The 72089-nt window shown below is 33.8% G+C and overlaps 3 protein-coding genes, 1 non-coding gene and 1 pseudogene across 4 annotated transcripts; 4 read left to right on the top strand and 1 right to left on the bottom strand.

Annotated features, from left to right (window-relative positions):
- Positions 1-40410: 40410 nt before the first annotated feature.
- On the top strand, positions 40411-40481 carry TRNAG-GCC (transfer RNA glycine (anticodon GCC)). The gene has a single exon. It is a non-coding gene; the product is annotated as a tRNA-Gly (tRNA).
- A 6387-nt stretch (positions 40482-46868) lies between these two features.
- LOC139840395 (uncharacterized) lies at positions 46869-47399 on the top strand. The gene has a single exon (XM_071830665.1). The coding sequence runs from the start codon at positions 46869-46871 to the stop codon at positions 47397-47399; it is 531 nt and encodes a 176-aa protein (XP_071686766.1).
- A 2879-nt stretch (positions 47400-50278) lies between these two features.
- On the bottom strand, positions 50279-51726 carry LOC139843306 (amino acid transporter AVT6E-like). Its single transcript, XM_071833380.1, has one exon. The coding sequence runs from the start codon at positions 51701-51703 to the stop codon at positions 50279-50281; it is 1425 nt and encodes a 474-aa protein (XP_071689481.1). The 5' UTR covers positions 51704-51726.
- A 2516-nt stretch (positions 51727-54242) lies between these two features.
- On the top strand, positions 54243-55818 carry LOC139844970 (uncharacterized). Its single transcript, XM_071835187.1, has 3 exons — positions 54243-54427; positions 54822-54883; positions 55275-55818. Exons 1-3 carry the CDS (start codon positions 54308-54310, stop codon positions 55612-55614), a joined length of 522 nt encoding a protein of 173 aa, XP_071691288.1. The 5' UTR covers positions 54243-54307; the 3' UTR covers positions 55615-55818.
- A 1500-nt stretch (positions 55819-57318) lies between these two features.
- LOC139845228 (DEAD-box ATP-dependent RNA helicase 35-like) lies at positions 57319-64895 on the top strand (annotated as a pseudogene).
- The last annotated feature ends 7194 nt before the right edge of the window (positions 64896-72089 follow it).

Below are 72089 nucleotides of genomic sequence, written 5' to 3'. Positions count from 1 at the left end.
TCCGAAATATATATAGATGTGTCGACATGATAGGTCGAAACATTGTATACGTGTCTATGGTATCTCAAGATTACATAATATACAATACAAGTTGATTAAGTTATGGTTGGAATAGATTTGTTACCAATTTTCACGTAGCTAAAATGAGAAAAATTATCCAATCTTGTTTTACCCATAACTTCTTCATTTTAAATCCGTTTTGAGTGAATCAAATTGCTATGGTTTCATATTGAACTCTATTTTATGAATATAAACAGAAAAATTATAGGTTTATAGTCGGAAAAATAAGTTACAAGTCGTTTTTGTAAAGGTAGTCATTTCAGTCGAAAGAACGACGTCTAGATGACCATTTTAGAAAACATACTTCCACTTTGAGTTTAACCATAATTTTTGGATATAGTTTCATGTTCATAATAAAAATCATTTTCTCAGAATAACAACTTTTAAATCAAAGTTTATCATAGTTTTTTTAATTAACTAACCCAAAACAGCCCGCGGTGTTACTACGATGGCGTAAATTCGGTTTTACGGTGTTTTTCGTGTTTCCAGGTTTTAAGTCATTAAGTTAGCATATCATATAGATATAGAACATGTGTTTAGTTGATTTTAAAAGTCAAGTTAGAAGGATTAACTTTTGTTTGCGAACAAGTTTAGAATTAACTAAACTATGTTCTAGTGATTACAAGTTTAAACCTTCGAATAAGATAGCTTTATATGTATGAATCGAATGATGTTATGAACATCATTACTACCTTAATTTCCTTGGATAAACCTACTGGAAAAGAGAAAAATGGATCTAGCTTCAATGGATCCTTGGATGGCTCGAAGTTCTTGAAGCAGAATCATGACACGAAAACAAGTTCAAGTAAGATCATCACTTGAAATAAGATTGTTATAGTTATAGAAATTGAACCAAAGATTGAATATGATTATTACCTTGTATTAGAATGATAACCTACTGTAAGAAACAAAGATTTCTTGAGGTTGGATGATCACCTTACAAGATTGGAAGTGAGCTAGCAAACTTGAAAGTATTCTTGATTTTATGAAACTAGAACTTTTGAAATTTATGAAGAACACTTAGAACTTGAAGATAGAACTTGAGAGAGATCAATTAGATGAATAAAATTGAAGAATAAAAGTGTTTGTAGGTGTTTTTGGTCGTTGGTGTATGGATTACATATAAAGGATATGTAATTTTGTTTTCATGTAAATAAGTCATGAATGATTACTCATATTTTTGTAATTTTATGAGATATTTCATGCTAGTTGCCAAATGATGGTTCCCACATGTGTTAGGTGACTCACATGGGCTGCTAAGAGCTGATCATTGGAGTGTATATACCAATAGTACATACATCTAAAAGCTGTGTATTGTACGAGTACGAATACGGGTGCATACGAGTAGAATTGTTGATGAAACTGAACGAGGATGTAATTGTAAGCATTTTTGTTAAGTAGAAGTATTTTGATAAGTGTATTGAAGTCTTTCAAAAGTGTATAAATACATATTAAAACACTACATGTATATACATTTTAACTGAGTCGTTAAGTCATCGTTAGTCGTTACATGTAAGTGTTGTTTTGAAACCTTTAGGTTAACGATCTTGTTAAATGTTGTTAACCCAATGTTTATAATATCAAATGAGATTTTAAATTATTATATTATCATGATATTATCATGTATGAATATCTCTTAATATGATATATATACATTAAATGTCTTTACAACGATAATCGTTACATATATGTCTCGTTTAAAAATCATTAAGTTAGTAGTCTTGTTTTTACATATGTAGTTCATTGTTAATATACTTAATGATATGTTTAATTATCATAGTATCATGTTAACTATATATATATCCATATATATGTCATCATATAGTTTTTACAAGTTTTAACGTTCGTGAATCACTGGTCAACTTGGGTGGTCAATTGTCTATATGAAACATATTTCAATTAATCAAGTCTTAACAAGTTTGATTGCTTAACATGTTGGAAAAATTTAATCATGTAAATATCAATCTCAATTAATATATATAAACATGGAAAAGTTCGGGTCACTACATATACATTCTAATGGAGTCGTTAAGTCTTCGTTAGTCGTTACATGTAAGTGTTGTTTTGAAACCTTTAAGTTAACGATCTCAATTAATGTTGTTAACCCAATGTTTATTATATCAAATGAGATGTTAAATTATTATGTTATCATGATATTATGATGTATGAATATCTCTTAATATGATATATACATTAAAATATCGTTACAATGATAATCGTTACATATAAGTCTCGTTCCGTAATTCTTGAGTTAGTAGTCTTGTTTTTACATATGTAGTTCATTGTTAACACACTTAATGATATATTTAAATATCATTTTATCATGTTAAATATAGTGTATCAATATCTTAATATGATACATATGTATTTAGTAGACGTTATCATAACGATAATCGTTATATATATCATTTCGAGTTTCTTAACTTAGTAATCTCATTTCTTATGTATATCACACATTGTTAATATTATTAGTGAGATACTTACCCATCATAATCTCAGGTCAACCATATATATATGTCTATATATACCACAACATGTAGTTTTTACAAATTTGTAACGTTCGTGAATCGCCGGTCAACTTGGGTGATCAATTGTCTATATGAAACTTATTTCATTTAATCAAGTCTTAACAAGTTTGATTTCTTAACACGTTGGAAACATTTAGTCATGTAAATATCAATCTCAATTAAGATATATAAACATGGAAAAGTTCGGGTCACGACAGTACCTACCCGTTAAATAAATTTCGTCCTGAAATTTTAAGCTGTTGAAGGTGTTGACGAATCTTCTGGAAATAGATGCGGGTATTTCTTCTTCATCTGATCTTCATGCTCCCAGGTGAACTCGGGTCCTCTATGAGCATTCCATTAAACCTTAACAATCGGTATCTTGTTTTGCTTAAGTCTCTTAACCTCACAATCCATTATTTCGACGGGTTCTTCAATGAATTGAAGTTTTTCATTGATTTGGATTTCGTCCAACGGAATAGTGAGATCTTCTTTAGCAAAACATTTCTTCAAATTGGAGACGTGGAAAGTGTTATATACAGCCGCGAGTTGTTGAGGTAGCTCAAGTTGGTAAGCTACTGGTCCGACACGGTCTATAATCTTGAATGATCCAATGTACCTTGGATTTAGTTTCCCCGTTTACCAAATCGAACAACGCCTTTCCAAAATGAAACCTTAAGCATGACCATTTCTCCAATTTCAAACTCTATATCTTTTCTTTTACTGTCCGCATAGCTCTTTTGTCGACTCTGGGCGGTTTTCAATCGTTGTTGAATTTGGATGATTTTTTCGATAGTTTCTTGTATTATCTACGGACCCGTAATCTGTCTATCCCCCACTTCATTCCAACAAATCGGAGACCTGCACTTTCTACCATAAAGTGCCTCAAACGGCGCCATCTCACTACTAGAATGATAACTGTTGTTGTAGGAAAATTCTGCTAACGGTAGGTGTCGATCCCAACTGTTTTCGAAATCAATAACACATGCTCGTAGCATGTCTTCAAGCGTTTGTATCGTCTTTTCACTCTGCCCATCAGTTTGTGGATGATAGGCAGTACTCATGTCTAGACGAGTCCCCAATGCTTGTTGCAACATCTGCCAGAACCTTGAAACAAATCTACCATCCCTATCATAGATAATAGAGACGGGTATTCCATGTTTGGAGACAACCTCCTTCAAATACAATCGCGCCAACTTCTCCATTTTGTCATCTTCTCTCATTGGCAGGAAGTGTGCTGACTTGGTGAGACGATCAACTATTACCCAAATAGTATCATAACCACTTGCAGTCCTTGGCAATTTAGTAATGAAATCCATGGTAATGTTTTCCCATTTCAATTCCGGGATTTCAGGTTGTTGTAGTAGACCTGATGGTTTCAGATGTTCAGCTTTGACCTTAGAACACGTCAAACATTCGCCTACATATTTAGCAATATCGGCTTTCATACCCGGCCACCAAAAGTGTTTCTTGAGATCTTTATACATCTTCCCCGCTCCGGGATGTATTGAATATCTGGTTTTATGTGCTTCCTTAAGTACAATTTCTCTCACATCTCCAAACCTTGGTACCCAAATTCTATCAGCCCTACATCGGGTTCCGTCTTCCCAAATATTAAGATGTTTCTCTGATCCTTTGGGTATCTCATTCTTCAACTTTCCTTCTTTTACAACCCCCTGTTGCGCCTCCTTTATTTGAGTAGTAAGGTTAGTACGAATAATAATATTCATAGCTTTTACCCGTATAGGTTCTCTTTACTTTCTACTCAAAGCGTCAGCTACCACATTCGCCTTCCCCGGGTGGTATCGAATCTCAAAATCATAATCATTCAACAGTTCAATCCACCTGTGTTGTCTCATATTCAGTTGCTTCTGATTATATATATGTTGGAGACTTTTGTGGTCGGTATATATAATACTTTTGACCCCATATAAATAATGCCTCCAAGTCTTTAATGCAAAAACAACAGCACCCAATTCCAAATCATGAGTCGTATAATTTTGCTCGTGAATCTTCAATTGTCTAGACGCATAAGCAATCACCTTCGTTCGTTGCATTAATACACAACTGAGACCTTGCTTTGATGCGTCACAATAACGATCTTGTTAAATGTTGTTAACCCAATGTTTATAATATCAAAAGAGATTTTAAATTATTATATTATCATGATATTATGATGTACGAGTATCTCTTAATATGATATATATACATTAAATGTCGTTACAACGATAAACGTTACATATATGTCTCGTTTCAAAATCATTAAGTTAGTAGTCTTGTTTTTACATATGTAGTTCATTGTTAATATAATTAATGATATGTTTACTTATCATAATATCATGTTAACTATATATATAACCATATATATGTCATCATATAGTTTTTTTTTACAAGTTTTAACGTTCGTGAATCACCGGTCAACTTGGGTGGTCAATTGTCTATATGAAACCTATTTCAATTAATCAAGTCTTAACAAGTTTGATTGCTTAACATGTTGGAAACATTTAATCATGTAAACATCAATCTCAATTAATATATATAAACATGGAAAAGTTCGGGTCACTACAGACGATACATATAAAGTTCATCGGGGTTGGAATTAGATTTCTCTATTTTTATGCCCTTTCCCTTATTATTTTCTTTTGCCTTTTTAAATTCAGTTGGGGTAATTTCTATAACATCATCGGAATTCTCGTCGGAATCCGATTCATCGGAGAATTGGTAATCCTCCCAATATTTTGCTTCCTTGGCGGAAACACCATTGACCATAATTAACCTTGGTCGGTTGGTTGAGGATTTTCTTTTACTTAACCGTTTTATTATTTCCCCCACCGGTTCTATTTCTTCTTCCGGTTCCGATTCTTCTTCCGGTTCCGATTCTTCTTCCGGTTCCGACTCTTCTTCTGGTTCCTCTTCGGGAACTTGTGAATCAGTCCACGAATCATTCCAATTTACATTTGACTCTTCATTATTATTAGGTGAGTCAATGGGACTTGTTCTAGAGGTAGACATCTATCACATAATATCAAACACGTTAAGAGATTAATATATCACATAATATTCATATGTTAAAAATATATAATTTCCAACAAAAATGTTAAGCAATCATTTTTAAAAAAAAACACGGTCGAAGTCCAGACTCACTAATGCATCCTAACAAACTCGATAAGACACACTAATGCAAATTTTCTGGTTCTCTAAGACCAACGCTCTGATACCAACTGAAATGTCCCGTTCTTATTGATTAAAAACGTTCCATATTAATTGATTTCGTTGCGAGGTTTTGACCTCTATATGAGACGTTTTTCAAAGACTGCATTCATTTTTAAAACAAACCATAACCTTTATTTCATCAATAAAGGTTTAAAAGCTTTACGTAGATTATCAAATAATGATAATCTAAAATATCCTGTTTACATACGACCATTACATAATGGTTTACAATACAAATATGTTACAACAAAAGAAGTTTCTTGAATGCAGTTTTTACACAATATCATACAAGCATGGACTCCAAATCTCGTCCTTATTTAAGTATGCGACAGCGGAAGCTCTTAATAATCACCTGAGAATAAACATGCTTAAAACGTCAACAAAAATGTTGGTGAGTTATAGGTTTAACCTATATATATCAAATCATAATAATAGACCACAAGATTTCATATTTCAATACACATCCCATACATAGAGATAAAAATCATTCATATGGTGAACACCTGGCAACCGACATTAACAAGATGCATATATAAGAATATCCCCATCATTCCGGGACACCCTTCGGATATGATATAAATTTCGAAGTACTAAAGCATCCGGTACTTTGGATGGGGTTTGTTAAGCCCAATAGATCTATCTTTAGGATTCGCGTCAATTAGGGTGTCTGTTCCCTAATTCTTAGATTACCAGACTTAATAAAAAGGGGCATATTCGATTTCGATAATTCAACCATAGAATGTAGTTTCACGTACTTGTGTCTATTTTGTAAATCATTTATAAAACCTGCATGTATTCTCATCCCAAAAATATTAGATTTTAAAAGTGGGACTATAACTCACTTTCACAGATTTTTACTTCGTCGGGAAGTAAGACTTGGCCACTGGTTGATTCACGAACCTATAACAATATATACATATATATCAAAGTATGTTCAAAATATATTTACAACACTTTTAATATATTTTGATGTTTTAAGTTTATTAAGTCAGCTGTCCTCGTTAGTAACCTATAACTAGTTGTCCACAGTTAGATGTACAGAAATAAATCGATAAATATTATCTTGAATCAATCCACGACCCAGTGTATACGTATCTCAGTATTGATCACAACTCAAACTATATATATTTTGGAATCAACCTCAACCCTGTATAGCTAACTCCAACATTCACATATAGAGTGTCTATGGTTGTTCCGAAATATATATAGATGTGTCGACATGATAGGTCGAAACATTGTATACGTGTCTATGGTATCTCAAGATTACATAATATACAATACAAGTTGATTAAGTTATGGTTGGAATAGATTTGTTACCAATTTTCACGTAGCTAAAATGAGAAAAATTATCCAATCTTGTTTTACCCATAACTTCTTCATTTTAAATCCGTTTTGAGTGAATCAAATTGCTATGGTTTCATATTGAACTCTATTTTATGAATCTAAACAGAAAAATTATAGGTTTATAGTCGGAAAAATAAGTTACAAGTCGTTTTTGTAAAGGTAGTCATTTCAGTCGAAAGAACGACGTCTAGATGACCATTTTAGAAAACATACTTCCACTTTGAGTTTAACCATAATTTTTGGATATAGTTTCATGTTCATAATAAAAATCATTTTCTCAGAATAACAACTTTTAAATCAAAGTTTATCATAGTTTTTTTAATTAACTAACCCAAAACAGCCCGCGGTGTTACTACGATGGCGTAAATTCGGTTTTACGGTGTTTTTCGTGTTTCCAGGTTTTAAGTCATTAAGTTAGCATATCATATAGATATAGAACATGTGTTTAGTTGATTTTAAAAGTCAAGTTAGAAGGATTAACTTTTGTTTGCGAACAAGTTTAGAATTAACTAAACTATGTTCTAGTGATTACAAGTTTAAACCTTCGAATAAGATAGCTTTATATGTATGAATCGAATGATGTTATGAACATCATTACTACCTTAATTTCCTTGGATAAACCTACTGGAAAATAGAAAAATGGATCTAGCTTCAATGGATCCTTGGATGGCTCGAAGTTCTTGAAGCAGAATCATGACACGAAAACAAGTTCAAGTAAGATCATCACTTGAAATAAGATTGTTATAGTTATAGAAATTGAACCAAAGATTGAATATGATTATTACCTTGTATTAGAATGATAACCTACTGTAAGAAACAAAGATTTCTTGAGGTTGGATGATCACCTTACAAGATTGGAAGTGAGCTAGCAAACTTGAAAGTATTCTTGATTTTATGAAACTAGAACTTTTGGAATTTATGAAGAACACTTAGAACTTGAAGATAGAACTTGAGAGAGATCAATTAGATGAATAAAATTGAAGAATGAAAGTGTTTGTAGGTGTTTTTGGTCGTTGGTGTATGGATTAGATATAAAGGATATGTAATTTTGTTTTCATGTAAATAAGTCATGAATGATTACTCATATTTTTGTAATTTTATGAGATATTTCATGCTAGTTGCCAAATGATGGTTCCCACATGTGTTAGGTGACTCACATGGGCTGCTAAGAGCTGATCATTGGAGTGTATATACCAATAGTACATACATCTAAAAGCTGTGTATTGTACGAGTACGAATACGGGTGCATACGAGTAGAATTGTTGATGAAACTGAACGAGGATGTAATTGTAAGCATTTTTGTTAAGTAGAAGTATTTTGATAAGTGTATTGAAGTCTTTCAAAAGTGTATAAATACATATTAAAACACTACATGTATATACATTTTAACTGAGTCGTTAAGTCATCGTTAGTCGTTACATGTAAGTGTTGTTTTGAAACCTTTAGGTTAACGATCTTGTTAAATGTTGTTAACCCAATGTTTATAATATCAAATGAGATTTTAAATTATTATATTATCATGATATTATCATGTATGAATATCTCTTAATATGATATATATACATTAAATGTCTTTACAACGATAATCGTTACATATATGTCTCGTTTAAAAATCATTAAGTTAGTAGTCTTGTTTTTACATATGTAGTTCATTGTTAATATACTTAATGATATGTTTAATTATCATAGTATCATGTTAACTATATATATATCCATATATATGTCATCATATAGTTTTTACAAGTTTTAACGTTCGTGAATCACTGGTCAACTTGGGTGGTCAATTGTCTATATGAAACATATTTCAATTAATCAAGTCTTAACAAGTTTGATTGCTTAACATGTTGGAAAAATTTAATCATGTAAATATCAATCTCAATTAATATATATAAACATGGAAAAGTTTGGGTCACTACATATACATTCTAATGGAGTCGTTAAGTCTTCGTTAGTCGTTACATGTAAGTGTTGTTTTGAAACCTTTAAGTTAACGATCTCAATTAATGTTGTTAACCCAATGTTTATTATATCAAATGAGATGTTAAATTATTATGTTATCATGATATTATGATGTATGAATATCTCTTAATATGATATATACATTAAAATATCGTTACAATGATAATCATTACATATAAGTCTCGTTCCGTAATTCTTGAGTTAGTAGTCTTGTTTTTACATATGTAGTTCATTGTTAACACACTTAATGATATATTTAAATATCATTTTATCATGTTAAATATAGTGTATCAATATCTTAATATGATACATATGTATTTAGTAGACGTTATCATAACGATAATCGTTATATATATCATTTCGAGTTTCTTAACTTAGTAATCTCATTTCTTATGTATATCACACATTGTTAATATTATTAGTGAGATACTTACCCATCATAATCTCAGGTCAACCATATATATATGTCTATATATACCACAACATGTAGTTTTTACAAATTTGTAACGTTCGTGAATCGCCGGTCAACTTGGGTGATCAATTGTCTATATGAAACTTATTTCATTTAATCAAGTCTTAACAAGTTTGATTTCTTAACACGTTGGAAACATTTAGTCATGTAAATATCAATCTCAATTAAGATATATAAACATGGAAAAGTTCGGGTCACGACAGTACCTACCCGTTAAATAAATTTCGTCCTGAAATTTTAAGCTGTTGAAGGTGTTGACGAATCTTCTGGAAATAGATGCGGGTATTTCTTCTTCATCTGATCTTCATGCTCCCAGGTGAACTCGGGTCCTCTATGAGCATTCCATTAAACCTTAACAATCGGTATCTTGTTTTGCTTAAGTCTCTTAACCTCACAATCCATTATTTCGACGGGTTCTTCAATGAATTGAAGTTTTTCATTGATTTGGATTTCGTCCAACGGAATAGTGAGATCTTCTTTAGCAAAACATTTCTTCAAATTGGAGACGTGGAAAGTGTTATATACAGCCGCGAGTTGTTGAGGTAGCTCAAGTTGGTAAGCTACTGGTCCGACACGGTCTATAATCTTGAATGATCCAATGTACCTTGGATTTAGTTTCCCCGTTTACCAAATCGAACAACGCCTTTCCAAAATGAAACCTTAAGCATGACCATTTCTCCAATTTCAAACTCTATATCTTTTCTTTTACTGTCCGCATAGCTCTTTTGTCGACTCTGGGCGGTTTTCAATCGTTGTTGAATTTGGATGATTTTTTCGATAGTTTCTTGTATTATCTACGGACCCGTAATCTGTCTATCCCCCACTTCATTCCAACAAATCGGAGACCTGCACTTTCTACCATAAAGTGCCTCAAACGGCGCCATCTCACTACTAGAATGATAACTGTTGTTGTAGGAAAATTCTGCTAACGGTAGGTGTCGATCCCAACTGTTTTCGAAATCAATAACACATGCTCGTAGCATGTCTTCAAGCGTTTGTATCGTCTTTTCACTCTGCCCATCAGTTTGTGGATGATAGGCAGTACTCATGTCTAGACGAGTCCCCAATGCTTGTTGCAACATCTGCCAGAACCTTGAAACAAATCTACCATCCCTATCATAGATAATAGAGACGGGTATTCCATGTTTGGAGACAACCTCCTTCAAATACAATCGCGCCAACTTCTCCATTTTGTCATCTTCTCTCATTGGCAGGAAGTGTGCTGACTTGGTGAGACGATCAACTATTACCCAAATAGTATCATAACCACTTGCAGTCCTTGGCAATTTAGTAATGAAATCCATGGTAATGTTTTCCCATTTCAATTCCGGGATTTCAGGTTGTTGTAGTAGACCTGATGGTTTCAGATGTTCAGCTTTGACCTTAGAACACGTCAAACATTCGCCTACATATTTAGCAATATCGGCTTTCATACCCGGCCACCAAAAGTGTTTCTTGAGATCTTTATACATCTTCCCCGCTCCGGGATGTATTGAATATCTGGTTTTATGTGCTTCCTTAAGTACAATTTCTCTCACATCTCCAAACCTTGGTACCCAAATTCTATCAGCCCTACATCGGGTTCCGTCTTCCCAAATATTAAGATGTTTCTCTGATCCTTTGGGTATCTCATTCTTCAACTTTCCTTCTTTTACAACCCCCTGTTGCGCCTCCTTTATTTGAGTAGTAAGGTTAGTACGAATAATAATATTCATAGCTTTTACCCGTATAGGTTCTCTTTACTTTCTACTCAAAGCGTCAGCTACCACATTCGCCTTCCCCGGGTGGTATCGAATCTCAAAATCATAATCATTCAACAGTTCAATCCACCTGTGTTGTCTCATATTCAGTTGCTTCTGATTATATATATGTTGGAGACTTTTGTGGTCGGTATATATAATACTTTTGACCCCATATAAATAATGCCTCCAAGTCTTTAATGCAAAAACAACAGCACCCAATTCCAAATCATGAGTCGTATAATTTTGCTCGTGAATCTTCAATTGTCTAGACGCATAAGCAATCACCTTCGTTCGTTGCATTAATACACAACTGAGACCTTGCTTTGATGCGTCACAATAAATCACAAAATCATCATTCCCTTCAGGCAATGACAATATAGGTGCCGTAGTTAGATTTTTCTTCAATAACTGAAACGCCTTCTCTTGTTCATCCTTCCATTCAAATTTCTTCCCTTTATGCGTTAATGCAGTCAAGGGTTTTGCTATTTTGGAGAAATCTTGGATGAATCTTCTATAGTAACCAGGCAATCCTAAAAATTGACGTATATGCTTCGGAGTTTTTGGGGTTTCTCACTTTTCAATGGTTTCGATCTTTGCCGGGTCCACCTGGATACCTTCTTTGTTCACTATGTGACCGAGGAATTGAACTTCTTCCAACCAAAATGCACACTTTGAAAACTTAGCGTACTGTTTTTCTTTCCTCAATACTTCTAGCACTTTTCTCAAATGTTCTTCGTGCTCTTGATCATTCTTTGAGTAAATAAGTATGTCATCGATAAAAACAATGACAAACTTGTCAAGATATGGCCCACACACTCGGTTCATAAGGTCCATGAACACAGCTGGTGCGTTAGTCAATCCAAACGGCATAACCATAAACTCGTAATGACCATAACGCATCCTAAAAGCAGTTTTTGGAATATCATCCTCCTTTACTCGCATTTGATGATATCCAGAACGTAAATCGATTTTCGAATAAACCGACGAGCCTTTAGTTGATCAAATAACTCGTCAATTCTCGGCAGTGGATAACAGTTTTTGATGGTAAGTTTATTCAACTCTCTGTAGTTAATACACAACCTAAATGTACCATCCTTCTTCTTGACAAATAAAATAGGAGCTCCCCATGGTGATGTGCTTGGTCGAATGAAATCACGTTCTAATAGTTCTTGCAGTTGACTTTGCAGTTCTTTCATCTCGCTGGGTGCGAGTCTGTAAGGAGCACGAGCTATTGGTGCAGCTCCTGGTACAAGATCTATTTGAAATTCAACAGATCGATGTGGAGGTAGTCCCGGTAATTCTTTCGGAAATACATCGGGAAATTCTTTTGCGACGGGAACATCATTGATGCTCTTTTCTTCAGTTTGTACTTTCTTGACGTGTTCTAGAATAGCATAGCAACCTTTTGTTATTAATTTTTGTGCCTTCAAATTACTAATAAGATGTAGCTTTGTGTTGCCCTTTTCTCCGTACACCATTAAGGGTTTTCCTTTTTCTCGTATAATACGAATTGCATTTTTGTAACAAACGATCTCTGCAGTCACTTCTTTCAACCAGTCCATACCGATTATCACATCAAAACTCCCTAACTCTACTGGTATCAAGTCAATCTTAAATGTTTCGCTAACCAGTTTAATTTCTCGATTCCGACATATATTATCTACTGAAATTAATTTACCGTTTGCTAATTTGAGTAAAAATTTACTATCCAACGGCGTCAATGGACAACTTAATTTAGCACAAAAATCTCTACTCATATAGCTTCTATCCGCACCCGAATCAAATAAAACGTAAGCAGATTTATTGTCAATAAGAAACGTACCCGTAACAAGCTCCGGGTCTTCCTGTGCCTCTACCGCATTAATATTGAAAACTCTTCCGCGGCCTTGTCCATTCTTGTTCTCCTGGTTCGGGCAATTTCTAATAACGTGGCCCGGTTTTCCACATTTATAACAAACTACATTGGCATAACTTGCTCCGACACTACTTGCTCCGCCATTACTCGTTCCGACACCATTTGTTCCTTTCGTTCTGTTAACCCCTGGTCCGTAGACCTCACACTTCGCCGCGCTATGACCATTTCTTTTAAACTTTTTGCAAAATTTAGTGCAGAACCCCGAGTGATACTTTTCACACCTTTGGCATAGCTGCTTCTGATTGTTGTTGTTGTTGTGGTTGTTATTGTTGTTGGGATGATTATTATAGTTATTGTTGTTGTTGTTGTTGTGCCGTTTGTTGTAGTTGCGATTGATGTTACGATTGTTGGGATAGTTGTTGTTGTTTTGGTGACTCTTATCACCGTTTTCCTCCCACTTTCTTTTGACTAACTTCACGTTGGCCTCTTCGGCCGCCTGTTCTTTAATTCTTCCCTCAATCTGGTTCACTAGTTTGTGAGCCATTCTACATGCCTTTTGTATGGATGCAGGCTCGTGTGAACTTATATCTTCTTGGATTCTCTCCGGTAACCCTTTCACAAACGCGTCGATCTTCTCTTCCTCATCTTCGAACGCTCTCGGACACAATAGGCACAATTCTGTGAATCGTCTTTCGTACGAAGTAATATCGAATCCCTGTGTTCGTAACCCTCTAAGTTCTGACTTGAGCTTATTGACCTCGGTTCTGGGACGGTACTTCTCGTTCATCAAGTGCTTGAATGCTGACCAGGGTAGCGCGTAAGCAGCATCTTGTCCCACTTGCTCTAGATAGGTTTTCCACCATGTTAACGCAATACCTGTGAAGGTATGCGTAGCGTACTTAACTTTGTCCTCTTCAGTACACTTACTTATGGCAAACACCGATTCGACTTTCTCGGTCCACCATTTCAATCCAATTGGTCCTTCAATTCCATCAAATTTCAAAGGTTTGCAGGCAGTGAATTCTTTGTAGGAGCATCCTACACGATTTCCTGTGCCGTTAGCTGTATTGCTAGATTCAGAGTTATTGTTGGTATGTAGCGCGGCCTGTACTGCGGCTATGTTTGAAGCAAGAAAGGCACGAAATTTCTCTTCACTCATATTCAAGGTGTGTCGAGTAGTCGGTGTCATTTCCTTCAAAATAGTCAAATGAAACAATTTAATCATACAGAAAATTAAGAGTAGTCAATAGTATCTCGTAGCATAATATGAACTCATTTATAAAAGCTTTTTCTACATATTAGCGTTTTATAAGTTTAAATTCGGGTACTACCTACCCGTTAAGTTCATACTTAGTAGCTAATATACAATTCAACTACTACAATTCCATATGAAAACTGATTATAATAATATATCACATACAAATATTCTTCAAACTTACAACTTCGCTATATTACATATAACATGAAATATAGTACACTATGATACAGAACAGTTTTGAAAATAAATCTAGTTAATATGCAAGTTATTCAGCAAAGGAAATAAAGACACGTAATTCATAAGTCCAGAAACAAGTCATGCATTCTGGTTTTACTAAAACGACTTCCCATCCTTGGTCTTGTGGAAAATAACCGTTATGACCATTAGCTAGGCAGCATGTTGTAATGTCGTCAAAAGGACAAGGGTTTCGTAATGTCCAACAGTCCCGTAATAATCTAAAAACCTTGTTTCTCACCCCAACTACTGAATCCGTCACTTGTGGGAAAGTTTTATTTAAAAGCTGCAATCCGATGTTCTTTTTCTCACTTTGGTAAGAAGCGAACATCACTAACCCGTAAGCATAACATGCTTCTTTATGTTGCATGTTAGAAGCTCTTTCTAATTCACGAAATCCTATGTTTGTATATGTTGAGTCAAAATAGGTTCTTAACCCGTAGCGTAAAATTGCATTTGGATTCCCCGCATTTAACGCTTTAAAGAAAACACGGCATAACTTAAAGTCTCCCCAATGTGATATACCCCACCTATCAAAGGAAAGCCTTTTATAAACTAAGGCATTTCTGGAAAGTCTTTCAAATGTTTGACAAGTTAATTTCGCCATAACTAAATGTGCTGATGAATTCTGACCGACTCTAGACAAGATTTCCTCAATCATATCCTCTGTTAGGTCTTCTAAAATATTCGGTTGTCTACCCTTAACGTCCATTTTATTTTTATACTGTAAAATAGACAAGGATTAGATTCGTAATAACAAACAATACAAGCAATTTTTACATAGAACATAAAAGTACAAGCACACTACAATACATTTATTACACAACATGCTCACACCCCTCTAATTTGAATCACTGGTTTCTTCTTCTTCGGACTTGGTTCTTTATCCTAATTTTCTAGGGATATATGATGTTCCTATAATATGAGCTGTCGTTTTCCACATTGGTTTAGAAAAACCTGGTGGTTTAAAGGTTCCCGGGTTATTGTCACGATATTGAAAATACGGGTGTTGACGGTACATATAAAGTTCATCGGGGTCGGAATCAGATTTCTCTATTTTGATGCCTTTTCCCTTATTATTTTCTTTATCCTCATTAAATTGGGTCGGGGTAATTTCTATAACATCATCAGAATCCTCATCAGGATCCGATTCATCGAAAAATTGGTAATTTTCCCAATATTTTGCTTCCTTAGCGGAAACACCATTGACCATTATTAACTTTGGTCCATTGGTTGAGGATTTTCTTTTATTTGACCGGTTTTCTGTGGTTCCTACTATTCCCCCCTTCGGAACCTCTTCTTCTTCCGGTTCCTCTTCTTCTAGTTCCTCTTCTTCCGGTTCCTCTTCTTCCGGTTCCGTTTCCTCTTCTTCCGGTTCTTCGGGAACTTGTGAATCTTGCCAATATATATTCGACTCTTCGTTATTATTAGGTGAGTCAATGAGATTTGTGCTAGAGGTAGACATCTATCACACAATATCAAACATGTTAAGAGATTAATATATCACATAATATTTACATGTTAATAATATATAGTTTCCAACAAAAATGTTAAGCAATCATTTTTAAAGAAAACACGGTCGAAGTCCAGACTCACTAATGCATCCTAACAAACTCAATAAGACACACTAATGCAAATTTTCTGGTTCTCTAAGACCAACGCTCGGATACCAACTGAAATGTCCCGTTCATATTGATTATAAACGTTCCATATTAATTGATTTCGTTGAGAGGTTTTGACCTCTATATGAGACATTTTTCAAAGACTGCATTCATTTTTAAAACAACCATAACCTTTATTTTATCAATAAAGGTTTTAAAAGCATTACGTAGATTATCAAATAATGATAATCTAAAATATATTGTTTACACATGACCATTACATAATGGTTTACAATAGAAATATATTACATCGACATATGTTTCTTGAATGCAGTTTTTACACAATATCATACAAACATGGACTCCAAATCTTATCCTTATTTTAGTATGCAACAGCGGAAGCTCTTAGTATTCACCTGAGAATAAACATGCTTTAAACGTCAACAAAAATGTTGGTGAGTTATAGGTTTAACCTATATATATCAAATCGTAACAATAGACCACAAGATTTCATATTTCAATACACATCCCATACATAGAGATAAAAATCATTCATATGGTGAACACCTGGTAACCGACATTAACAAGATGCATATATAAGAATATTCCCATCATTCCGGGACACCCTTCGGATATGATATAAATTTCGAAGTACTAAAGCATTCGGTACTTTGGATGGGGTTTGTTAGGCCCAATAGATCTATCTTTAGGATTCGCGTCAATTAGGGTGTATGTTCCCTAATTCTTAGATTACCAGACTTAATAAAAAGGGGCATATTCGATTTTGATAATTCAACCATAGAATGTAGTTTCACGTACTTGTGTCTATTTTGTAAATCATTTATAAAACCTGCATGTATTCTCATCCCAAAAATATTAGATTTTAAAAGTGGGACTATAACTCACTTTCACAGATATTTCCTTCCTCGGAAATAAGACTTGGCCACGGATCGATTCACGAACCTATACAAATATGTACGTATATATCAAAGTATGATCAAAATATAATTACAATCATTTTTATTATGTTTTAAAGATTTGAGTGTATTAAGTCAGTTGTCCTTGTTAATAACCTACAAATAGTTGTCCACAATTAGATGTACAGAAATAAATCGATATATATTATCTTGAATCAATCCACGATCCAGTGTATACACGTCTCAGGCTAGATCACAACTCAAAGTATATATATTTTTGGAATCAACCTCAACCCTGTATAGCTAACTCCAACATTACTGCATATAGAGTGTTTATGGTTGTTCCAAACAATATATATACATGGGTCGATATGATATGTCAAAACATTTGCATACGTGTCTATGGTATCCCAAGATTATATAATATATTAGAATACATGTATAATACAATATAAGTTAGCTAGGATATGATTTGTATAGATTTGTTAAACATTTCCCGTAGCTAAAAAGATCAAAAATATCCAATCTTGTTTTACCCATAACTTCTTCATTTTAAATCCGTTTTGAGTGAATCAAATTGCTATGGTTTCATATTGAACTCTAATTTAAGAATCAAAACAGAAAAAGTATAGGTTTATAGTCAGAAATTTAAGTTACATGTCAATTACTAAAGAGGTAGTTATTTCTGTCGAAAGAACGACATCTTGATGACCATTTTTGAAAAACATACTTTCACTTTGAGTTTAACCAAGAATTTTGGATATAGTTTCATGTTCATATGAAAAATCATTTTCCTAGAAGAACAACTTTTAAATCAAAGTTTATCATAGTTTTTAATTATCCAAACCAAAACAGCCCCCGGTTTCACTACGACGGCGTATATCCGATTTTATGGTGTTCATCGTGTTTCCAGGTTTTAAATCATTAAGTTAGCATATCATATAGATATAGAACATGTGTTTAGTTGATTTTAAAAGTCAAGTTAGAAGGATTAACTTTTGTTTGCGAACAAGTTTAGAATTAACTAAACTATGTTCTAGTGATTACTAGTTTAAACCTTCGAATAAGATAGCTTTATATGTATGAATCGAATGATGTTATGAACATCATTACTACCTCAAGTTTTCTGGATAAAACTACTGGAAATGAGAAAAATGGATCTAGCTTCAAAGGATCCTTGAATGGCTTAAAAGTTCTTGAAGCAGAATCATGACACGAAAACAGTTCAAGTAAGATTTTCACTCGAAATAAGTTTGTTATAGTTGTAGAAATTGAATCAAAGTTTGAATATGAATATTACCTTGAATTAGAAAGATAACCTACTGTAAATAACAAAGGTTCCTTGATCTTAGATGATTACTTGGAATGGATTAGAAAGCTTGGAAGTAGACTTGCAAACTTGGAAGTATTCTTGATTTTTATGAAACTATACTTATGGAATTTATAAAGAACACTTAGAACTTGAAGATGGAACTTGAGAGAGATCAATTAGATGAAGAAAATTGAAGAATGAAAGTGTTTGTAGGTGTTTTTGGTCGTTGGTATATGGATTAGATATAAAGGATATGTAATTTTGTTTTCATGTAAATAAGTCATGAATGATTACTAATATTTTTGTAATTTTATGAGATATTTCATGCTAGTTGCCAAATGATGGTTCTCACATGTGTTAGGTGACTCACATGGGCTGCTAAGAGCTGATCATTGGAGTGTATATATCAATAGTACATACATCTAAAAGCTGTGTATTGTACGAGTACCAATACTGGTGCATACGAGTAGAATTGTTGATGAAACTGAACGAGGATGTAATTGTAAGTATTTTTGTTAATTAGAAGTACTTTGATATGTGTCTTGAAGTCTTTCAAAAGTGTAAGAATATATATCAAAACACAACATGTATATACATTCTAATGGAGTCGTTAAGTCTTCGTTAGTCGTTACATGTAAGTGTTGTTTTGAAACCTTTAACTTAACGATCTCAATTAATGTTGTTAACCCAATGTTTATTATATCAAATGAGATGTTAAATTATTATGTTATCATGATATTATGATGTATGAATATCTCTTAATATGATATATACATTAAAATATCATTACAACGATAATCGTTACATATAAGTCTCGTTTCGTAATTTTTGAGTTAGTAGTCTTGTTTTTACATATGTAGTTCATTGTTAACACACTTAATGATATATTTAAATATCATTTTATCATGTTAAATATAGTGTATCAATATCTTAATATGATACATATGTATTTAGTAGACGTTATCATAACGATAATCGTTATATATATCATTTCGAGTTTCTTAACTTAGTAATCTCATTTCTTATTTATATCACACATTGTTAATATTCTTAGTGGGATACTTACCCATCATAATCTCATGTCAACCATATATATATGTCTATATATACCACAACATGTAGTTTTTACAAATTTGTAACGTTCGTGAATCGCCGGTCAACTTGGGTGATCAATTGTCTATATGAAACGTATTTCATTTAATCAAGTCTTAACAAGTTTGATTGCTTAACACGTTGGAAACATTTAGTCATGTAAATATCAATCTCAATTAAGATATATAAACATGGAAAAGTTCGGGTCACGACACAGATGGACTTGGGTTTGAGGGGAGGTCTGTTAGGGTGCAAACCAAAGTCCCACATCAGTCATGGGTTAAAACAAATGTATGTATATAAGTCTAAGAGGAAGTCTCTCTATCACCAATTGATTTTAGAAAAGGATATTTTGGACTTTACACTAAATGAACGAAATATGGATTTAAACTTCATGTATTATTAAATGAAACTTTATGATTAGGCTTTTTAACCTGCCATGTCACGAAGACCAAGTTTATGAAGACAAACGCAATAAGCATACCAATCAGTTCTTCTAAGATACTTCAATAGTTTCTTTCTCTTTTGTACCATTGCTCGAACCCCCTTACGGTTAAAGTTGACAAAGAAAGACTTTGAAAAGTTAACGGTAAACACTTAAGATGGGACGGATGGAGTGTCATATATGCTTTACACATTATTAACAGCAAAATCTGAAAATTGTCTCATGATCATGTAAAGGGAGTGTATTGTGTGAATATGATATGAAATATGATGACTGGACTATATTAGGTTGTGCTTCATCTTTATAGAGTCAAACTGATAAAAAATGGTTGAATATTGACAAAAGTGTAAATTCAATGTACAACGCCTCCTAGATCATATTATTCAAACTATTAAATCACCATTAGACCATTCGTAACGGGGAGAGTGGCCCCGTTACTTGCGGAGCTGGCACCCAGAAACGCCATTTAATGGCTGTAACCCTCCGTCACTTGCCACCGTTACTGTGGCGTTTGTTGCAAAGAGACACATCAAGCAACGGCTGTTTCTTCTTTTTTTTATTTTTTTATTAATTTAAAAATAATATTTTTACCCCCTTTTAATATTTAACTCAATTATATTTTAACACATCATCACAATACTCCTAACTAACACCAAAAAGAAACACCATCAATACTCCACTCAACAAAGAAACACGTCCTACTCATCCAAATAGTGCAAAAAGACAAGTGACACCACAAGTGACACTGCTAACCATTACAAATGATCTTAGTGAAACTTCAATCATGTGATACGAACAAATAAAGTAAAACAAACAGATTGAATAGTCACATATGAGATATCTAACAGATCTCACAGTTGAAGTATTTTCGTGAGAAAAGTCGCTCTCTTACTAATAGGAAATCATTTTTTCACTCATATTCAACATAATAAAGAACTAGAAACTTAATACCCTAGCTATTATATTAAATATTAAATGATAATGAATGATATCTTAAACTTACCATAATGTAATCCAAATAGTAGTAACTAACATATCTAATTATAATAAATTATCATTGATATTATTTCCTGATACTAATCTCCAGTCATATCATAAGAATTTTTTTGTAAAATAGTTTTATTTATAAGGTTTATTACAAAAATGGTTTTTCAAAATCAATATTTACAAAAATAGGGAACTTGTCACCCCAAACCGGCATTTCAAATGCCGGTTTGCAACTTGTCACCCCAAACCGGCATTTCAAATGCCGGTTTGTCTACGTGGCATTTTATTTTTTTTTAGTTTTTTTTTTTTTTTTTTTTGAGATCTTACAAACTCGTAAGCTCGTTTTGTTTTGAAAAGTTTTAAAAGCTCATTTTGTTTTTGAAAGGTTTCAAAACAAAGCTCGATATACTTTGATACGGAGTAATACATATAGTTAACTAAATTTTACGAGTAAAAACTTTTCAAAACAAAACGAGCTTTAAAACCTTTCAAAACAAAACGAGCTTTAAATTCTTTCAAGAACATATAGTTTTTTTGTTTTGAAAAGTTTTTTACTCGTAAAATTTAGTTTACTATATATGTATTACTCCGTATCAATATATATCGAGCTTTGTTTTGAAATCTTTCAAAACATAACGAGCTATAAAATCTTTCAAAACAAAAAGAGTGTATCACGAGTTTGTAAGATATAAAAAAAAAAAAAAAAAATTTAGAAAAAATGCCACGTATGCAAACCGGCATTTGAAATGCCGGTTTGGGGTGACAAGTTGCAAACCGGCATTTGAAATGCCGGTTTTCCCACTTTTGTAAATTTTGAATTTAAAAAACAATTTTTGTAAATTACACTATAAATAAAACTATTTAAAAAAAAAATTCCATATCATAATGTGATCGCATATCATACACTAATTATTCAAAGGACATTTATATTCTTTGTTGTAACACGTTTTAAACCAACTGAACCTAGTCTGACATATAAACAAACAATACGTTATTCATCAAAGGAATGTGTTGATCCATCAGTTAGACCCACCCTACTTGCACAATCATCTGGAGTCGATTAGTAAAAGCATTTTGTGTTTTATTAAATTATATGTCATATTTAATCTAAACATTTGTCATTTAGTTTTATTCTTATTTTTGAGTTAAGTGTTTTTGCAGGATCGGTCCAAGGATTGAAAAGGGTTTGTTGTGAAATGATTCAGTGAAGAAAGAGACCAGTTTTATCATTCTATAAAAGCTGCTACTAGACTTTGTTGCTAGGCTTGTTATTTAAGATGGGCTCAAAGGCTCTAGTCCGAGAGTGTTAACTTATATATTTTGGGTATTATATACCCAATGCAATTTATTCGTTTCATTCATTCAATTTTGATCGGTTTTTATTTTCTATATGATCATCTTCATCTTGTTAGAGTTTAATATCTCTTTACAATCTTGAGTTTACTTAGTTCATAGTTACATGAACTTGTGATAGATTGTGATACTATGATAGATAATATTTTGATTTATGTCTTGTAAAACAATTTGGATATAGTTTTGTGACTTTCTATGATAGGAAGGTTACTACCAGTGATTGAAAGGTTTATATTGTGTATTTTTCATGGTATCAGAGCTGAGGTGTTAATACTCGTTTACTGTGATCTTAATCTTCATCAAAGTCGATTGAATTTAAGGTTTTCTGTGATTTAATCATGTTCCTTTATTAGATCTGGTTCTTGACTGTGTTTGGGTTCGACAAGAATTTGTTGTTACTTGTGAAGGTTCGACGTTGATTTTCTAGGGTTTCTTCGCTTGAAATCCTAAATTTGGTAAATTAGGGTTTCTCAAACCCTAATCTGTTCATCCGCTGCACTTACTGTTCTGATTTCCTTCTGTTTAGTCTTTTTATTAAAAGAACGCGCTCACTGGTAAACATTCTTTCATTCTCCTTCTTAAATCTGTGTCAACTCGTGAGAATCGAGAGACGTCATCCTTAATCTACCAATCTTGATTGGGGTGAAACCTTGGCTCTGGCGATCTCAGTCATTGTCTTTGGCAGCCATTGGAGTAGTCAAGAAGGAAAACCTTCTTGACATTATTAATCTGTTCTGTTGAGTCTATATTTTATTCTGTTCATTGTTTTATCATTGCAGCCTTGCAGGTTGAAATGTTCAGTTCTTATTGATTAAAAACGTTCCATATTAATTGATTTCGTTGCGAGGTTTTGACCTCTATATGAGACGTTTTTCAAAGACTGCATTCATTTTAAAACAAACCATAACCTTTATTTCATCAATAAAGGTTTAAAAAGCTTTACGTAAATTATCAAATAATGATAATCTAAAATATTCTGTTTACACACGACCATTACATAATGGTTTACAATACAAATATGTTACAACAAAATAAGTTTCTTGAATGCAGTTTTTACACAATATCATACAAGCATGGACTCCAAATCTCGTCCTTATTTAAGTATGCGATAGCGGAAGCTCTTAATAATCACCTGAGAATAAACATGCTTAAAACGTCAACAAAAATGTTGGTGAGTTATAGGTTTAACCTATATATATCAAATCATAATAATAGACCACAAGATTTCATATTTCAATACACATCCCATACATAGAGATAAAAATCATTCATATGGTGAACACCTGGTAACCGACATTAACAAGATGCATATATAAGAATATCCCCATCATTCCGGGACACCCTTCGGATATGATATAAATTTCGAAGTACTAAAGCATCCGGTACTTTGGATGGGGTTTGTTAGGCCCAATAGATCTATCTTTAGGATTCGCGTCAATTAAGGTGTATGTTCCCTAATTCTTAGATTACCAGACTTAATAAAAAGGGGCATATTCGATTTCGATAATTCAACCATAGAATGTAGTTTTACGTACTTGTGTCTATTTTGTAAATCATTTATAAAACCTGCATGTATTCTTATCCCAAAAATATTAGATTTTAAAAGTGGGACTATAACTCACTTTCACAGATTTTTACTTCGTCGGGAAGTAAGACTTGGCCACTGGTTGATTCACGAACCTATAACAATATATACATATATATCAAAGTATGTTCAAAATATATTTACAACACTTTTAATATATTTTGATGTTTTAAGTTTATTAAGTCAGTTGTCCTCGTTAGTAACCTACAACTAGTTGTCCACAGTTAGATGTACAGAAATAAATCGATAAATATTATCTTGAATCAATCCACGACCCAGTGTATATGTATCTCAGTATTGATCACAACTCAAACTATATATATTTTGGAATCAACCTCAACCCTGTATAGCTAACTCCAACATTCACATATAGAGTGTCTATGGTTGTTCCGAAATATATATAGATGTGTCGACATGATAGGTCGAAACATTGTATACGTGTCTATGGTATCTCAAGATTACATAATATACAATACAAGTTGATTAAGTTATGGTTGGAATAGATTTATTACCAATTTTCACGTAGCTAAAATGAGAAAAATTATCCAATCTTGTTTTACCCATAACTTCTTCATTTTAAATCCGTTTTGAGTGAATCAAATTGCTATGGTTTCATATTGAACTCTATTTTATGAATCTAAACAGAAAAAGTATAGGTTTATAGTCAGAAAAATAAGTTACAAGTCGTTTTTGTAAAGGTAGTCATTTCAGTCGAAAGAACGACGTCTAGATGACCATTTTAGAAAACATACTTCCACTATGAGTTTAACCATAATTTTTGGATATAGTTTCATGTTCATAATAAAAATAATTTTCTCATAATAACAACTTTTAAATCAAAGTTTATCATAGTTTTTAATTAACTAACCCAAAACAGCCCGCGGTGTTACTACGACGGCGTAAATCCGGTTTTACGGTGTTTTTCGTGTCTCCAGGTTTTAAATCATTAAGTTAGCATATCATATAGATATAGAACATGTGTTTAGTTGATTTTAAAAGTCAAGTTAGAAGGATTAACTTTTATTTGCGAACAAGTTTAGAATTAACTAAACTATGTTCTAGTGATTACAAGTTTATAACGTTGAATAAGACAGCTTTTTATGTATGAATCGAATGATGTTAAGAACATAATTACTATATCAAGTTCCTTAGATAAACCTACTGGAAATGAGAAAAATGGATCTAGCTTCAAAGGATCCTTGGATGGCTTGAAAGTTCTTGAAGCAGAATCATGACACGAAAACAATTTCAAGTAAGATTTCCACTCGAAATAAGATTGTTATAGTTATAGAAATTGAATTAAAGTTTGAATATGATTATTACCTTGTATTAGAAAGATAACCTACTGTAAGTAACAAAGGTTTCTTGATCTTGGATAATTACTTGGAATGGATTTAGAAAACTTGGAAGTAAACTTGTAATCTTGGAAGTATTCTTGATTTTATGAAACTAGAACTTTTGGAATTTATGAAGAACACTTAGAACGTGAAGATAGAACTTGAGAGAGATCAATTAGATGAAGAAAATTGAATAATGAAAGTGTTTGTGGGTGTTTTTGATCGTTGGTGTATGGATTAGATATAAAGGATATGTAATTTTGTTTTCATGTAAATAAGTCATGAATGATTACTCATATTTTTGTAATTTTATGAGATATTTCATGCTAGTTGCCAAATGATGGTTCCCACATATGTTAGGTGACTCACATGGGCTGCTAATAGCTGATCATTGGAGTGTATATACCAATAGTACATACATCTAAAAGCTGTGTATTGTACGAGTACGAATACGGGTGCATACGAGTAGAATTGTTGATGAAACTGAACGAGGATGTAATTGTAAGCATTTTTATTAAGTAGAAGTATTTTGATAAGTATATTGAAGTCTTTCAAAAGTGTATAAATACATATTAAAACACTACATGTATATACATTTTAACTGAGTCGTTAAGTCATCGTTAGTCGTTACATGTAAGTGTTGTTTTGAAACCTTTAGGTTAACGATCTTGTTAAATGTTGTTAACCCAATGTTTATAATATCAAATGAGATTTTAAATTATTATATTATCATGATATTATCATGTATGAATATCTCTTAATATGATATATATACATTAAATGTCTTTACAACGATAATCGTTACATATATTTCTCGTTTAAAAATCATTAAGTTAGTAGTCTTGTTTTTACATATGTAGTTCATTGTTAATATACTTAATGATATGTTTACTTATCATAGTATCATGTTAACTATATATATATCCATATATATGTCATCATATAGTTTTTACAAGTTTTAACGTTCGTGAATCACCGGTCAACTTGGGTGGTCAATTGTCTATATGAAACATATTTCAATTAATCAAGTCTTAACAAGTTTGATTGCTTAACATGTTGGAAACATTTAATCATGTAAATATCAATCTCAATTAATATATATAAACATGGAAAAGTTCGGGTCACTACAGTACCTACCCGTTAAATAAATTTCGTCCCGAAATTTTAAGCTGTTGAAGGTGTTGACGAATCTTCTGGAAATAGATGCGGGTATTTCTTCTTCATCTGATCTTCATGCTCCCAGGTGAACTCGGGTCCTCTACGAGCATTCCATCGAACCTTAACAATTGGTATCTTGTTTTGCTTAAGTCTTTTAACCTCACGATCCATTATCTCGACGGGTTCTTCGATGAATTGAAGTTTTTCGTTGATTTGGATTTCATCTAACGGAATAGTGAGATCTTCTTTAGCAAAACATTTCTTCACATTCGAGACGTGGAAAGTGTTATGTACAGCCGCAAGTTGTTGAGGTAACTCAAGTCGGTAAGCTACTGGTCCGACACGATCAATAATCTTGAATGGTCCAATATACCTTGGATTTAATTTCCCTCGTTTACCAAATCGAACAACGCCTTTCCAAGGGGCAATTTTAAGCATGACCATCTCTCCAATTTCAAATTCTATATCTTTTATTTTAATGTCAGCGTAGCTCTTTTGTCGACTTTGGGCGGTTTTCAACCGTTGTTGAATTTGGATGATCTTCTCGGTAGTTTCTTGTATAATCTCCGGACCCGTAATCTGTCTATCCCCCACTTCACTCCAACAAATCGGAGACCTGCACTTTCTACCATAAAGTGCTTCAAACGGCGCCATCTCAATGCTTGAATGGCAGCTGTTGTTGTAGGAAAATTCTGCTAACGGTAGATGTCGATCCCAACTGTTTCCGAAATCAATAACACATGCTCGTAGCATGTCTTCAAGCGTTTGTATCGTCCTTTTGCTCTGCCCATTAGTTTGTGGATGATAGGCAGTACTCATGTCTAGACGAGTTCCTAATGCTTGCTGTAATGTATGCCAGAATCTTGAAATAAATCTGCCATCCCTATCAGAGATAATAGAGATTGGTATTCCATGTCTGGAGACGACTTCCTTCAAATACAGTCATGCTAACTTCTCCATCTTGTCATCTTCTCTTATTGGCAGGAAGTGTGCTGATTTGGTGAGACGATCAACTATTACCCAAATAGTATCAAAACCACTTGCAGTCCTTGGCAATTTAGTGATGAAATCCATGGTAATGTTTTCCTATTTCCATTCCGGGATTTCGGGTTGTTGAAGTAGACCTGATGGTTTCTGATGCTCAGCTTTGACCTTAGAACACGTCAAACATTCTCCTACGTATTCAGCAACATCGGCTTTCATACCCGGCCACCAAAAATGTTTCTTGAGATCCTTGTACATCTTCCCCGTTCCAGGATGTATTGAGTATCAGGTTTTATGAGCTTCTCTAAGTACCATTTCTCTCATATCTCCAAATTTTGGTACCCAAATCCTTTCAGCCCTATACCGGGTTCCATCTTCCCGAATATTAAGATGCTTCTCCGATCCTTTGGGTATTTCATCCTTTAAATTCCCTCTTTTAAAACTCCTTGTTCCTGCTCAAGGCATCGGCTACCACATTTGCCTTCCCCGGGTGGTAACGAATCTCAAAGTCGTAATCATTCAATAATTCAATCCACCTACGCTGCCTCATATTCAGTTGTTTCTGATTAAATATGTGTTGAAGACTTTTGTGGTCGGTATATATAATACTTTTGACCCCATATAAGTAGTGCCTCCAAGTCTTTAATGCAAAAAAAACCGCGCCTAATTCCAAATCATGCGTCGTATAATTTTGTTCGTGAATCTTCAATTGTCTAGATGCATAAGCAATCACCTTCGTCCGTTGCATTAATACACAACCGAGACCTTGCTTTGATGCGTCACAATAAATCACAAAATCATCATTCCCTTCAGGCAATGACAATATAGGTGCCGTAGTTAGCTTTTTCTTCAATAACTGAAACGCTTTCTCTTGTTCATCATTCCATTCAAATTTCTTCCCTTTATGCGTTAATGCAGTCAAGGGTTTTGCTATTCTGGAAAAGTCTTGGATGAACCTTCTGTAGTAACCAGCTAGTCCTAAAAACTGGCGTATGTGTTTCGGAGTTTTTGGGGTTTCCCACTTTTCAACAGTTTCTATCTTTGCCGGATCCACCTTAATACCTTCTTTGTTCACTATGTGACCGAGGAATTGAACTTCTTCCAACCAAAATGCACACTTTGAAAACTTAGCGTACAATTCTTCCTTCCTCAATACTTCTAACACCTTTCTCAAATGTTCACCGTGTTCTTGGTCATTCTTTGAGTAAATAAGTATGTCATCAATGAAAACAATGACAAACTTGTCAAGGTATGGTCCACACACTCGGTTCATAAGGTCCATGAACACAGCTGGTGCATTAGTTAAACCAAACGGCATGACCATAAACTCGTAATGACCGTAACGTGTTCTGAAAGCAGTCTTTGGAATATCATCTTCTTTCACCCGCATTTGATGATACCCGGAACGTAAGTCAATCTTTGAATAAACTGACGAGCCTTGTAGTTGATCAAATAAGTCGTCGATTCTCGGTAGTGGGTAGCGGTTCTTGATGGTAAGTTTGTTCAACTCTCGGTAGTCGATACACAACCTGAATGTACCATCTTTCTTCTTGACAAACAAAACAGGAGCTCCCCATGGTGATGTCCTTGGTCGAATGAAATCACGCTCTAAAAGTTCTTGTAATTGGCTTTGCAGTTCTTTCATCTCGAGTCTGTAAAGAGCACGAGCTATTGGTGCAGCTCCTGGTACAAGATCTATTTGAAATTCAACGGATCGATGTGGGGGTAATCCCGGTAATTCTTTCGGAAATACATCGGGAAATTCTTTTGCGATGGGAACATCATTGATGCTCTTTTCTTCAGTTTGTACTTTCTCGACGTGTGCTAGAATAGCATATCAACCTTTTCTTATTAGTTTTTGTGCCTTCAAATTACTAATAAGATGTAGCTTCGTGTTGCCCTTTTCTCCGTACACCATTAAGGGTTTTCCTTTTTCTCGTATAATGCGAATTGCATTTTTGTAACAAACTATCTCTGCTTTCACTTCTTTCAACCAGTCCATACCGATTATCACATCAAAACTTCCTAACTCTACTTGAATCAAATCAATCTTAAATGTTTCACTAACCAGTTTAATTTCTCGATTCCGACATATATTATCTGCTGAAATTAATTTACCATTTGCTAATTCGAGTAAAAATTTACTATCCAAAGGCGTCAATGGACAACTTAATTTAGCACAAAAATCTCTACTCATATAGCTTCTATCCGCACCCGAATCAAATAAAACGTAAGCAGATTTATTGTCAATAAGAAACGCACCCGTAACAAGCTCCGGGTCTTCCTGTGCCTCTGTCGCATTAATATTGAAAACTCTTCCGCGGCCTTGTCCATTCGTGTTCTCCTGGTTCGGGCAATTTCTAATAATGTGGCCCGGTTTTCCACATTTATAACAAACTACATTGGCATAACTTGCTCCGACACTACTTGCTCCGCCATTACTCGTTCCGACACCATTTGTTCCTTTCGTTCTATTAAACCCTGGTCCGTAGACCTCACACTTCGCCGCGCTATGACCATTTCTTTTACACTTGTTGCAAAATTTGGTGCAGAACCCCGAGTGATACTTTTCACACCTTTGGCATAGCTGCTTCTGATTGTTGTTGTTGTTGCGGTTATTATTGTTGTTGGGATGATTGTTGTAGTTGCTGCTGTTGTTGTTGTTGTTGTTGTTGTTGTTATTGTTGGGCCATTTGTTGTAGTTGCGATTGATGTTGCGATTGTTGGGATAATTGTTGCGATTATTGTTGTAATTGCTGTTGTTGTTGTATTGGTGATTCTTATCACCGTTTTCCTCCCACTTTCTTTTGACTTGCTTCACATTGGCCTCTTCAGCAGTCTGTTCTTTAATTCTTTCTTCAATCTGGTTCACTAGTTTGTGAGCCATTCTACATGCCTGTTGTATGGAGGCGGGCTCGTGTGAACTTATATCTTCTTGGATTCTTTCCGGTAATCCTTTCACAAACGCGTCGATCTTCTCTTCCTCATCTTCGAACGCTCCCGGACACAATAGGCACAACTCTGTGAATCGTCTTTCGTACGTGGTAATATCAAATCCTTGGGTTCGTAACCCTCTAAGTTCTGTCTTGAGCTTATTGACCTCGGTTCTGGGACGGTATTTCTCGTTCATCAGGTGCTTGAATGCTGACCACGGTAGTGCGTACGCATCGTCTTGTCCCACTTGCTCTAGATAGGTATTCCACCATGTTAACGCAGAACCTGTGAAGGTATGGATAGCGTACTTCACTTTGTCCTCTTCAGTACACTTACTTATGGCAAACACTGATTCGACCTTCTCGGTCCACCGTTTCAATCCGATCGGTCCTTCGGTTCCATCAAATTCCAAAGGTTTGCAGGCAGTGAATTCTTTGTAGGTGCATCCTACACGATTTCCTGTACTGCTAGATCCAAGGTTATTGTTGGTATGTAGCGCAGCCTGTACTGCGGCTATGTTTGAAACTAGAAAAGTACGGAATTCCTCTTCATTCATATTCACGGTGTGTCGAGTAGTCGGTGCCATTTCCTTCAAAATAGTCAAATGGAACAAGTTAATCATACAGAATATTAAGAGTAGTTAATAGTATTTCGTAGCATAATATGAACTCATTTATAAAAGCTTTTTATTCATATTAGCGTTTTATAAGTTTAAATTCGGGTAGTACCTACCCGTTAAGTTCATACTTAGTAGCTAATATACAATTCAACTACTACAATTCTATATGAAAAACTGATTATAATACTATTTCGCGTTCAAACTTTTACACAATATTTTACAAACTTACAATACCGTTTATTTTTCATATAGCATGAAATATAGCACACAATAAATTTGATATAAGATGGTTGTGAAGATAATTCTAGCTAGTACACAAGTCGTTCAGCAAAGGCAATAAAGACACGTAATTCATACGTCCAGAAACAAGTCATGCATTCTGGTTTTACTAGGATTACTTCCCATCCTTGGTCTTGTGGAACATAACCGTTATGGCCGTTGATAAGACAGCGTGTTGTAACGTCGTCAAAGGGACGAGGGTTACGTAATGTCTAACAGTCCCGTAACAATCTAAAAACCTCATTTCTTACCCCAATTACCGACTCCGTCACTTGTGGGAACGTTTTGTTTAATAGTTGTAGCCCGATGTTCTTGTTCTCACTTTGGTGAGAAGCGAACATTACTAATCTGTAAGCATAACATGCTTCTTTATGTTGCATGTTAGCCACTTTTTCTAAATCACGAAGTCCAATATTCGGATATATTGAGTCAAAATAATTTCTTAACCCATTGCGTAAAATAGCATTTGGGTTCCCCGCAATATATGTGTCAAAGTAAACACATCGTAACTTATGGATTTCCCAATGTGATATCCCCCATCTTTCGAACGAAAGCCTTTTATAAACCAAGGCATTCTTGGAACGTTCTTCGAATGTCTTACAAACGGATCTCGCCTTAAATAGTTGTGCCGAAGAATTCTGACCGACTCTAGACAAGATTTCATCAATCATGTCTCCGGGTAGGTCTCTTAAAATATTGGGTTGTCTATCCATTTTGTGTTTTTATACTGTAAAATAGACAAGAGTTAGATTCAAAAAAAAATACTTATTAATACAAGCAATTTTTACATATATCATAAAGCATAAGCACACTATATTACATATATTACACCACACGAATACAACTATCTTATTCCGACTCGCTTGTTTCTTCTTCTTTGGTTTTGGTTCATTTTGCCAAGTTTCTAGGGATATATGATGTTCCCCTAATACGAGTCGTCCTTTTCCACATTGGTTTAGAAAAACCTGGTGGTTTAGAGGTTCCCGGGTCATTGTTACAACTTAAGGACTTCGGGGGTTGACGATACATATAAAGTTCATCAGGGTTGGAATTAGATTTCTCTATTTTTATGCCCTTTCCCTTATTATTTTCTTTTGCCTTTTTAAATTCAGTTGGGGTAATTTCTATAACATCATCGGAATTCTCGTCGGAATCCGATTCATCGGAGAATTGGTAATCCTCCCAATATTTTGCTTCCTTGGCGAAACACCATTGACCATAATTAACCTTGGTCGGTTGGTTGAGGATTTTCTTTTACTTAACCGTTTTATTATTTCCCCCACCGGTTCTATTTCTTCATCCGGTTCCGATTCTTCTTCGGGTTCCGATTCTTCTTCCGGTTCCGACTCTTCTTCCGGTTCCTCTTCGGGAACTTGTGAATCAGTCCACGAATCATTCCAATTTACATTTGACTCTTCATTATTATTAGGTGAGTCAATGGGACTTGTTCTAGAGGTAGACATCTATCACATAATATCAAACGCGTTAAGAGATTAATATATCACATAATATTCACATGTTAAAAATATATAGTTTCCAACAAAATTTGTTAAGCAATCATTTTTTAAGTAAACACGGTCGAAGTCCAGACTCACTAATGCATCCTAACAAACTCAATAAGACACACTAATGCAAAATTCTGGTTCTCTAAGACCAACGCTCGGATACCAACTAAAATGTCCCGTTCTTATTGATTAAAAACGTTCCATATTAATTGATTTCGTTACGAGGTTTTGACCTCTATATGAGACGTTTTTCAAAGACTGCATTCATTTTAAAACAAACCATAACCTTTATTTCATCAATAAAGGTTTAAAAAGCTTTACGTAGATTATCAAATAATGATAATCTAAAATATCCTGTTTACACACGACCATTACATAATGGTTTACAATACAAATATGTTACAACAAAATAAGTTTCTTGAATGCAGTTTTTACACAATATCATACAAGCATGGACTCCAAATCTCGTCCTTATTTAAGTATGCGACAGCGGAAGCTCTTAATAATCACCTGAGAATAAACATGCTTAAAAAGTCAACAAAAATGTTGGAGAGTTATAGGTTTAACCTATATATATCAAATCATAATAATAGACCACAAGATTTCATATTTCAATACACATCCCATACATAGAGATAAAAATCATTCATATGGTGAACACCTGGTAACTGACATTAACAAGATGCATATATAAGAATATCCCCATCATTCCGGGACACCCTTCGGATATGATATAAATTTCGAAGTACTAAAGCATCCGGTACTTTGGATGGGGTTTGTTAGGCCCAATAGATCTATCTTTAGGATTCGCGTCAATTAGGGTGTATGTTCCCTAATTCTTAGATTACCAGACTTAATAAAAAGGGGCATATTCGATTTCGATAATTCAACCATAGAATGTAGTTTCACGTACTTGTGTCTATTTTGTAAATCATTTATAAAACCTGCATGTATTCTCATCCCAAAAATATTAGATTTTAAAAGTGGGACTATAACTCACTTCCACAGATTTTTACTTCGTCGGGAAGTAAGACTTGGCCACTGGTTGATTCACAAACCTATAACAATATATACATATATATCAAAGTATGTTCAAAATATATTTACAACACTTTTAATATATTTTGATTATTAAGTCAGTTGTCCTCGTTAGTAACCTACAACTAGTTGTCCATAGTTAGATGTACAGAAATAAATCGATAAATATTATCTTGAATCAATCCACGACCCAGTGTATACGTATCTCAGTATTGATTACAATTCAAACTATATATATTTTGGAATCAACCTCAACCCTGTATAGCTAACTCCAACATTCACATATAGAGTGTCTATGGTTGTTCCGAAATATATATAGATGTGTCGACATGATAGGTCGAAACATTGTATACGTGTCTATGGTATCTCAAGATTACATAATATACAATACAAGTTGATTAAGTTATGGTTGGAATAGATTTGTTACCAATTTTCACGTAGCTAAAATGAGAAAAATTATCCAATCTTGTTTTACCCATAACTTCTTCATTTTAAATCCGTTTTGAGTGAATCAAATTGCTATGGTTTCATATTGAACTCTATTTTATGAATATAAACAGAAAAATTATAGGTTTATAGTCAGAAAAATAAGTTACAAGTCGTTTTTGTAAAGGTAGTCATTTCAGTCGAAAGAACGACGTCTAGATGACCATTTTAGAAAACATACTTCCACTTTGAGTTTAACCATAATTTTTGGATATAGTTTCATGTTCATAATAAAAATTGTTTTCTAAGAATAACAACTTTTAAATCAAAGTTTATCATAGTTTTTAATTAACTAACCCAAAACAGCCCGCGGTGTTACTACGACGGCGTAAATCCGGTTTTACGGTGTTTTTCGTGTCTCCAGGTTTTAAATCATTAAGTTAGTATATCATATTGATATAGAACATGTATTTAGTTGATTTTAAAAGTCAAGTTAGAAGGATTAACTTTTGTTTGCGAACAAGTTTAGAATTAACTAAACTATGTTCTAGTGATTACAAGTTTAAACCTTCGAATAAGATAGCTTTATATGTATGAATCGAATGATGTTATGAACATCATTACTACCTTAAGTTTCTTGGATAAACCTACTGGAAAAGAGAAAAATGGATCTAGCTTCAACGGATCCTTGGATGGCTCGAAGTTCTTGAAGCAGAATCATGACACGAAAACAAGTTCAAGTAAGATCATCACTTGAAATAAGATTGTTATAGTTATAGAAATTGAACCAAAGTTTGAATATGATTATTACCTTGTATTAGAATGATAACCTACTGTAAGAAACAAAGATTTCTTGAGGTTGGATGATCACCTTACAAGATTGGAAGTGAGCTAGCAAACTTGAAAGTATTCTTGATTTTATGTAACTAGAACTTGTAGAATATATGAAGAACACTTAGAACTTGAAGATAGAACTTGAGAGAGATCAATTAGATGAAGAAAATTGAAGAATGAAAGTGTTTGTAGGTGTTTTTGGTCGTTGGTGTATGGATTAGATATAAAGGATATGTAATTTTGTTTTCATGTAAATAAGTCATGAATGATTACTCATATTTTTGTAATTTTATGAGATATTTCATGCTAGTTGCCAAATGATGGTTCCCACATGTGTTAGGTGACTCACATGGGCTGCTAAGAGCTGATCATTGGAGTGTATATACCAATAGTACATACATCTAAAAGCTGTGTATTGTACGAGTATGAATACAGGTGCATACGAGTAGAATTGTTGATGAAACTGAACGAGGATGTAATTGTAAGCATTTTTGTTAAGTAGAAGTATTTTGATAAGTGTATTGAAGTCTTTCAAAAGTGTATAAATACATATTAAAACACTACATGTATATACATTTTAACTGAGTCGTTAAGTCATCGTTAGTCGTTACATGTAAGTGTTGTTTTGAAACCTTTAGGTTAACGATCTTGTTAAATGTTGTTAACCCAATGTTTATAATATCAAATGAGATTTTAAATTATTATATTATCATGATATTATCATGTATGAATATCTCTTAATATGATATATATATATATATACATTAAATGTCTTTACAACGATAATCGTTACATATATGTCTCGTTTAAAAATCATTAAGTTAGTAGTCTTGTTTTTACATATGTAGTTCATTGTTAATATACTTAATGATATGTTTACTTATCATAGTATCATGTTAACTATATATATATCCATATATATGTCATCATATAGTTTTTACAAGTTTTAACGTTCGTGAATCACCGGTCAACTTGGGTGGTCAATTGTCTATATGAAACATATTTCAATTAATCAAGTCTTAACAAGTTTGATTGCTTAACATGTTGGAAACATTTAATCATGTAAATATCAATCTCAATTAATATATATAAACATGGAAAAGTTCGGGTCACTACACAGGTTGCCTGACTAGTAGTCAGTCATTGGGCTTTTTTGTGTTTCTTACCCTCACAATTGTCTGGCCAACAATTTGATGATGTGATATGTGTTTTACTTGTTATTGTTTGCTGTTTGATTGCATGAATATTTGATTCTTTGCTTTGCTGTTTAACTGATTGTTTATCTGATTTACTTTCTCTCTTTTTAGTTTCTTTGCATACCAAATATTTCATTTCACATCTGGATACATAGGTTTTAAGATTATTACCTTTAGTGATTGGAACATGTTTTTCTGGTTTCGGAACGATTTGCTAGTACAATAACCAGGGTCGACGGTTTCTGAGACCCACGAGTATATGGAAGAAAAGAAGGATAACAATTTTGCGCTCCCTGATCTGAATGTTCCAGTTTGTGAAGATTATTGAAGTAGTCATAGAATAACCGCAGAACATATTATCAACAACATAAAAAATAAATATTAACGTTGATGGAGTAGCACTCCCAGTGTAAGTAGCGTAACGAATCCTGTTATTCAAATGGGTACCTTCCTTGATGTTTGATTATAGATAACAAAGGACGAAGATAGTGTAGAAATATTATTAACCATTTTAGATTCAATATTATATTTTTTACTCATGTAGTATGTACAAACTCTCGGGATGTTATATTCCAGGCAGATTTAACTTACTTGTTTGTGTTGATTAAAATATGTTGACACGTTGATTGTAAGTTGTAACTACTAATGAAGAACACTTTTTTACCTTTTGTTTCCATTTGCGACAATTTGCTTAAACTTTTTTTGGGTAATGGGGTTTACCCGATGAATCTTATTAAAAAGAATAATGAATGTTTACAAAGACACACAAACGGTTATAGGCGAGACCTATAACCTCTCAAATGACCAAGCTACAACTAGCAAACATAAACTCAAGATCCTACAGCTCACTTACAAAAAATAATAGAAACAAAACTCAAGAGATCTTCCAGTCCGATTTCAGCCTGAGAGTCTGCGGAGTCTTCTTCCAATTAGTGGACATTAACTTCAGTCTAACCGTAGCATACGTGTCTTTATAAAATTGATCCACCGATCTCTTCTTCTTCTTAAATAGTCTATTATTTCTTTTTTGCGACACACTATAAACAGTAGCCGCAAATAGAAGCTTTACAACTATAATACGAGCAATCCTTCTTTTGGCAAACGGGATAACCATCAACGTAAAATCTTTCCATGAATCACTAAATATAAGAAAGTCCATATGTTGTTTTACATGATTCCAAACTTGAAGAGAAAATGGACAATTAAAGAACACGTAATCATGAGAATCTGGAACCTGGTCACATAAAAGCACAAACTAACGCTTGATTATCCGACACTTCCCAATTTTTGAGTTTATCTTGAGTTTTTAGTTTTTCTCCCATAAGCAACCACATAACAAACGCATGCTTGGCATTATTATTTGAGAACCATATAACCGAAGCCCACGGTACCTTATTAGCTTTGCTGCCGACATATTCTCATACAGTGAACTGAGAACTCTTGAAGGTTACCATCGGTACCACGCCATTTAATACGATCTTGATCAGTAGCTAGCATGGGGGCGTAATATTGGACAGTCGAGGAACACGAGCTAGCCAGTTAACTGGCCAATTCATATTATTGTCAAGGACCATATCTTTGATCGAAAAAGAGGGGTCAAAGCCCTTCTGGTACATCATTCTAGTCGAGATAAAATCAGCAAGAGGGCCAAGATCACACCATATATCATATCACATCGAGGTTATTTCCCTATTACAAACAATGTGGATAAATCTACCTTTAACTTGATCACGTACTTCTAGAATTTTTCGCCAACTCCAACTAGAATTAGGTTGAGTATCAATGGTCCAGAAGTTTCGACCTGCAAGCTTGTGTGTATGAATCTAGTGAACCTGCAAAGAATCTTTATGGGAGATAAGTCTCCATATATGAGTCGAGATCAAGGTTGAATTCCATTCGGAAAGAATTTTGATTCCGAATCCCCCTTCGACTTTTGGTAGACAAACGTCCTTCCATTTAACTTTCGCCTTTTCTTTTTTGAGAGTACCTTGACACCATAGAAATCCCCTCATCAAAGCTTCTATTTCTTTTAAAGGAGCGCACGGGAGGATAAAAACTGATTGCCAGTAAACTTGCATAAAGGAGAGAACTGAACAAATGAGTTGCAATCTACCTGCAAAAGACAAGAAGCGGTTTTTCCATTTCTCCACCCTATTTCTCACATTATCAACAAGAACCTTACAATCACGATAATAAAGGCGTGAGGATATCAAAGGAACTCCTAAATATTTTACCGGAAGTGAGCTTTCCTCGAATGGTAAAATACTTAGAACTAGATCTTTAGTCGTTTGTCGTACATTAGCAAAATAAGTTGTACTTTTCGGCAAACTTGGAACAAGACCAGACCACATACCACATTGTAGATTGATGAAGTGCATCGCTGATTGTGCTAACCGAGACCATATCCGCGTGTGAGAAAATGAATAAGTCATCCGCAAAACATAAATTAATAATATATTGTTCTTCACACTTCGGGTGATATTTGAAACCTTCTGTCATTTGGGCCGACCGACCAAGTAACAGTGATAAATTTTCCATAACCATCGTGAACAGATATGGAGAAAGGGGGTCCCCCTGGCGTAACCCTCTCTTTCCTTTAAAGTAATCATGAAGCTCACCATTTATGTTAATTGAAAAAGAGACCGTTGTGATGCACTTCATAATCCATCTTACCATAACCGGATGTAAACCAAAGCGAAATAAAACAATTTCCAGAATATCCCGTCTAACGGTGTCATACGCCTTTTGGATATCAACTTTGAAAGCGCATCTAGGAACTCCCGTACTAAGGTGATAATTTTGCATTAGCTCTTGTGTAAGCAGAATATTATCCGAGACTCGACGCCCCAGAACGAATGCAGATTGGTTTATATTGATAATATCATCATGAACACCCTTAATTCGATTAGCAATAATTTTACTTATGCATTTATAGAGTACATTGCAACAAGCGATCGGACGATAATCAATCGCTTTGCTTGGGGTATCAACTTTTTGGGATCAAACCAATAACCGCGTGATTAATCTCCGTCAATAATTGACCATTAGAAAAGAAAACTTGAACTGCCTTACCAATTTTACTACCAATAATATCCCAAAAAGATTTAAAAAACTTCGCGGTGTATTCATCCGGGCCAGGCGACTTATTTACATATTAACTAATAGACAAAAGTTATGAATAGTACCAGGGGCATTTTCGACTTTTCACCTTTTTTTTTAATTTTAACTAAATTTCATTTTACCAACAAAGGCCCCACACTTTTTTGAAAAATTCAAATCGACCACCCAAATAGGGGGTAAAGTGTCAAATAACCATTTTCATAAAAAATCTTAAATAAACTCCACCCAAATATTCAACGGGTCATATCTTCTCGCTCGCAACGAGTTAAATTTTCCCGACACCATCGTTAAATTCGAAATAATTTTAGGAACACAATGTCACTAGCTATACGCAAAACGGAGGCTTTTTAAAAAACGCTAAATATTTGGGGTACTTTTCATACACGTTGATTTTGCGTTAAATTTTTAAAAGTCGACAATTCCATAGCGAAACGCGGAGATGCACATATATTGTTAATTTAAAATAACATTTAAATCTCTCACGGGTTATACCTTTTAGTTCGACTCGAGTTGCGCTTCAACGACATCATCGTTAGCCACAAAATAATTTTACTAAACGCAATTAAATACATTAAAAATTGAACCCCCGGCGCGAAGCGAGGGTTCAATAACTAGTTGTTACCAATATCAAAGACAGCGGTTTTGACCTCCGCCGCTAACACATGACGTATCATTTCTGCTGCTTTTTCGTGAGTAATCTTAAGCGTAAATAAGTTATTGGGGATGTCAATCGGAATAGAATCCGAAGCAGTACCCAGGAAGTTTGTGTAATGAGAAACAAAACATGTTGGAACACCTTGACCTTCAAAACATGTTGCTTAAACTTTGAGAGTTGATACATGTGATATCTATTACTTACTCAAATCATGACATGGTTAAGGATTTTTTCTGTTATATTGATTGCGGTTTTTAATTGTGATATGTTCTAATTGCCCTTGATTTTAGTACTTCATAAGCTAGGTAAATCTCAATTAAAAACCTGCAAGCCATTATGAAAAATGCATTAGACGGGTCATGTTAAATAAGGTGTACACTAGTAATCAAGCACCAGTGGTCTAGTGGTAGAATAGTACCCTGCCACGGTACAGACCCGGGTTCGATTCCCGGCTGGTGCATAAATTTTTAGTTCTATATTTTTGTCACTTGCGTCAGGGATTCCAATCCTAGAATTCATATTTTCATAAATAAATAAAAAAAAAAAACCTATGACTCATACATTCGTTTTTATCTTTCATTCAGCACCAACCTACATACGTGTCGACATCACCAGATGTCCTTGACTCATGTGACAACACTTCGCACCCAACACCAAAACCACTAAACTACAAGTATAACCCACGCACCAATTACAAGTCTACGTTCCTATCATTTCTCAACATGCGCGTAACATAAATAATTCGGTGCAACGCACCGCCCATAGCTTACCGACCCGACCCCATTACCCAACCAAATCGACCGTTGTTTCTCTTAACCAACGGCCTTTATATTTTATAAATAACCAAATTAATAAAATTAATCACACTTTTGCCACCCCCTTACAACTACTACTATATAAATCGTGTTATAATAATAATAATAATATAGATATGGATAGTCAATTTTGGTGTATACATATAGTCAATTTTGGTACACAAAGTATGTATTTTTATATTGAGATTTTAGGCTATAAATACTCATGAATGCAAGCATTAAACTTGCACCATTTCTCACACTTACAAAGTGTTTCTTTCTTTCTCTCCATTATCATCTTTGTTCTTACACTTCATTATTAGTATTCTTAATCAAGAATCAAATCACTAAAGGTAGTTATAAGCCTACTGAATTATAACATCAAGAATCAAACCACTAAAGGTAGTTATAAGCCTACTGAATTATAACACGTTATCAGCACGATAATCTTAATACTAAATATGGTTGGCTCTGCCACCAAAATGATATATGGTCGGTTATACCACCAAAATGATATATGGTCGGTTATACCACCAAAATGATATATGGTCGGTTATACCACCAGAATGATATAGGTCGGTTATACCACCTGAAAAAATATATGGTCGACACTGTCGCCAAATTTTCATTTATGTTTACTAATATTTATATTTTTGTTATATAACATTTATTTATGATTGCTTACACATGGTCGACACTGTCACCTACTTATCATTTATGTTATATTAAATTTATGTTTAATGTTTATATACTTATGAATATAAATTGACTCTAATTTATCATGATGTTTGTTTTAATTTTTGATAATAGAAAATGTCGAATCTGGAAAAACTTAAATTTACTCCTTTAGAATCAACTGGAAACAACTACATGCCATGGGTTATAAAAGTAAAAATGCATCTTAAATCAATGGGCATTCTTGAAGCCATAAATGAAAACAACAATTGTTCTGAAAAAGAACAAGCAACGGCATGTTGCTTTATTCATCAACATATTGATGAATGCTTACAAAATAATTATGTGACTGTAGAAGATCCCCATGTTTTATGGGAAGGTCTCAAAAGCAGATTCAATAATCAAAGAGAAATTTTACTTCCAGCTGCTATGGAACAATGGAGAACATTAAGGTTCCAAGACTTTAAGAAAGTAAATGAATATAGCTCAGCTCTGTATAATACATGTTCACAACTTAAATTCTGTGGACATGAAATAAGTGATGCGGACATGATGGAGAAAACTTTCTCCACAATGAATGCTGCAAACATCACAGTGCAAAGAAATTTGAGAATGCTAAAGTTCAAAACATATCCTGAACTTAATTCATATCTCTTAGTTGCAGAGCAAAATGATGAGCTATTAATGAAAAATCAGCAATCCCGTCCTACTGGTACACTTGCAATCCCTGAAGCAAATACTGCAAATAATTATAAACAGGGACAAGGACGCGGGCAAGGTCGTGGTTATAATAACCATCACCATCATCATGCCAAAAGCCATAACTATGGTAGAAACCATCCTTATGGTAATGGTAATGGGCGAGGACGTGGTCGTGGTCGTGGCCGTGGTGGTCAAAGAAATAATAATCCACGAAAATATAAATATCAACCACAAAACAAGCCCACTAAACAAGATGTTGAAGAAAATTCTTCTAAAAATTCTGAAGAATCTTGCTACAGATGTGGTAGAATGGGCCACTGGGCTAATACTTGCCGAACATCTAAACATCTTGTTAAGATGTATCAGGATTCGCTGAAAGATAAAGAAAAGGAAGTAAACTTTGTGGATAACGTCGATCCAACAGTCACTGAGAAACCATCTGATTTATATGAAGATTTCTTGAATGTTTAAGTTGTGTGTCTTTCGAAAAATAAACGATTTAATATCGTCTGTCTTTGTCATTATGTTTGCTAAATGTTTCAGTACTATCTATTTGCATGTAAAATATTGTGTAATATTAATGTACTCACTATTTATTTCTTATATATGAAGTTCAATATGAATTTTGCTGGAATACAACATCAATCAAGTGGTGGAGATCTCTGTATAGCAGACAGTGGAACTACACATACTATACTTAAATCCGAGAAATATTTTATTGATCTAAAACCAACGGAAGGAACTATACATACAATATCAGGACCTGCTAACTTGATAAAAGGGATAGGAAAGGCAAATTTCATACTACCAAATGGTACAAAATTTTTAATAAATGATGCCTTATTTTCTCCCAAGTCAAGCAGAAATTTATTGAGTTTCTCCGACATATACCTTAACGGGTATGATTATCAGTCAGTGACAACAAAAAATGAGAAATATTTAAGTATCACTGACAAGAGTCATGTGGTTGAAAAACTGCCAAGACTTAGTTCTGGATTACATTATACACATATAAATGTACCAGAAATACATATGGTAGTTAACGAAAAATATATTGATCCTGATGTATTCAGTTTATGGCATAACAGATTAGGCCATCCCGGATCAACAATGATGAAAAGGATTATTGAATGTACTCATGGACATCCACTAAAGGATAGAAAAATCCATCATGATACAATGGTTCCATGTACATCTTGCTCTCTTGGAAAATTGATAACTAGACCCTCACCACTTAAGGTTGAGAAAGAATCACCAATGTTTCTTGAAAGAATTCAAGGTGATATATGTGGACCAATTCATCCACCATGTGGACCATTTAGATATTTCATGGTTCTAATAGACGCATCTAGCAGATGGTCTCATGTTTGTCTGTTATCAAGCCGTAACGTGGCATTTGCAAAATTTCTTGCCCAAATTATTAAATTGAGAGCTCATTTTCTGATTACATCATTAAAAGGGTGAGACTTGATAATGCTGGTGAATTTACATCTCAAGCATTTAATGACTATTGCATGTCTATAGGAATTGTTGTTGAACATTCTGTTGCTCATGTGCATACACAAAATGGTTTAGCCGAGTCATTGATTAAACGTTTACAGTTAATTGCTAGACCATTGATAATGAGAACAAAACTCCCTGTATCTATATGGGGTCATGCAATTTTACATGCTGCTGCATTGATTCGCATCAGACCAAGTGCAAGTCATAAATATTCCCCCCTACAACTTGCTTTTGGTCAAGAGCCAAATATTTCCCATCTTAGAACATTTGGTTGTGCAGTGTATGTTCCAATTGCGACACCACAACGTACAAAAATGGGTCCTCAAAGGAGGTTGGGAATATATGTTGGATATGAAACATCTTCAATATTAAGGTATATTGAACCTATGACAGGTGACGTTTTTACAGCACGTTTTGCTGATTGTCATTTTAATGAAACATTGTTCCCTAGATTAGGGGGAGAAATGAAAAATAAAGAAAATGATGTTTCATGGTGTGAACCTCAATTAAAGTATCTTGATCCTCGCACAAAAGAATGCGAGACAGAAGTTCAAAAGATAATGCATATACAAGAACTTGCAAATCAATTGCCTGATGCATTTACAGATACAAAAACGGTGACAAAATCATATATACCAGCAGTAAATACTCCAGCTCGAATTGAAATTCCAAAAGCTGGCAATAACGTCACTCATGAATCTTTGCCACGTCAGAAACGTGGAAGACCAATCGGTTCAAAGGATAAAAATCCTCGAAAAAGAAAATCAGCTGATAATGAAGTAAAAGAAAGTGTTCAAGAAGAACCACAAATCAGTACTCCTACTGCAGAGGAGATTGATGATGTCAATACAGAAATTGCAATCAATTATGCATATTCAAAAATATTATGGAACCGAAATGAAATGAAAAATCTTGATGAGAAATTTTCATTTAATGTTGCATATGACATCATGAATAATGATGATGATCCAGAACCAACATCTATGGTTGAATGTCAAAATAGACATGATTGGGCTCAATGGAAAGAAGCAATACGAGCTGAATTAGAATCACTCAATAAAAGAAAAGTTTTCGGATCCATCATTCTCACTCCTAAAGATGTGAAACCTGTAGGATACAGATGGATTTTTGTCCGAAAAAGAAATGAGAAAAATGAAGTTACAAGGTATAAAGCTAGACTTGTAGCTCAAGGTTTTTCTCAAAGACCGGGAATTGATTATGAAGAAACTTATTCTCCTGTTATGGATGCAATTACTTTTAGGTACTTAATCAGTCTGGCAGTTTCTAAAAATTTAGAAATGCATCTCATGGATGTTGTGACTGCTTATCTATATGGATCACTTGATAGTGATATATATATGAAGATACCTGAAGGATTTAAGGTACCAGAAGCATCAAATGCAAAACCCAAAGAAATGTATTCGATTAAATTACAAAGATCTTTATATGGGTTAAAACAATCGGGACGTATGTGGTATAACCGATTAAGTGATTACTTGATAAGCAAAGGGTATACAAATAATCTTACTTGCCCTTGTGTTTTCATTAAGAAAACAACATCCGGATATGTGATCATAGCTGTTTATGTTGATGATCTTAACATCATAGGTACAAATAAAGAGATCCATGAAGCCATTCAACTTCTAAAGAAAGAATTTGAAATGAAAGATCTCGGAAAAACCAAGTATTGCCTTGGTTTACAAATTGAGCATATGCCTAATGGTTTACTTGTACATCAAACAACATATACTGAAAAGATTTTGAAACGTTTCAATATGGACAAGGCAAAACCATTAAGTACTCCTATGGTTGTTAGATCACTCAATGTTGAAGCTGATCCATTTCGTCCATGTGAAGATCAAGAAGACATTCTTGGACCAGAAGTACCATATCTTAGTGCAATTGGAGCTCTTATGTATCTTACAAATTGTACAAGACCTGACATTTCTTTTGCAGTTAATTTGTTGGCAAGGTTCAGCTCTGCTCCTACCAAAAGACACTGGAATGGGATCAAACACATATTTCGATACCTTCGAGGAACTACTGATTTAGGATTATTTTATTCTAACGAATCAAAACAAGATTTGGTTGGTTATGCAGATGCAGGTTATTTATCTGATCCACATAAAGCTAAATCTCAAACTGGATATGTATTCCTAAATGGAGGTACTGCAATATCATGGCGTTCTCAAAAACAAACACTTGTTGCTACATCGTCAAATCATGCCGAAGTGATTGCATTACATGAAGCTACTCGAGAATGTTTTTGGTTGAGATCAATGACACAACTCATTACTGATTCTTGTGGACTAGAACGCGATAAAAGTCCAACAACTATCTATGAAGATAATGCAGCTTGCATAGCACAGATGAAAGAAGGGTATATCAAAAGTGACCGAACAAAACACATACCACCTAGATTCTTCTCATACACTCAAAATCTCATTAAGGACAACCAGATTGAAATGAGATATGTGCAATCTAGCAAAAACTCTGCTGATCTTTTCACGAAAGCACTTCCAACTGCTATTTTCAGAACACACGTTCATAACATTGGCATGAGACATGTTCAAAAGATGTAACAGCTGAAGCGATGTCTACTTGAGGGGGAGTCAACTCCATGCTGCACTCTTTTTCCCTTAGCTAAAGTTTTTTCCCACTGGGTTTTCTTTAGCAAGGTTTTTAACGAGGCAGTAATTTATAGTTGATCTTCAACAAAATAAAATTGCTATCCAAGGGGGAGTGTTATAATAATAATAATAATATAGATATGGATAGTCAATTTTGGTGTATACATATAGTCAATTTTGGTACACAAAGTATGTATTTTTATATTGAGATTTTAGGCTATAAATACTCATGAATGCAAGCATTAAACTTGCACCATTTCTCACACTTACAAAGTGTTTCTTTCTTTCTCTCCATTATCATCTTTGTTCTTACACTTCATTATTAGTATTCTTAATCAAGAATCAAATCACTAAAGGTAGTTATAAGCCTACTGAATTATAACATCAAGAATCAAACCACTAAAAGTAGTTATAAGCCTACTGAATTATAACATCGTACATTATGTTACATTAGGTTTGCCAAACCCAAATAACAAACTTCCCCTCGTTAAATTTTTAAAAAATAAAAAATACGCCGAGTTAACAATTTTTCACCTATATTAGATGATATCTTCATCAGATAGAAACAAATCTGGATCATCATCGATCCTCCGACACAATTTTCAACGATCAATTTCACCTTCCGGCAACCCTTACGTCCGATTCTCAACCGATCAAAACCGTCATGTGTCTCCAAACCGCTCCGTTGCCACGTCATCAACTATAAACTTGAATAGTAACAAAAACAACAATACTGATAAGAAGTGGAGTTACGGGTCGAAGAAAACGTGTTTATGTTCGCCTACAACGCATCCTGGATCGTTTAGATGTAGTTTACATAAAAATTTAAATTCAAATACGAAGAATTTGAAAGGAAACCGTGAGAATGGTGACGTGTCATATCGATCGCATAAATTGTATGCTAGAAGATCTGCGATGGTGAATTCGCTTGTACGGATTGGGACTGTTGAAGGTGAGCTTATGAAACGTGCATTAGCGGCTTTAATTCGACCATCATCGCATCAACAGAGACGACGGAACGATTTTCAGCCGAAACCAAGCCGGCTTTCGATTATGTCTAAGGCTGATTGTTAGTTATGTTACAGATAGTTGGTTGTACAGTTGGAAGTTAGAAACAATTTTGTAATCTTCTTTTTTTTTTTATTCAATAGAAATAGAAATAGAAATAGTGGTGTTTTAGTTTGTGGTTGAAAGTTGCAACATTTGTTGATCTCAGTTTTATTGATAGACACGTGGCAACTGGCATCTGACCTTGTCAGTTGTCACCCACCATCCATTATTTTAGCCAATAACTTTTAGACACACTTGCTCCTCACTTTTAACACCTTTGATTGCTTTTCTACTAAGTTTATCTTTCTCAATGAAAATTGTGATTTAATCAAATTATTTCAATTATATTGACAGTAACAAAATATCTTAATAGTGAGATTTGAACATAGGAGAGTCTTGTCTTCTCAAAACTGTGAGTTACATATATGTATACTAATACACATATATGTATACTAATACTAATGTTTAACGATACCTTACGCAAGTGTTTGGTTTAATGGTTTTCCATAAAAATCGAATCATGTATACAACACGATGTAGGTTCAAACCCTTTTTGATATATCTCTCTTATTTTTTACGATAATTTATAATTTATTAATAACTATGGTTATGATTATGTTCAAAATTGCCTCAAGAATTATGTTCATTTATTTGCAGGAACATGTTTAATATGTGGAAATATTTTAGTTAAAGTCCAATTATTTGTATGGGTTGTAATCCTTTGTATCTATTAAATTTCTTGAAATTCAAGGAACCAATGAGAGCGCGACATGTGGCGCGAAAATCACATGTAATTGTAAACTCAATATGTGATTATGTATGTCAAATTCAATCACATGTGATTGTACAATTCAATCACATGTGATTGTGTAAGTAAATCACATGTGACTTAAAAAAAAAATTAAAAACAAAAGAAATTTCGAAAAAAAATAATTTTTTTTTTTCAATCACATGTGATTTTCGTGTCACATGTCGCGCTCTCATTGGTCTCTTAGATCTCAACTTAATTTATGAATTCAAATAAATATTCCTCTTATTTGTATAGTGGAAACATTTTTTTTAAGACAAAGGTATCGTATCCTACAAAAGGGATGTGATATACACCTTATTTTTTAATTATACACCATCTTGATGAATTTTAGAGTATTTTACAATAAAATACTTTAAAGTAAATTAGTAATGTACTATTGAGAAAATGTTTCATGTACATTTTACATAACGTGTTCATATAAATTTTATCAAATATTATATAACACAAATAAATATGTTTACGGTAAAGTTAAGATAGAAAGATTTTGAAAGTCAAATGTAGAGGGTCCCGTTTTACATGTCAATACCAAATCGTTTTTCATAATTCACGAGGGTTCAAAAATCAGAGATGGTTCACTCATCTATACATGTAACCACAGGTTAGTTTACAGCCATATGCATCCACTCTTCAGTTCAGTTCAAACATTACTTCTGTCAACATAACCCTATCAATCTATCTATCTATAGTTAATATTAAATCTCTAATCTTATGATGTCATAAAAAATAATTATTCTCTATAAAAATAAATCAAAAGAAAAAAGAGAAAATTAGAAGACATCTAGATAATGTCATAAATACTAATTAAAATAAATTAATAAAAAAAGAGTAATTATTTATTTATCTTCTACTTTTAGTAAATTATTTTTTCCTTTTCATAATAACAACTAAATAATTATTCCGTATTATCTTTTCCTTCATATAATAATTGTAAGTTTGATTTTTTTTTTTTAAATAAAAAAATGTATTTTATTACTAATAATTATTACTAAAATCATAAATACTCAATTTTATAACAAAATAGTTAATATTAAATCTCTAATCTTATGATGTCATAAAAAAGCAATTATCATTTATAAAAATAAATCAAAAGAAAAAAGAAAAAATTAGAAGAATTATTTAGTAAATTATTTATACAAAATACACGTCTCAATAAAATATTGTAATATAAACTTCTATAGCAAAGAAAATAGCAATTGTGGTTCCACAGGTCAATATGTTTATGTTCATTTATTCAGACCAGACAAGTTAAGTATATCAATATGTTTATAAAAACAATGACAAGTTTCTTAGTCGGAATCTGTGATTTCACGGGTCATTAAACTAAATAATTTTAACATTTACGTTCACTTAATACCTAAAACAGATCATTAAACTATTTTATTAAAATAAACCCGTGATTTCACGGGTCATTTCACTACTTCATTAAAACATTTAACTAGCATGATCTTCTTATATAACTTACAGTATAAAATAAACAATACATAGCTCATAACTTGCAATTAACTTAACTAGGTGAAAAGTTCGATTGAAAACAAAATCAAATCCATACTACACTAAACCTCAATAGGATGGTTTAACGATCAATGATGTCGATTTGTGCCACCAAATGAATAAAAAAAGTGAAAAAAAATGGAGAGAACAAATTAATGATATAACTACATTATACAAACTATGATCATTGATGGTTTAACGATCAATGATACTACACTAAACCTCAATCGGATGGTTTAACGATAAATGGTGTCGATTTGTGCCCCCAAATGAATTTAAAAAAAAAAAAAAAAAAAAAAAGTGAAAAAAATGGAGAGAACAAATTTATGATATAACTACATTATACAAACTATGATCCTGCATCAAACTGGAAATGTTCACATTTTATTTTCAATTGTACATAAGTATAGTTAATCGTTACAATAACAAAACTTAATGATATGAAAAAGTTAACAAATCGTACATGATGTAACAATATTTTGTATGGAATTCGACGCTATCTGCTACAAGGTCATCCCACCACATAACAAAGGGAAACTTTTTGTGTAGCCGAAACTGGGATGACCCATCCAAATCGACCATAACAAACGGGTCAAATCAATCACTGAGATTTACTTTGCATACTATAAATGTTGCCAACAACACCGACAACGCTAACCATGATTGCTAAACATAACATCAACCAAGCCAAGAATCGCTCTTGGTTACTCAAACCGGGACCCTGACTACTTAATCGAAGAGCAATAAGAGCCGGAAACGTAAACCCTAATGACACAGCCGTAGTTGCACCCGTAAACTTAAAAGCAGTCCAGATACTCGGAATCATTGTGGACCCCACGTACACAAGTGCTAACAGCACAAATGTTAACCCTAAACACCTTTTTCTACTCTCGGATAATGGTCCCGATCCATGAAATGCCAACTCATCGACCGTTTGCCTTAATGAAAAATGGATAACGGGAAAAACTAGAACCAAGTGGAACACGTATCCAACACGCACAATATAAGTTAACGCGGTACTGAACCGAATCCCTAGGGGTTTATCGAAGTTAGTTAGAATATCAGATTCGGTATCTTGACCGAATAAAAGGTAGCCTGCAATGGCAGTCGAAGCGTATATCATAACACAAAGAACAGTCGTAAGACGGCCCACTTTGTTCATTTTCTGAGGCGAACGGTCTTCAAGCTCATTGTAAATAGGTTGAACATTGAAGTGACAAACATACGCGTTCGACATTATTGGAATCACTACTAATAAATCAAGAATCGCTTCTTTTGAACCAAAATCTGGGGTCAATCTAGGCGGTTCAATTTTACCTTCTACGAGTTTAATAAACGCTACAATAAATGCAACAAACACAAACACGACTGCAAGTGCAACCGAAGCAGCAGAAGTAGTACTCAAAGAATCAATCTTATCCAACACACATAATGGAGCAAGACAAACAATAACCACAATCAAGATCACTAATTTTCGATGATCCCAAAACCCGTTACCTAACCATTGATCAAAAACACCAATATGTCTAAGAGAACCCGACATAACATCACCGATTATGATCAAATAAACTACTAAAACACCTGCATTGTTGACTATAATACAAATTTCAGACAAAATTCTTGCTGGTTTCCCTAATGCTTCTTGAACAACTTCACCATAAGAATTAGACTTACATTGAACAGAAAATCTAATAAGGAATTCAACACTAATTTCTGATAATATACCCATCAAAAATATTAAAATAATTCCAACAATTAGCCCTAAAACTTTCATAGTAGCAGGAAGTGCCATAATTCCAGCCCCAATAACAGATGTAGCTAAATTAAAAACAGCCCCATAAATCCCAGAACCAGATGCATCTTTTGAAACCATAACAAGTGGCAAATTGTCAAATTCGGAGTCAAAGTCATCATCTTGATCATCAAGATGGCCTAATTTAGGGTTTTGAGATCTATACCCATTTTCATCTTGTAATTGCAATTCAACAAAAGAATCTTTGGGAATTTGTTCATAGTTATTTCCCATTATGGGTTCAAATGGGTATAAATCTTTAATTAACTAACAAACACCAAAATTTAAGAAAAAGCAATCAACTTCAAGATTTAAAAAAAAAATAAAAAAGGGATAAATTGGGTACTTACAAGATTGACGAAATTGGGGGAAGTTGGATTATAATTTGATCATTATTAAGATTGAATCGAAATCTCAGGGGCTTGGGTTGATGACCAATGAATTGAGGAGTGAGAAAATCAATGGAATTTTCGATGAAGGAATGAAAAGAAACAAAGTGTTTACTTTGCATATACAGAATCATTTGACCTTTTTTAAAAAAATAAAAAATTGAATTGATCTGTACGTTGCTATATGGGCTATGAAATTTGTTTGGCCCAACTTACACCAGGGTTTCTAATTACGGGTTCATTATGAAGATTTTTGCCACAATTATTGTAATTTTTGCTCTAAATAGTTCGATTCTAAGAAATGTAGGGTATTATTGAACTTATTGACATGTTAATTATGATTATGATTATGATTATAAATTATAATTATGAAGTTCTCTCACTTTTTTTAGCTAAAAAAAGCATGAAAATATCTTTTCTTAAATTTAATGTTTATATTTTCTTTGAATCTAGATGATTGAAGATGTTGGATCTCTTTTCTTAGGTTGACCATGGTTGTTTCTTAGTGTCTAGTTTCTGGATTTATTCGTGGTCGTTTCTTTTAATGATTTGAAATTTTGTTGTGCACGTTTGGATTGAGTTGGTTGATGAGTAGAATTTAGTTTTTAGCTTAAACTTAAACTTGGCTCACGAGCTACATAAATTCTTAACTCTTTCTTTTTCAATAAATAAAAGGGGTAAAATATATGCCTTATACGATTTTCACTTGTTTTCTTTCTTCACATTCACATTACATTCAGGCTTTTAGTGCAATGCTATATAGAGCTTTTTCAAGATGGTTGTCGAACATACTATTTCACTCGTAGGTGAACGATTAGCATTTAACCACCCTCATTGTATCTCCTTCGTTATTCTGGAGTTAGCTTATTGGAAAAGGTTAAAGCCTAACTTGTTTATATTCCTTATTATTTTACTTAAGTAAACTCGTTGCCTGACCACATAGCAACAAGAAAACCTAATATATAAAATTCTAATTTGTTTAACAACAATTTAATATATTTGCATATTTTTTTTACTTTATAAACTAAGTATGAATGAATATAATATATTATTATTTATGCGGAGTAATATCTAAACTAAAAGAATCATTTATATGATAGATATCTCGTGGTTGACTTAAGATGATCTAGTGATTGACGTTTTGATATATTTACAAAAAATGAAGTTCTAAATTCATTAACATTACATTTTTTGGTGACCAAGGAAACCGTCAAAGATGGTCACGAATAGCTTGAATATATTGCATACATCTAAGTAAAAATATTCACGCTCTTCGTGTATATTTTTAGGATAATATTTTTTAAAAAGTGAAAATATCATGGTTAAGATACTTCTACAAATATAGAATGGTTCAGATGGCTCCCGAAAAAATGAACATCTTTATGTGAAGATTCAAAATTAAAGAGGCTTCTTGTCGTTAAAAATAAAATAAAAAGAGTTTCACAAATAAACATTTAGTTTAGTTGGTCAAAATTTGAAGGTTGTTTTATCAATTGTTTTGGAATTCTTAAATGTTAAATTCTTTGCAATTTTTTCTATAGTTTTTTTTTTTTTTTAGTGTAGTCTTTAATATATATTGCCATTTGAAAAGAAAAAGAAAAAAAAGAGACTTTCACAAATAAACAGTTTTATTATACTTATATTCATTAAGAGAAGATGCTAAAGTTTTTGTAGTTTTTTGGGATTATAGATCGGGAGGCCACAAAAGTTTATTATTTTGTGTTTGTAGGTCACCCATATTTGAAAATGATTTTGTAGGCCACCCAAGTTTAACTATTCGTGTTTGTTGGCCACCCATATTTAAAAATGATTCGTATGCCATCCAAATTCGTATATTGTTACATATATATCAAATCCGACTAAAACTTTTTGTATAATATTATAAAAAACGCAAATACTCGTGTATTTGGTATGAACTAATTAATCTTTATATAAATAATGTTAATTAAGAAAAACTTGGTTCTTTGTGTTATTTTATACATTTTCTAATGCGATTTTAGCCAGATTTGGTACCGATGGAAGAACACACGAACTTGGATTACTTACAAAATCATTTTTGAATATATGTGACATGTAAACACGAAAAGATAAATTTTGGTGGCCTAAAAAATCATTTCTAAATATGGGTAGCCTAAAAACACAAAACAATAAATTTAGGAAGCCTCCCGATACATATTCCCTAATTATTTCTGTAGCTTTTTTGATAGTTTAGTTTTTAATGTCGATATCGTCGTTAAAAAAAATCTTTGATATGTTGCCATTTGAAAAAAGAGAGCTTCACAAATAAACATTTTTAGGTCAATCGTTGAAAACTTGTGCATTTCACCATTTTTAAGTCAATTTTGACCATTTGACCAACATTTTGATTTTGGACCAACGTAAAGACTGTGCTCCTTCTGCCCAACAATAAACCCTAACACCTGAAACTTCGAATTTCATTTACGCCGCCATGGAGACGGAGAGACTGTGCATCTCCGGTGTAGGTGTTCCGGTGGTGGAAGATGCCTTCAGTTTGATGCTTCAGACGGTTTTTATTGCTGAAAAATCCATTTGTTGGCTTCTGTTTCAGGTACATATCTATATCCGTATATATACTCGCATACGTACATAACTATATGCTACATTGTAATTATCATGCTTACATTCCACACGATCTATGTAATTTTAATATCTGAGTTTAGGGCTGTTTCTAATTTTCTGTCATTAAGTTTTTAGGTATTTTAACTGATACGTTATTATTTAAACATTAAATTATGTTTAAATATCAATTACATGTGGCACTTTTCAGAACTGATTTGCTTAGGGTTTGTAGCTTATAGCATATGCATCCTAAGGTTATATTAGTATTTGTTGAGTTTGAAACTTGATCTGCTAGAGAGTACCATATTATATATCAAGAGTGGTATTGTGTGTTGCCATTATGTTTTATTTGATAATTATGATCTATGATCTATTGTTTTCAGATTGGATCGGTACGTCATAACGATGCTGATGATTTGTCTAACTTGATTGAAGCTGAAAAGAGGTTTGATCCGATTGTTTATAAGTAATTATATTGATTAGTTACCTGTGAATGGGGTTGATATGGGTCCTGAACCGGGTCAAATGGGTGAAATAAACATATTAGTTGGTTAGTTGATGGTTGTATGAGGGTTGTACAAAGTCTCTTCAAAATTTAGAAATATTGTTGTAATAAGTAATTTTCTAATGATAATAAACAAATTATTATTTTTATTTGATTTATAAAAGAAGATAAAAGGAAGTGATGAAGACATGATGATTCACATTTGGCCTGTATGAGGGTCTTCCTAAGCTAACGTGGTCTTCTTTTGACCCGCACAAAAATTTGACCTGTTTTAACCCCAAAATTTGTACGATTGTCTTAGAACACGATTCACAATTTCACATTTGTGTAGGTTTCCTTTTAGTGACCTTAACAGAGTATCAAAAACAGATGAAGAATGCAAGGATAATAATGAAACAAAGGGCGATAGTGTTGAAGATGCTGATAATGTTGGTGATGAGGACAGTGATGATGACAATGATGATGATGATGAAGATTCATCTGGAGAAGACGATGAAGATGATGATGATGAAGGGGATGTTGACAGTGATTCTGATGATGATAATGGGGAAAGTGACGACGATGATGACGATGAAGATGATGACGACGATGATGATGACGAAGATGACGATGATGATGATGACGACGACGAAGATGAAGATAACCAACCGCCCTTTAAGAAGACAAAATAGGGAACATATATATTCCTGCAGTTTGTTAATTTGTTCCAGTAGCATACATATTTAGATCATGAGTGTGTGGGCATTAGACCTGGGAACTACATTCATTTTGCTTTCATTATATTGGTTTTACTCAAGCAGCAGCAACTCAAATAATTAGCTATATGTTAATGATTGCTCAATACATTTGGTGTAACGGTATTGAGAGAACGTAAATTTGAGCTGACGTTAACAGCCATTACAAGTGCATGTAAAATCAATTTGGTGCTGAATTTTGGCACTTAGCGTCACAAATCATTGTGCCAAACATACAGGCTAAACTGGACTAGTTGGTTAACGAATCAAAATGGGTAATATTTATAGCTGCGTGTCAAAATGGGTTTGATCGGGCTGATCAACGGACACTTTTGCCAATTAGCTACACATTTATCTCTTAACTTTTCACTCATTTAAATCTTTAAGAAGCATGTTATAAACAAAGTTGACATGTTTACTCATGACGGATTTGAATTGTCACCTTTGTTCAAATATCTAGGATCTGCCAAGCTGACACTAATCACTCATACCCCGCCTATGTAATTGATCAAGCCATAACATTGTTAACATCTAACAAACAATTTATAAATGACTAAACTAGTTTTGTGTTTAGAGAGAGTAATCAATACCAAGGATATTTCGTCTCCCCAAGTCGCGACTTTATATTATGAATTGTGACCAGATTATGATCGGAACATGCAAGCTGCTCCTTGCCTCTTGTGAGTAACAGAGGCAAATTTATGATAAATTTTAAAACGTTACAAACCTTTCAGACCATTCCCAATGGGTTCCGCTCTCAGCCTTGCCATAGTCATGTCCTCGGCTTGCCCTCAACCGCCCTCACTTGGTCTGCGCTGGACGTTTTCTTGGAAGTTAGAATAGCATAATAAGAACGAGGTAAAAGTAATATATACTTGTACTTAGAGCTTTAAGACATGTAAATTAAGTTGTTTAATTAGTTTAGAGAGGTGATAAAATATGTCATGGTTAAGTACTTAGTAGTGTTGTGTGATGGCTATCTGACGGGAAGAAATGAGAAGAAAATGGAGAGAGAAAACTGATGTAACGCTGATGTGACGGTCTGTCTTGGGTGGAGAGAAATGACGTCATAAGTGACTAAGTGAGACCGGGCAAAAGTATAATTTAGTTTTCCTTAAATTTAAAAAACATACAACTCTAGATATAACTTTCTATAAGTGAAGGACTATATGGTTATTTTCAATGTGTATCTTTTAAATTTATGTCGGTTTAAGTTCAATTTAGGACCCTATTTAAAACCTTCTAAATACGATTGAATTAACGAGTTCTGATATACAAAAGTGTCGTGTCTGGCTAATTTCTGCTGCAAGCTTTAGTTCGTATCTCAAATCGCAAACAATGGTATGTTAAATTTCACTTGCGCTATTAATTAGGTTAAACGTAATTTACACATATTGGGTTGCGTATGCAGTCTTTATCGATTAGGTTTTTTTTTCCGACCTATTAACTAAGATTTCTTTTAATCTGATTTTATGATTATACCGTTTAGATTGAAGATTTTAGGTTTTGTGTTCGATCAGATGGTTTTAACTGTTTGACGTAATGCCTGAATGAGCAGTTACTGTATTTATTTTGATGCTTTTGAACCTTACACGTTGAATTTGAATACTGTTCTAACTTGTTTAGAGTTTCATTCAGGATATGGAGATTGATGATGATTATGAGAAATATATACCCGTTGCCAAACGGAGGGAAATGGAGGCACATAAGATACTTCAACGTAAACGGCAAGCTTCTATGTTTGAAGATGAAACAGATAAGACAAAACAAGTATAACTAAAACTTAGTTTGCTTGTAAAAGCAACACAACTTAAACGCGATCAACCTGAAGTCACGCCTACTGAACAAGCCGTTCAACAAGAAAAAGAAATGATGGAAAATTTATCAGACAGAAAAGCCCTAATGTCAGTTAGTGAACTTGCGAAAGGGATCACATATTCTGAGCCTTTACCGTGTAGCGACCCGACAAAATCGTCATTGACGGCGCCGTCTACTTAGGTCCCGTTGCGTAGTCATAAGTCTTTAAAACAACGTTTGACCAAAATATGTCGCATTCATTTCAAATGTAAGGATGTTTCAAGGTTTACCAAAGTAGTTCAACGACTAGTTACGTTACAACGTTTAAAGTACAATTGAAACCTATGCGACACAATTTAAAAGTAAGTCAAAAGACGCTCCAAATATGCATGTATACTCGACATCCAAGCAAGTATCAAAAATAGAGTGTGGAAGCATGTATCACTTAGTGTTCAAGGACCTGAGAAAACATATAGAAAACTGTCAACGAAAAACGTTGGTGAAATCATAGGTTTAGTAAGTGAGTATGTAAGTTGAACCACAAGATTTATAACGTTGAAATAATAGTAAACCATTCTAAAATTTGTTATCACGAACGCCCAATTATCAAGGCTTAACTAACGTTACCTCATACACATAGTGTTAGAACCTACACTTATTCTCGAAAATATATTTCATTCGCATAACGGTAGCGAACCGTCCGAATGGGGGTTTGTCAAACCCATATGGCCATACAACATAAGTTCTCGCTTACACCCGGCAAGTGTAACTAATGATAATCGAATTAAGGCATTTTTTTTTCTAACTCGTACGTAGAATGTTTGTTTTCGTACTTGTGTTCACTTTGTAAAACGAAACGTGTATGTTTTCTCATCCCAAATGTAAGTATAAAAGAGTAAAAGTGGGACTATGATCTCACCTTGAGTACACGAATGTAAATGTACTTCACAAAGTAAACGTGTGCAAGAAAGAATGCTAGTCTCGACCTAAACAATAGGTTGTATCAATATCGGTAAGCATGAAGTCGGTCAAAGTGTTCAATTAGTCCTATGGCTCGTTACGACTCGATTATATATAGCATGTGAATCACGTTGTCAAGCTTCATGCAAGATACAAATATAAAAGCATGTTAGAACGATTGCATAAGTATTCGGTTAAGTTTGAATAAAAGTCAACTTTGGTCAAGTCAAAGTCAACGAAAATGTCAACACGTTCGGGTCGGGTCTCGGACAATTTTTCTGAGTTTTATAATCATATATGTGCATGTTAGAACAAGTTACATATTAATCGGAGGTGCGTAGCATAGTTGGAATTAAACGAATAATGACCAAGTTGGACAGTCCCTGGCAGTTCATTTGGACGGCGTCCAAAAGTTCTGGACGGCGTCCAATGATTTGGACGGCATCCAAATTGGTATACAGATCCTGCTTGCTGAAATTTCACAAGTGCACGAATCAAACTTCACCCAAACACCTTTTATGATCCGAAAACATTCAAAACACATACCATACATTGTTGGAAAGGTATTTTAACAAGGAATGCAACTAACCACACATCATCAATCAATTCTAGCATTTACAATAATTAAAACCACATTAAATGTTCATCATTAATGACATTCAAGTTCATAAATGCAATCAATGATTCGGAAACTTAACACACACATATAATACGCCGTTTCGTAGGTAATTACGCATACAATACAACTAGATACTTACCAATAACATTTCATAGCATTCATGTGATGACCCGGAAATTCTTGACCAAATTTAAACTTTATCTTTAAATGATTTAATGTTTTTGACACGATAAGCAAAGTCTGTAATGTTGAGTCTCAAAGTTTTGGAACTATATTTATGTAATCAATTATTCTTTGACTGTTCTCGAAGATTCACGAACAATATATATATAACTTAATGTGCATATATATATATATATATATATATATATATATATATATATATATATATATATATATATATATATATATATATATATATGATTTCAAGTTATTTAGTAAACGATATTAACATTCGATTATTGATTCGATTAATATTTAGATAAGTTAACTAAAACGTTTAAGATAAACCAGTAAAACACTATTTTGCTACAGTATTTTCGAATTGCTACAGTACCCGAAAAGCTACAGTATTTTCGAAAATCACTATTTGCTACAGTAAAAAACTTTGCTACAGTAACTTTGCTACAGTAAAACACTATTTCAAAATGAAAATGTATATATTATATATATTAACAAATAGCGAGACGATGATTTATAGAAGTAAATGACCAAAACACTCAAAAGTTTAAGATATACTTTGAGTGGTATAGTTTATTGATAACTTAAGGCTATATTTTGACAAAGGTACGTGACACGAAACATAAAATGCAAGTTTTCTAAATGTACGAAAGAACGTTCGAAAAATCGGAACCGGGACATAAGTCGAGTGATGACGTACGACTTATCAGAACTAAAATTACAAATCAACTATGCACGTGAATTTAATATAATATATAATTAATTATATAAATTATATATATTATATATATTATATATATTATATATTAATATGTCGACAAGCTAAATGTTAAACAAGATGTGAGCTGAAAAATGTTCCCATGCGATCGCATGGGAAATGGTCATGGAGACCATGCGATCGCATGGCAGTAGAATTCAGGCCACAAGTATAAAAGCTCGACTTCTGATTCAGTTTGCACACATCTTTCTATCTCTCTCGTATTATATATTATTATTATTATTATTATTATTATTATTATTATTATTATTATTATTATTATTATTATTATTATTATTATTATTATTATTATTATTATTATTATTATTATTAATAAGATTAATATTATTATTATTAATCTTATTATTATTAGTATTATTAATTAGTATTATACATAAAATACTACGACGAGGTCATGAGCGTGTCACTTTCAAAATGGGTTTCGAGCGGGATAGAGCTAAGGAAATTATGGGTTATAATTATGGAGGTTATGGGTAATATTCGAAAGTCAAACCTAGTGTTTATCATCTCCGTTACGTCTACATACTTTCCTACAATATTGAATCTCAATATTGATACGTAAGCACTCATATTTTATCTTTTATATATTAATTGTGTATCCATGTCTAGTGCTCAAGTATATATATTTATACATGCTTGTATGCAAAATTTCATCGTTAAACAGTTATGATGAATCACAAAGTAAATACATATATTACTGATAAAATGTATATGATATGCATGTTTTTGGAAAGCTGGCAAAAAATCAATAACTTTTCATTTATATATCGAATAGTTTCGATGAATGGATTAAAAGATATGATCAACTGAATTATGATTGACGTTAATTGAAATTGCTTTTGAATCTGCAATTAAGATTTAAACAACTTGTTTACAAGATTGATAAAATGGATTTTTAAATATTACCAGCCGAGTAAATGAAATCTTATATAAGGTACGTCTCGTTTTGTTAAACTATTGTCAAAATTGACTTTTTGAAACAACTTTGGATAACTTTTGTATGTCGATCTCGAGCATTAGGATTGTGATACACTATGACCTGACCTAGCTTAATAGACATTTATTGACCAACATATGTTCTCTAGGTTGAGATCTACGGTTATTTGGTAATCCGAGTTTCAGTCACATTTTGGTGAACGACTTTATATGCTGTTAAGGTGAGTTTCATTGCTCCCTTTTTAATTGCTTTTGCAATCTATATTTTTGGGCTGAGAATACATGCACTTTATTTTAAACGAAATGGATACAAGTACATAAAATCCCTTAGCTTTGGTAACTAGTAACTGCCAGTTATAAGAACTGGTGGGCGCGAGTAGTAGTATATGGATCCATAGGGCTTGATATCCCCGTCCGAGCTAGAGCACTAGCCTTTTAACGGACGTATGCTATTTGAGAAGCGTACACATTGGTTTGCTTGTATTATTAAGATGATTATACAAAGGGTACAAATTATATATACGTTAAGTTTAGTTACCAGGGTGCTCAATCTTGTAGAATATTTTGATAAACGTTTCTGGATGAAACAACTGAAATCTTGTGGTCCACCTTTACGAACAAATTATGCAAAATATTAAAACTATGAACTCACGAACCTTTGTGTTGACACTTGTTAGCATGTTTATTCTCAGGTTCCCTAGAAGTCTTCCGCTGTTTGCTTATATGTTAGACAAGCTATGTGCATGGAGTCTTACATGGCATATTTTTCAAGGAAACGTTTCATTCACCAAATCATCACCATGTATCTTATTTTGACTGCATTGTCAACGAAAGTACTATTGTAAACTATTATTTACGGTGATTGTCTATATGTAGAAATCATCAGATGTCGAAAACCTTTGATTTAAATATTCATTTATGGTGTGCCTTTTCAAAAGAATGCAATGTTTACAAAACATATCATATAGAGGTCAAATATCTCGCAATGAAATCGATGAATGACGTATTCGTCCATATGGATTTGGAGCGATCGTCACAATTCAATGCATCAAAAGTTCATAATTAAGTCTATCAAACCCTAACCAAAATCACAAAATCAATAATCATGTTAGTTAAGTTTTCTTAATCAACCTACACATCAAAATGAAGCTAGTGATGCTAGTAACACATTTAATACACGAACTTTAACATAACAACAACATTTAATCATCCAAAACTCAAGATTAAACACACACATTTTCAAGTTCATGCTAGTTACACTAAAACAACAAGATCGAGCATACAAATCATATATTCATGTTAGACTCGAGCCATAGACACTAACTAACACTTTTATAAATCAAAAACATCAAGAACATAAAATCTAGTGTTTTTGGAAAGTTACCCAAATGAGATGAAGTTGGTATGGATTCGAAGAGGAAGATGCAAGGATTCCAAATATGTGATTTGTTTTGAAGAACGCTTGCTAGATTCAAAATGGATGATGATTCTTTGATTTAGTGTTTGAGAGAATAAAGTGAAAGTAGTAAGGAGTGAGGAGGTGAATGAGTGGAAGAGATGGTGGTTTGACCATTTGATCTAGAAACATCTTTACCCACTTGACAACATTAGTCCCTCGAGTTTAAAAGCGGGTGCGTGAATTACCTAAACGAAATATTTTAAAAATGCGTATTAACGGAAGATGTTATAATTATATAACGGACTTTTAAAATAATTAAACAGAAAGTAAACGGAAAAAGACGGGATGTTACATACCGATGGGTTGGAAACCTCCGTTACCAATAAGAAAAATGTCGCAAAAAGACTGTGACGGGATTCGGAAACAATGGCATATTATCGTTGATGGTGATGATACCCCACCCCCGATTAAAACTTTAAAGATATGAGGTTTCCAGGACCCGTTTTAAAAAAGTTGAAAGAGAAAGGAATAGTACAACCGACGCCTATACAAGTTCAAGGATTACCTGTTATTCTTTCGGGTAGAGATATGATTGGGATCGCGTTTACTGGGTCGGGTAAAACGTTGGTGTTTGTGTTACCATTGGTTATGATTGCATTACAGGAGGAGATTATAATGCCGATTGCTGCAGGGTTACCATTGGTTATGATTGCATTACAGGAGGAGATTATGATGCCGATTGCTGCAGGGGAGGGCCCGTTTAGGCTAATTGTTTGTCCGTCAGGAGAGTTAGCGAGACAAACGTATGAGGTGGTGGATGAGTTTTTAATACCGTTGAAAGAATCGGGATATCCGAAAATTAGACCATTGCTTTGTATAGGAGGGGTTGATATGAGAACACAATTGGATATAGTTAAGAAAGGTGTTCATATAGTTATTGCTACCTCAGGAAGGTTGAAGGATCTCCTTCCTAAAAAAAAAGATGAATCTCGATAATTGTAGGTAACCGATCTTATCCTTTTGATTGTTTTGTATTAAAAGTTAGTTGCAAGTAACATCTGCTGGTAAAAATGGAAAACTTGGCAGGTTTGGGTAATAGGTTGAAATGGGTAATCTTTTAGCCATAGTGAAAATAGGAAGGCTTGATTGGTCAACCCTTCTGCTAATTTCGTTCCACCCGTATTATCAATATCACAACCAATGAGGTCCGCAAGTTTCACATCCAAGTAATACTCGATCCGATAGTTTATGATATAGATAGATCTTTATGTTGCTGATAAAATAGCCTAGGATCTAATGAATAATAATTCAAATCTATTAATAGAACAGTTTAACTATACTTTTATGTGTCGTTTGTTCTTCACTGTGTAAACCTTATTAGGTCTTATGTCGCGCCGCACAGCTGTTGACAAATCTGCCTTAGCCTATGTTTAGTGCAGACTGATTATCTTTCAGAAGATATAAGATAAAATAATTCTTCTTTTGTCTAGAAATATGCTTCTCAATATTGTAGACACAAAAACAAACAGTCTGATGTCCAGTCAAAACAACTTTAAAAACAATCAGCACTTTAGTCTTGCCCTTAACCTAAAACTGTCATTTGTTTTGAGCAGTTTCAAGTTTCATAACATTATTACTTCTGTTATTATTGTTTTAGTAGTACTAACATGCGATTTTTTTCCAGGTATTTGACTTTAGATGAAGTGGACAGATTGGTTGACCTGGTATTTGAAGATGACATCAGAGAAGTATTTAACCACTTTAAAGCGCAACGGCAAACTCTTCTATTTTCTGCAACAATGCCTGCTAAGATCTAGAATTTTGCAAGAAGTGCTTTGGTCAAACCCGTGACAGTCAATATAGGTCGAGCAGGAGCAGCAAATCTTGACGTCATCCAAGAAGTTGAATACGTGAAACAAGATGTCAAACTCGTATACCTCCTCGAATGCCTACAAAAAACATCACTTCCCGTTTTAGTATTTTGTGAAAACAAAAGCGGTGTAGATGACATTCACGAATATCTTCTGTTAAAAGGCGTTGAAGCCGTCACTATCCATGGTGGTAAAGATCAAGAAGAACGGGAATACGCTATTTCATCGTTTAAAGCAAGTCAAAAAGATGTGTTAGTTGCAACTGACGTGGCGTCAAAAGGGTTTGATTTTCCCGATATCCAACACGTCATAAATTACGACATGCCTACAGAAATTGAAAACTATGTTCATAGAATTGGACGTACCGGGAGGTGCGGGAAAACGGGAATTGCGACTACGTTTATTAATAAGAATCAAAGTGAGACGACGCTTTTAGATTTGAGGCATTTGTTACAAGAAGCTAAACAGAGGATACCTCCTATTTTGGCCGAGTTGAATGACCCGATGGAAGATGTCGATGCGATTACAAATGCGAGTGGTGTGAAAGGTTGCGCGTATTGTGGTGGGCTTGGTCATCGGATTCGTGATTGTCCGAAACTCGAGCATCAGAAAAGTCAACAGATTGCAATCTCAAGGAAGGATTACTTTGGTTCTGGTGGATATAGAGGAGAAATTTGAGGTGTACAAGTTGTATTCTGCTGGTTTATAACTTGAGTTTTGGGAAATACCTTCATCATTTATCATTAAACATGGTTATAAATTGTGCAATGTTATTTATTTGTTACTATAATTGATAACTAATGTTTAATGTTGGTGTGTTCACCAGATATGTTTTTTTTCCTTTTATATTTTTATTATACACTTGAGATGACTCTATTTCATGTATGCAGATCTTGAACTGCAAATTCACAACTTTTTTACTCTACTTTCTAGGGTGGTTAGCATAGGTCAAGGTTAAAGGTCAGATATCAATTCAATCTTGTGATGTTCTTATACATTGTGGGTGTGTTTTCGGTTAACATCTCTTCTTGGTATGGTGTCACCACTCAGCTCGATTATGTGGCTGTAATTGTTTGGCTTTAAGTTCCGTATGTCGGTGTCAGTGTGGTGGTGAGTTTTCAAACCGCTCCATGTTAATCTATCAGGTGATCAATTTTCAACCCATTCCATGTTAATCCATCAGGTGATTGTCATTGATGATATTCTGTTTGGTGGTTTAGCGTTATTTTAAGTATTAAATTTAGTCAATTGTTAGTATTATATTCTTAAAATTAGTTTCGGTGGTAAGTACTCTGTTGGTTTCTTTGTAACTTCTAACTTCCAGCATCCAAGGAAGGTAACTTAGTAGTTGGGGCTCTGACATCATTGCAAGAGGTGCCATGTTCGAATCTTGGAGTGGTCATGGAAGGACTGAGAATAACCAGGGAGTCACTCCCTGATGGGCTACGTACAGTAAAATGTGTTAGATCGCATAGCCCAAACACAATGTCCTGCAATATAAGCTCAAGAGTCCATCCTTTTCTAAAACCAATTGGTATTAGAGGGACTTCCCCTTAGACTTATATACATACATTTGTTTTTGTCTCCCTCCTATGTGGGATAGGTTTGGATAGGTTTGCACGCCAACAATCCTCCCCTCAAACCGAAGACCACATCACCGAGCCTCCCCTTCAACGATACTCCCGCCATCTTATATCACCGGTCTCTTTTCTTTCACTTTTCTTTCACTACCGGGACACGCCTCTTATACCACCGATCTCTTTCTTTCACTTTTCTTTCACCATCGGGACACGCCGCACTTCCACGCCTTGGAAATGAAGACTTTCGATATAAGGCACCATGGCTCCATTATCGTTGGCAAACTGAGGGGTGTGCCATGTCGCACCGTGCGCTTAGGGGTGCGCCACCACTGCGTTGTTCACCACATCGGGCTATAGCCTAGCTCTGATGCCAGTTGTTGGGAAATTACGGTCTCACTAATTCCCACCACCCAGCCCAACAATAATAGTAAAGAAATAAAAACAATACACAACACAAGATTTAACGTGAAAACTCCAAAACAGGAGAAAAACCACCGGCCCCCAAAGAGAGAAAATACACTATATCACAAATTTTTACAATGATATAGACGACTCTCTTAAGCCAACTACACTCTCCAAAATATTTAACTAATACAACTCTCAAACAAGGGTAAGAAAGAAAGAAAGAAAGAAATACTTAAAGTGTATTGATTGGTGCAAATTGGAATGAAGACTTGGCCTCCTTTTATAACCAAGTCACCTACTTCCAACTTTCTCCTCCCACCTATGTGGGATAACATCCTTCACAAAGTAACCATATCAATTTTTCAATCAAAAAATAAAACTAACAAAATGTGGTTGGATTACTCGCCCGCTTGGATAAGCCGAAATTAGAAAACCTTAGAACTAGAACTAACTTCCAGCAGCTAGGTTTATGTACTTATATTTTATGTTGCCTTTAAAGAAATATGAAAAATAACGTAACCGGTTCTCCGGATCTCAATTTGCTACAATGAACTTTTTAGTCTCGTAATGCTCTTTTCGTTTAAGACAAATCGTACTTTTTATAGCGAAGTCATAGTACTTAGATTGACCTTCTCATGCTTCGCATGAGCGACCTTAGGGCTTCAAAAGATTGTATGGTATTCATAGGGGTGACTTGCTCCCAACATAAATTGTTATTCATGGATTTAGTTGCCTCGTGACAATCAACCTAAAATCCCATGGAACAAATTGAAGGGGGAGAGACAAGAGACTTTCAGAGTGCCGGTTAATAAAAGAGTTGAATCAAAGGTTGAAAATATGATGCATGTGGAACAATATTGCGTACATCATGAGAAACATGAGAGAGGTAGCTAAGGAATCCACGGGTGTAGGAATTGGGACAACTAGAGCGTATAGGCTAGAAGACAGAACTATAGTAGAAGAGAGGTATAAAGGAAGAAAAATAAGAAGCAAAGAAGGTTGTGGCACTTGTAAAGGAAAAAATGCACTATGAAATGTATAAGAAACTAGACTTTAAAGAATGAGCAAATAATTTCTACAGGATTGCCAAAGTTGATGATCAAAATAGTAGTAAACTAGTTGTGAAGCCATCGCTTTGCGCCGGAGGCTTCGTTTTGAATGCGAGTTAAAAAAAAAAAGTCTTGATCTATTTTGTAAAAAAGAATTTTTTTCGACAACTAACATTGAAGGGTTGTTCCTTTTGTAAAAGTTATTTCTTTTAGCGTTCAGTTTTTTTTTTATAAAGTTAGTTGATCTATTTTGTAAAAAAGAATGTTTTTCGACATCTTTTGATAGCATTGAAGGGTTGTTCCTTTTATGAAAGTTGCCTCTTTTATCGTTGAAAAAAAAAATTAGTTGATTAAGAATTTTTTTCGACATCTTTTGGTAACATTGAAGGGTTGATTCTTTTACGAAAGTAGCTTCTTTTATCGTTGGAGACAAAAAAATGTGAAATGACGAAAATACCTCTGATTACTATTGAGGAATAGTGCTTCAGGGTTTTGTCTAATAGTTATAATAATAATAATAATAATAATAATAATAATAATAATAATAATAATAATAATAATAATATTATTATTATTATTATTATTATTATTATTATTATTATTATTATTATTATTAATAGTGAGTAGTTATGTGTGAGCGATTTGTAATGAATGAGAAGTTTGATGGTTAAATTATAAAATGTGAAAAGTTTGTGTTAAGTTAATAAAAACTATGAAGGTAACTATTATGAAAACTGGGGTTGCATTATGAAAGATAAAAAGTTTAGGATAAATTTGTAAGGTTTCTAAAGAGTACTATTCACTTCAACTATATCTTTTAGATATAAGGTATAATAAGACAAAATTAAAAAAAGATGGGAAGAGTATTTTTCATCTTTTTTTTTGTTGGGAAAGACTCGGGCGAAGCCGGGTAATAGAAGAAACTGATACATGACTGCAATATCAAAATAACTGTTTCTGCACATGGATCAACCGAAAGGAAGTAAGATCGACTCTACGTAAGATGGGGAGAAACAAAGCAGTCTGAGCGGATCATATTCTCACGCATGACGGTGCCTAGACAATGATGAGGTTGGGTGGTTGACAATCTTTTTCAGTAAGACGTGTAGAAGTACTAAAATGTAACCATTTAGGTTTGCCTGAGTGGTCACTGAGTTGCAGTGGCGAAGCCATAACTTTTTGCCAGTGGTGTCACAAAATATTTTTTTTTACAATAAAAACTCTAAACATTATCAATAAAATAATAACTTCTGCTTTCAAATGTAGTAATTTGCTTATTATTAACAGCCAGATTCTAAAATTAAGTATAGAAAAGGCAATGAAGATTGAAATTTAGAAGAGCAGTAAACAAAATTGGCAGCTAAATATCACTTCAATTTAGACAATGTTTGAAAATATTAATTTAAATGGAGCATAAAATTTATTAAAAAGGTTTACCAGTAATTACTTAAGTGACTTTCAATATTGAATAGTTTACAAATATAAACTTGGGGTATATTTATTTTATCAAACGGAAAATAATTCTACAATAGAAAAACACATCGCTGAACAATATGAGATTTTGTGACCTATTTGGGGTATATATTTAACTAAATAAGTGATCTTTAATTTGCACTGGTACTGGTATCTGATAAAAATCAACCTCAAGTAATTGGGCTCTAGAAAAATAATCGTTGGGCTGTTGTACTTCTAAAATAAGAAGGGTCACGTACTTAATATGGGGAAATTGATGAAAATACGCTTTTTTTAAGGCTTCAAACAAAATATACTTTTTAAAAAAAATTACCTTTTTACACTATTCGGTAGACGGGATTTCCGTCTACCACCTTTATCTGTCGTCTACTATTATTTTTACAAGGTAGTCATGATACGAAATTGCGAAATTGCCAAGGACTGCAAGTAGTCATGATACTATTTGGGTGATAGTTGATCGTCTAACTAAATCAGCTCACTTTCTACCAATAAAGGAGACAGACAGTATGGAGAAATTAGCACGCCTATATTTGAAGGAAGTAGTTTCCAGGCATGGTGTACCCATCTCTATCATATCTGATCGCGACACCCGATTCACATCACGTTTCTGACAGTCATTACAAAAAGCATTGGGAACTCGATTAGATATGAGCACCGCTTATCACCCACAGACAGATGGTCAAAGTGAAAGAACAATACAAACATTGGAAGACATGTTACGGGCATGCGTGATTGACTTTGGAACCAGTTGGGATCGACACTTACCGTTGGCAGAATTTTCATACAATAACAGCTATCATACGAGCATCAACGCAGCGCCATTTGAAGCACTTTACGGTAGAAAGTGCAGATCTCCTATATGTTGGAGTGAAGTAGGAGAAAGACAACTTACTGGACCAGAAATTATTCACGAAACCACCGAAAAGATCATTCAAATACAACAGCGATTGAAAACGGCCATGAGTCGCCAAAAGAGTTATGCTGATGTAAGAAGAAAACCGCTAGAATTTCAAGTGGGCGACAAAGTCATGTTGAAAGTGTCACCCTGGAAAGGCGTTGTACGATTTGGTAAACGAGGAAAGTTAAGTCCTAGGTACGTAGGACCCTTTGAAATCACCGAAAGAATTGGAGCAGTTGCTTATCGATTAAAGCTACCGCAAGAACTTAGTAGTGTTCACGACACATTTCACGTGTCAAATTTGAAGAAATGTTTAGCTGAAGAGGATGTCGTAATTCCTCTTGACGAAATACGAATTAATGATAAACTCCATTTTGTCGAAGAACCTGTTGAAATCATGGACCGTGAGGTCAAACAATTAAAACAAAGCAAAATACCGATAGTTAGGGTTCGTTGGAACGCAAGACGAGGACCCGAGTTTACTTGGTAACGTGAAGATCAAATGAAGAAAAAGTATCCACACTTGTTCACTGATATCGCTCATGAAACAGGTACTACTCAAAATTTCGGGACGAAATTTTCTTTAACGGGGAGGTACTGTGATGACCCGAAAAATTTCGACTAATTTAAACCAATTCTCTATATGATTTATTATTTTGGCACGTTAAACAAAGTCTGTTAGATTGAGTCTCAAAATTTTAGAACTGTTTCATATATACAATTACCTTTGACTACTCTCGACGATTCATGAACAATTATATGTATGTATATATATATGTACAAGTAAAAACGACTTTCCTACAGTAAAACCCTATTTGCTACAGTAAAAATTACTTTGCTACAGTAAAACACTATTTGCTACAGTGAAACACTATTTTGCTACAGTGAAACCGTATTTTGCTACAGTGCTACAGTGAAAACGACTTTGCTACAGTAATTTGCTGCAGTAAACACTATTTTCTACAGTAAACACTATTTGCTACAGTAACACTATTTATTGCTGTAAAACACTATCAGCCTAGGTCTGCTGGTTCTGAGAGATCACAAGCTGGTACTGATTCTACTGATATTGATCAGCAACCTTCTGTTGCTGCTCACTCATCTGAACCAGCTGATGATCAAGATGATGTGTGTTCTACAACCAGCTCACCTGTTCATAACACCAAATGGACAAGGGAGCATCCGATTGAGCAGATTATTTGCTACAGTAAAACACTATTTGCTACAGTAACACTATTTGATGTCGACGAACTAGCAAACAAAAACAGAAAAGGCGGCAATGCGATCGCATGGCAAAAACACTGAAAACTCATGCGATCGCATGAGCTACAGTAAACGGAAAAGTAATATAAATACGCCTGTTTTGCTCGACGAATTATCACATATTTTTCTTCAGTAATAAAAATTTATATTTAAATTATAATTATAATTTTAAATTTAAGTTTAATAATAATAAAGCATATTCGAGGGTGTTTTAATTCGGGTTTTAAACCACTTTAAGCTAAGGAAATATTGGGTATTGTTCGGGGTATTGTTCTTGAATCCAAGGCCAACCATACAGTCGTCTACCATCATTACGTCTACGCAATTTGCCTACAATATTGAGTCTCAATATTGAACTGTGAGTTTATAGTCTCCCTTTTTAAATACTTTAAATATTTTTGGGCTGAGAATATATGCAATTTATTTTAAACGCGATAAGACACAAGTACATACTAAATTCTACACTGAGTTAAACCGAAAATCCCTTAGCTTTGGTAACTAGTAGCTGCCAGTACATAGGATATGGACTGGTGAGCGCGAATAATTGTATATGGATCCATAGGGCTTGACATCCCCGTCTGAGCTAGAGCACTAGCCTTTTAACGGACGTATGTTATTTGAGTTTAAGACACGTTGGTTTGCGTGTATTAAAACGAATGGGGTAATTATCACTATAGCGTTAAGTTTAGTTACCAGGGTGCTCTGTTACGTAGAATCTATTGATAAACTTTTGATGAAATCTTGTGGTCTATCTTTATATATGTTTATGACTCGAGCAATTAAACCTATAACTCACCAACATTCGTGTTGACTTTTTAGCATGTTTTATTCTCAGGTCCTTAGAATGCTTCCGCTGTGATGTGCTTGTTGCCTGCATGGAGTCTCTCATGCTTTGTACAAAGTTTATTGCATTCAAAATAAAACTGCGTTGTGTAATAAATAATTGGACTGTGATGTCAACCTGTAAATTAAAGACTTATGTATTTCGGGGTTTTGCTTATACCTAAGCACTCGCCCACATGTTTATAACTTTCTATGTTTAGAAAGTCACTTATTTTAATGAATGCAATATTTTAACAAAACGTATCATATAGAGGTCAAAACCTCACTGTGGAATCAATGATTAACGTGCCGCGTCAATAGCGATTTTGACGGGTCGTTACATAGATTATTATGAATTTCACTATTATAGTATGAGATCAAT

Source organism: Rutidosis leptorrhynchoides, chromosome 4 (genome assembly GCF_046630445.1).
Source record: "Rutidosis leptorrhynchoides isolate AG116_Rl617_1_P2 chromosome 4, CSIRO_AGI_Rlap_v1, whole genome shotgun sequence".
NCBI classification, from domain to species: domain Eukaryota; kingdom Viridiplantae; phylum Streptophyta; class Magnoliopsida; order Asterales; family Asteraceae; genus Rutidosis; species Rutidosis leptorrhynchoides.
This window is presented reverse-complemented; position numbering and strand designations above follow the sequence as displayed.

Coding starts and splice junctions, on each gene's coding strand:
- LOC139840395 (XM_071830665.1), top strand. CDS start 46,869: ATGATATCTTCATCAGATAGAAACAAATCTGGATCATCATCGATCCTC.
- LOC139843306 (XM_071833380.1), bottom strand. CDS start 51,703: ATGGGAAATAACTATGAACAAATTCCCAAAGATTCTTTTGTTGAATTG.
- LOC139844970 (XM_071835187.1), top strand. CDS start 54,308: ATGGAGACGGAGAGACTGTGCATCTCCGGTGTAGGTGTTCCGGTGGTG. Junction 54,428..54,821: donor TTTGTTGGCTTCTGTTTCAG/GTACATATCTAT, acceptor TATTGTTTTCAG/ATTGGATCGGTACGTCATAA. Junction 54,884..55,274: donor TTGATTGAAGCTGAAAAGAG/GTTTGATCCGAT, acceptor ACATTTGTGTAG/GTTTCCTTTTAGTGACCTTA.